This window comes from Amblyomma americanum, chromosome 7, assembly GCF_052857255.1.
Source record: "Amblyomma americanum isolate KBUSLIRL-KWMA chromosome 7, ASM5285725v1, whole genome shotgun sequence".
NCBI lineage: Eukaryota > Metazoa > Arthropoda > Arachnida > Ixodida > Ixodidae > Amblyomma > Amblyomma americanum.
The window spans coordinates 69,939,802-70,011,890 of NC_135503.1; the positions used below are offsets into that span (position 1 = coordinate 69,939,802).

Consider the following 72,089-nt stretch of genomic DNA (forward strand, 5'->3'; position numbering starts at 1 on the left):
AAAAAGGGTCGGAGGCGCAGCAAGCTGATATTCAGAGCACGTCCGAACTGAATAAAATTGAGCCTGTAGCGTTGAAGGCACCAGGTACTGGAGAGGAAATGCCCGACACGGGAAAGTTAGAAGAGCTATCTGCAGATTTGCTCATCGCGCCTACGTCAGATGGACTTAATAGGTTGCTAAAAGTCTGCCGGTCGGCTTTGATAGCCGAGCAAAAAAAGGATGGCAGCCTAGAAAACATGCGCTGCAATGTCAAGGAAGGTATCGCCAAGAAAAATGCTCGTTTTGTGGAAAGAGGTGGGGTCCTGTACCGGAAGTATCTAGACCACAGGGGAGGGGAGTTCGATCAGCTGATCGTGCCTCAGTGCTACCGTCAGGATCTGTTTGCGCTTGTCGCATGGCGGTTCGTGGTCCGGACACCAAGGAGTTAAGAAGACTAAGGACCGTCTCTTGCAAGAGTACTATTGGCCAGGGTGTTTTCGTGACGCAGAACACTTTGTGAGGACATGTGACACCTGTCAGCGGGTTGGAAACCAGGGGACAAATCGAGGGCGCCGTTGAAGTTGGTACCTATCATTACGGAGCCTTTTAGACGGCTCGTTATGGATACAGTGGGGACCTCTGCCGGTAACAGCCACGGGGGTACAGACACATTTTGACTGTGATCTGCCCAGCGACAAAGTTCCCTGAAGCAGTGCCGCTTAAAGAACTCAGCTCAGTTGAGATAGTCAATGCACTACTGTCCATATTTGCGCGAGTTGGTTTTCCTGCGGAAATCCAGTCAGATCAGGGCACAGTGTTTACTAGCGCTTTGACGACAGCCTTTCTCGAAAGTTGTCGGGGTAAAGCTGTTACACAGCTCAGTGTACCACCCACAGTCGAATTCCGTTGAGAAGCTCCACTCCGTCATGAAGCGCGTGTTGAGAGCATTGTGTTTTGAACAACAAAGTGATTGGGAGCTGTGTCTGCCTGGGGTGATGTTTGGCATTAAGGACCGCGCCGCATGCGGCTACGGGGTTTTCGCCAGCTGAGCTGGTGTACGGTCGCTCGCTGCGGTCTCCGCTTCGCATGCTTCGAGATTCGTGGGAAGGCAGGGGCGACGACCCAGTCGTGGTCGAGTACGTGCTTAGGCTCCTCGAACGCTTAAGAAGGGCACAGGAGTTGTCAGTTGAAGCAGTGGCGAAGGCCCAGCAGAGGGCCAAGGTTTATTATGATCGGACAGCCAGGGCCCGTCGTTTTGAGGTGGGCGATGAGGTAATGATATTGCGCACATCGCTAAAAAACAAACTCGACGTGCAGTGGGAGGGCCCAGCACGGATTGTTCAAAAACTGTCGGACATTAACTACGTGGTGAGTCTGCCAGGAAAACGGAAAGCACAGCAAGTTTACCGCTGTAATCTGCTCAAACCCTATAGACAACGGGAAGCAGTGGTGTGTATGATGGTAAACGTTCCCGAAGAGCTTCCGGTCGAGCTTCCGGGACTAGGCTCAGTGACGAACAGGGAAGACACCGATCAGGTCATTAGTGACTTACTCAGTAAAGCACCGCTGTCGCCTGAGCAGAAAACCGAACTACACCAACTCTTACAAGAGTTTCAAGGTCAGTTCTCTGAGAGGCCTGGTAGGACTTCTGTCCTTACTCATGAAATAGAACTTACCTCCCCAGAACCAGTACGATCCAAGGCGTACCGGGTGTCACCCCGCCAGCGCGATATTATGGAGGCTGAGGTAAAGAAAATGCTACAGCTCGGTGTTATTGAGGCGGGTGAGAGTGATTATACCTCCCCTTTGATTTTAGTTGAGGTACCGGGCAAGGAACCTCGTCCTTGCGTCGACTACCGCAGGCTTAATTCCATCACTAAGGATCAAATTTATCCGATCCCTAACATCGAGGAGCGCCTTGAGAAAGTTAGTAGCGCTCAGTTTATTTCCACCCTAGATCTTGTCAGGGGTTATTGGCAGGTTCCACTTACAGAAGAGGCTAGTAGGTATGCGGCGTTCATTTCACCAATGGGAACATTCCGTCCTATAGTTTTGAGTTTTGGTTTGAAGAACGCGCCATACTGCTTTTCAAGCCTCATGGACAAAGTGTTGCGGGGACAGGAAGAATTCGCTTTACCGTATTTAGACGACGTAGCGATATTCTCCGCATCCTGGTCTGAGCATATGGCACACTTGCGGGCAGTGCTAACCCGCCTGCGCGAAGCGGGCTTGACAGTCAAGGCTCCCAAGTGCCAATTAGCAAAGGCCGAGGTTCTCTACCTCGGTCACGTGATTGGACAGGGTCGTCGCCGCCCCTCTGAAATAAAGGTGGCCGCTGTGCGAGACTTCCCGCAACCGCGCACGAAGACCGATATTCGGTCGTTCTTAGGTGTCGCCGGCTACTATCAGAGGTACATCCCCAGGTACTCCGATATCGTGGCTCCCTTGACGGATGCTCTAAGAAAAACAGAGCCCCAAACAGTCGTCTGGGGCGAGACAAAGGAAAGAGCTTTTAGCGCCCTAAAGAGCGCCCTAACAAGCCAGCCTGTGCTACGATCGCCAGACTACACAAAAGGGTTCGTTGTTCAGTGCGATGCTAGTGAGCGAGGCATGGGCGTTGTACTGTGCCAACGGGAAAATGGAGAAGTGTAACACCCCGTCCTGTATGCTAGTCGTAAGCTGACCTGTCGTGAGCAGGCGTACAGCGCCACCGAAAAAGAATGTGCGTGTCTCGTGTGGGCCGTTCAGAAATTGTCATGCTACCTAGCCGGCTCCAGGTTTTTCATTGAGACAGATCACTGCCCTCTCCAATGGCTGCAGACCATCTCTCCCAAAAATGGCCGCCTCCTGCGCTGCAGCCTCGCTTTGCAACAATATTCCTTTGAGGTGCGTTACAAAAAAGGGAGTCTCAACGGTAACGCCGATGGCTTAAGTCGAGGCCCCTAACGTAGGAATCCGCCTCAAAGTTGTTTGTTACTGATGTTTTCTTCCTGAGGCAGGATTTTTAACGTATTGCTTTTGTTTAGTGTTTCAAAGTGATGACGTGCTTTCTAGTGCAATTTTCCCATTTGTGGACACGTTCTGAGTGCTGCTTGACTACTGTAAGGAACTAGGCAGTAGTATAAAAGGGGAAAGAGCCTGGCAGAGCTTAGTGAGGGTTGTGTCGTGCTTGCTGACTGAGCGGTTGCGTTTCGGCGTAGTTCTAACGCTTGCTGGGAACGAGAACAAAAATGGCAACTCTCCCGAAGTCACTTCGCAGTGTCCTGTGTGAACCTGAACCTGAGAACGAGGCTTTCTCTGTGCGCTGCGCTCAAGCAACGCCGGGGACGACCGATTTCTATTACGAGCATCATCGAGCGACATCCCTCCGGACAGCGGATGCAGTCCCCTGACCATCGGGATCTCCTTCTCCCGGCTGGGCGGTCTGTTACGTTTCGCCCACGATGCGCGGTATAGCCGGTGCGGATGCAACGGACGCCGGGGCTTCGTTCAAAGTGGCGGTCATTTTGACCCGTTCAGCGCTGCCGGAACGCCTCCCGCCAAGCGCGTCCAGGCAGGTTTCAATGCCACGTGTCTTCGTGTGTGCGCGTGTGTGTGTGCATGTTGGTGCCCGCGCTTGTCAAAGCGCGGCAGCCGGGGAGAGGAGCTCCCCAACTGGGAGGCGAGGAGGTCTGACCGGCGCCGGCCCGGCGGACGCGTCACGTCACGTCTCAACATGTCCGTGCGTCGCCGTCTCGTGCGCCTCATCCCGGGCCGTTCCTTCTTGCCCTCGACTCCGAGGGTATAAAGGCAGTTGCCCCGGACGCCAAGGAGAGACTTCGATTTCTTCCGTCGAGTAACGTGGTCGCCCTGACCGGCTGCTCTTTTGCGATGCTAGAATAAACAAGTTGTTCTGTTGGCAGTCGACTCATCCTTTGCCAGGACCTTCGGATGTTTCCAGCTGTGCCCCAGGCCGCCAGGCCAACGCTACCCTTGGGGCTTGCGACCCATTTGCAACAGTGAGAAGAAGCGTAAAGGATTGGGCAAGTTGGTCAGACATGCTTAACGGAATAATGGCGCAGATCAAGGGACAGGACAGCAGGAGAGTACAAACACACAAAAGCGCAATGTATGGCGCTGGTGTGCGTTTGTACTCTCCTGCTGTCCTGACATTTGATCTGCGCCATTATTCCGTTATTGGTGAGGTTGTGAGCTAGCATTATAGCATGAAAATTGAATGGCGGCAGAAAAGAAAGAACTACAAGTGGGACTTAGTGAAAGTGCGACTTTCAACACAACTAGCCTATAGGCCATACAAACTAAGTAAAGACTCTTGCCACAGGGTCTTGCGGAGTTCAACACTGCAAATATTCAACATTTGTTTCGTTTGCAACCACGCCCTTCCGCAATATTCGATGTACTCAGCTTTTTAGGCGACTAAGGTACGCTGCGTAGTCGAAGTCAACACAATGGCGCTCCAAATACCTAGGGCCTGTTCTTTTTTCTCTTTCAGCCTGTCGCTGAAGGAGCGCATAGTATGATGAATGTACCAGGCTCATACTTATAGTGAGACGACCGACATCTGAGTTTAAGGTATGCAGGTATTTATTTTGTGTCTCTGTTTTATGTAATTGTGTGATGGGGGTGGTCTATTTCTTTCGTCCGTTTTTTCAACAGCTTCAACGATGGGTATACAGTCTTTCCTTTATGTTAAATGATACCTATATCCTATACCTTGCACCAAAATTTAAAACTATGTAAAGTACCATAACCCGCAGCATTGCGTACTTCTATAAGTGTCCAGGATATATCTCCAGCTGCACGATATATACCAGAGAGGAGTTAAACACCACCAACACCACCTCAGTTTTGGCTCTTGTTTCCTATTTTTTTGTGTCAGCAATTCGTGTAAAATATATCTTATAGCTTTATGGAGTGTCATAACCAATCCTTCATGCCCTTCAGTGCACATGATGTCGATGCAAATGCTCACTTTTTCACCGTTGTTCAACAACATAATGGCTACAGGTCAGAAGGGGAGCCACCTTTATAGCATCGGGCTTTTATTTTCCAGCTTACAGCATAGCGTACGCGAGAATATTTAGGATTGAGAATAATCAATGGGCGACACGCCAACATAAAAAGGTTCCGATGGCTCAAGCGACAATCATGGATTGTTTTTAAAGATTACATGTGTTCTCCTCAGTTTTTCTCATGTTTGCTTTAAGAATGCGCACTTTGTCACTGTGGGCAGGCTGCTTCACATTCTCTCGTACCTTTTAGGGTACGATAATCACATTGCCGGCTATGTTTTGGATCGGCTGTGTTTCGTGCCTGTAATTCCTGATTTGTTCCGCAACAATTACCTCCCATAGGTATGGCACGGTCGTCGGAGAAAATAGCCGCTAGTGTGTGTTGCCCCTCGTTATCATCACTACCTGGAGGAAGCTGTCTTAAAGCTAGAAACACAGCAAGTGAAATCCATGTTGGGGCGTTGTGGAGGAGATTCAGCTGTGCTGCCGTATTTAATAGCCCGCGTGTAAGAAAAAGAGACCGAAAATGTGACTGTTCTTCTAAGTCGTATTGGTCAGAGTGTACATATATAAATTGTGAGATGGGCGAGAGTTTTTATTTTTACTCATAAATTTCAGTATCTTTAACTTTATATCTATTCCCTCACTTCGACGAGGAAAAACGATCCCATGATCACTGAATGAAAATGACTTTACCCTGTGATCATGACGGCACTAGACAGCCCGTCGCAGTCCCACGACTCACAGGGTTTTTCGAGGCTTATGGAGTTGTTGACCGGAATTCGTTTCCCTTCGTAGTTGCAGTGGCCTGCAAGAAGAATACTCATCTTGGCCGGGCAGGTCTTAAGGGAATATTTCAAAGCCCTCTTTGACTAATAAACGAAATAAAATTCGTATATAAACCTGACCACCATCATACGGCTAGAAACACTTTGCTGCGTTATAGTGGATGCTAGTCAAAATTATTCAGTTAGTATGAAACGCAGTACCCTTAGTGAGTCTCCTTGAAGCTTTAACTGCGAAATTATGGGCATTTAATATGTGCTTCTCGTAACAAAGCAGGAGTGCGAAGCACACGCACTACTCGTACCGGCTTAGAAAAAAGCCCAGCTTTGAAAAGGCCGCCATGGGAAAGCGGCTGCAAGTGGCACAGAACACGGTTAACTGGGGAGAAATCGGAGAAGGCTTTGTGCTGCAGTGGGCGTGGTCAGACTGATGATGATGATGATGATAATGCCCCTGTACTTTGTACTATACGCGTATCTCTTTACAACATCAAGTTGCTAGAATAGAGAAGAAAGCCGGCGCACCCAGCCTTTTGTTGTCAAGAACGCTGCATGACCGTGTCATTCAGAGTTTGAGAAAGCCGGTAGCCGGCGCCCCGAAACCTAACCGCCTGTGCTCTTTGAATAGAAGTACCGTTTTCGTTTTCTATAGAAAATCACACTGATAACAGATTTTGTTTTGTAGCCCAATTTAGATTCTATGCGATCTCCTGCAGAGGTGAAAGGCAACAGTGTTTCGGTTCTCTGCCTGATATTTGTTAGGAAAGCGTAGGCAGTTTAGATAATAGACCGGCACGGAAACGAGGAAAACAACATTTATTAGTGAGAAAAACTCGATTTTTATGAAATATAGAGCTGCTATCTTTTTTCGATGCTTCAGGAAGAACACATTATGAGCTTTCCATATTCACTGTGGCATGCATCGAAAAAAAGAAAAGGCCAGCAACTGACACTTTCCCAAACGCGTTTACCTTATCTCACGCTTCAAGGGCTTCTAGCCACATCTTTCACGCGCACGCAAGTCACGTCACGCATAGCCGAGTTGTCTGACGCTGTGCGGCACAGATACAGGGGTTCCCAATCGAACGTACGCAACTGGTAAGTATTTTTTACAGATACAGAATACCGCCGTTAATGTCTTGAGATGCGCCACATGATGGCAGAGCGAGCAAACCATACCGCTGTCCATAATTCGTGGCAACAGTTTTCACGAATGACATCTCTGACAGCGGGAACGCGGTTAACCGGCACATAAGAACGAGCAAAAAAAAAACTGCCAGTAATCAGAGACCGCTGAAGGATTTTTATTGTCCTCCTAACAAAGGAAATGAATGCGTTCTGAACGAGTCAAAGAGGTGCAAAACTCACCGAACTGCGATTAGTGGTTAATTCCTGTGCTCATCTATAGTTTTGGCCACTATTTGCTGCTCTCGCTGCGGAAAGAAATTTATCGCCCGCTACAAGGAACACCCCATTGTTGCAAAAAGTATTTCTCAAAATGCCGAACGAGAGGTATATGCTGTAAGCACAAGGTAGAAGTTCAAGCTGGTGATTATACGTTCCTCAAATAGGAAAGCCGCATTAAAACATTGAGATAATAGCGACATATATTTCGATGGTTTGTGTTGTATTCTGGAGCCCTACCCAATGATGCGCTTCAGGTTAGTACTTGCTAATGAGTAACTTAAGCTTCGAGTATTAGCTGCCCTTCATTAAAAAAAATGAACAGTTCATAGGAACAAAACTTCTGTACTCACCATTTGTAATTTGAACCGCCGCCTGTCCCACGTATCCATCGCTCCCTGTCAGGTAAATGGATACCAAAATGAATGTGACATCGTGTACAAAACACATTTTTCGGGCCTCAGACTTTTGTGCCGTCGGCTGCAGCGTCGCTAGAAGCAACCATCTCGCCCTTTCACAGAAAGGCGCTCATCACAACGTGCCACCTTTGCAAGCTCGCAGTAAATATATTCTCGTCGCAGCTCGATCAGCAGGAGTGTGCATGACAACCTGGTCTCACATAAACACCGACACAACTCACAACCAATTAAAATAAAGGAAAGATAGACTCATCTTTTCTTTTTGAATTCTGAAAGCAGCTCCACGCACAGGCTCTAGACTGTCTTGTCTAGGTGTAGTAGGCTTACGATTTCAATGCTTTTGTTTCCGCGAAGTGAATTTAAAAATTCACAGACAAACAGCGTAAAATCATTACCCTAGCATTATGGTATGAAGCACGATTGGTTGCACGACCACACAAATGAGCTCTAACGTATCAGACAAGGCCCGACTAGGCCGAAAGCTTGTGCAAGAGCGTAAAGAGCAAGTATAAACAAGCGGGAGGTTACAAATCACGAGCTTCGCAACACTACCGAGGAGAGCTTTCGACGTCGTTTGAAATGAGCCCCGCTTGAGATTGCGCCTTGTGTGCAGGTGCGATATGTGTCCCAACTAGTCACGATACGTCGAATTGGTCGTGGCTTGAGCTGTCGCCTGAGATAAAAGCCTGCACGTTCGATATCAAAGGCGAATCGTTGCAATAGCGGGATAGCAATCTGTCCAGTTCTTCCATGTCTTGGTAATAAGCATAACGACTCGCGACAACCAAGTTTTTTTTTCTTTTGATGAAACGATGGTTTTCTTTTTCGCCTGCACAAGAGCAGAAAATGAAATTTCTTTTCCGGGTATCAAGCCTATATAAATGTAGGCTTTAACATCCTGGAGCTGCACATGGGCTCTGAGCGCCTCTGTTTCAGAGAGCTCCGGATTAATTCTAAACCCACGGGGTTCTGTAACCTGCGCTCACGTCGCACAGGAGACCAGTATTTTCGCATAATGCCGCCATCAAAATATTCAATTGTTAAAAGCTATAGCCGATGAGCTACCATGGCGTTGTTTGTTCTTGGTATATTTTAAATTGCGCCATTATTAACGTCAGCTTAGCTTGATGAATTTAAATGCGGTTACCAAAGCTAGTAAAAAAATAGCCGAAAAAATTCTATAAGCGTGTACTCACGATCAGTACCGTCACATAGGGCTTCTACATCTTAATTAGTAAGCGCTTTGCATTTTAATTTGTGATCTGTCCTGTGCATTCCACGGTACTAATAAAAATTCCAAGCCAAACGTATTTTTCGTTCGCATATATTTAACAGGTATCCGTAGAGAGGCAAAGGAAAAAACAACAGAGATATGGTGAAGAAAAAGAATAAAAAACTTAACTCTGCATCCGCAGAATTTTAGCTCTTTGTGTACTACTTTCTGCTCAATCTGCAATATTGCTTTGTTGCTACCGGCGCCGCTTACTTTTTCTGTTCCTTTTTGGCGGAAGTTTGTTCAATTAAGAGATAATTTCTGTAATAGCTATGTTTGGTCCTGTCCTGTGCCCGGCGTGTTTACCACAACATGACAATATTTAGCTCTGAGTGTGCTTAATGATAGCTGTTTCCCTAGACATTTCTGACCAAGTTAAAGCACTCGGGCTTTGTGAACCTGTTAATTTATCGAAGTTAAAAAGCTCTCATTTTCGCCCTAGATCCGTCTACGAAACCGCATATTCTGCGTCATCTGCACAAGTGCACCTAGCGTGCCGATTATGCTCATGCCGTGTAATGTTCCGCATAGGACTACGCATTCGAAAAATAAAATTTGTCGCAGTCGTCAGATGACGCGAAAGCTTATTTTTCAGCAGGTTGTAATTGCCTTTAGAGGCTAAGAAAAGCTCACTGGGAACTGGGATGCATATTCTTGGCATCCAGTGAACAAGAAACTTTTTGCACACACACTGCCAGACGAGACCGAAAAGCTATGATGCATGTCTACGGCGTGCTCCACAATGAATTTACTGGTAGCATCCCGCCGAGAAGTCCGTTCACCATCCTTCTATGTTCCTGACTTCTGGTTCCGGGTGCGCTAAAATACGCCGTTCTGTGCTTATTTTAAAGAAGTGCCGATATGGGATTGCAGAAGTCTGAAGCTAAAACTAGCACTTCCTATATTTTGTGTTACCGCCTAAACAAAACAATGCATGACGATTCAGCAAGCATAGCCAACCAATTGCAGCTGGAGACGCCGCTTCATTGGCTCCCTCGTAGAATCAAGTGCTTGCTATAGCAGCAACCGCGAGGACACCAATGCTGACGTGCGGCTGTTACCAGTCAAGACAAAGAATGTTTACTTTTTTATTATTGCTTCTTGATATCTTCCCGACCTTGGGCGCCATACTTGCAGGCTACGACCCAACCTTTCCATTGACACCAAGAAAGCGGAAATCGGTCGCGGCGCTGCAAAGGTATCACAGTTCAAATAACGCCGAATTTTCTACCTTTTCAAAGCATGCAGCATGTGACACAGTGATTGATATAACATTTTTTTTTGCATTGCTTTCGCGCAAGTTTTCTTCTGGAGACTTGCATACGAAGGCATACGAAGAAATGCTTGAACTTTTGAAAAATAAAATTTTTGGCCGTTTTTTTTATTTAAACCCGTGTTTTGCTTTGCGCGATTAGCATCGCGGTTATGATTGTTCTCAAGCAAATGTAATATTTATAAGTTGGAAATAAACCCAGCGGCTATCTAACACTTTGTGTCGAGACCCTGCAGAAGTGGCAGCATTCGTAATAGGTTGTTGTTTCGGGAAGTAGGAAAGAAGATGCTTACTTCACTAATACATCATCAGGTTTGTGTTGCCATGACAGTGGCCACGTGCAAATTTTCTGTTACCATGTCTGGAAAATAGAATTCTGCATGTAATATTTTTTAATCTGTGTCCTGAATAACCACATTTTACAATTTCGAACTTGCTCTCAGTTAGTAAAAAAAAGGATGCATGAAGAGTAAAAATAAGTTAAATATTCGCCCTTCTCCTGTTTACGATTTTTTAAGAGTTGTGTAAAACCAAACGAAGGGGAAGAAGCTGAAGTCTGTCTTCTTGATTCCGCAAAGGCTCTTAGCACCTGCAGCTTCCGCTTCAATGTGTGAGTGCACGCTAGTAATTTCTCGTTACTCATGATAGTATCACGACTCTATAGCGCTTGACAGAGATACCAGACTGAGTGTTTGCTCTACAATGTTGTTACTTTAGTTCTCGACACCGACTGCCCTAGGCCTCGTACGTTCAAGTCAGGAGCTTGCGTAGCAGATATGTGTGAAGGAGCGGCATATTATTATAAAAGGTACTTAGTGCAATACCAGTCCTGATAAGGAAAGCTAATATTAGTTTTATTTTAGTTACACTGGCAACAATTGGCCTGCAGAGCACAAGTACACAGCTCCGGTGGCAGAACTGCGGCATAACATTGCAGCACGGGATGAAGGGGCCAGCTGTGCACTTCTTGCTTGTGTTGGTTAACTGATACAAATTAAGCACGAAGTTTTAACTTGCAGTTTACATGTCTGCTCACTACGATTTGCGGAAAGAGGAGAAAATCACTGTTGTGCGCAACAAAATTCTTCCCAACAAGGGTCAATCGGTCATAAAAGCATTCAGCGCCTAATTAAACTAAACTTCACCAGTGGAGTAGTATGTCTGGTTTTAGTGTGTTAGTTATTACAGAGCGTATCTTCAGAACAAAGTAAGAGAGTAGAGGTAGCCTGAGAAAGTAGGTTTAAAGGATTAAAAAAGGATAAAAAATAGGTGCATTGCATTACGGGCAAGAATGGCACAGCGATTCTTCGTTGATGATCTTCGATGAACGCTATGGAAGCTACTAAAAGCAACATTTCCATCGTCAGTATTCAGGCTAGTGCCCTGTGGTAGCTCACTGCAACTATAAATTAAAGCAAATCGTGTGCCCTCTGGCACACCTCTCCTTTCTTTTGCCAATAGCGGCTACCCAGGCGGGCGAATTTCCGATGTACAGCTCAGGATATCCATGTGAGTATGATTCCTGCTGCTGGCAGTATGTTTATCGAATAGCTACATCTGTTCGCATGGTTATGACCCTTGGTAGACTCAGTGCAAAACAGAGATTATTCAAGAGGCATTCACTTTGGCGCGTTCATCGTTTTGCTTGCGCACAGCGACTACCCAGATGAGCCAGTTTCCGACGGATTTCTCAGGATATACATGTGAGTACCATTTCTACTGCTGGCAGTGTATACCATAAAACAGCCATTAAAATTGGATGCTCTCGTAATATAATGAAATTATATTTATAAAGGTTGAATTATTATTGCTGAAGAGCTGCCGCTGAAGGTTATACACTGCTCCACGTTTAACGACAGTATAAAAACGGTATGTCTTCTCTGCATTGAACCTAGCCGGATTGCGAGGCACTTCACTCAGTCAAGTTGTGTTTGTAACTGGCCAAGGAAACAATACTGTATCTTTGCACTAGCGGATGGTCGACGCGAGACTGCTTACGGCTTCTTTGTCCCCCCCCCCCCCCCCCCCCGATATGAAATGTGGACAGCACGCTATATTTTACTCGTACAAAGTTGTTCAAGACGGAATAATAATGGTCCTACTGACCAGTTCACTTCCCAGGTGCAGCAGTTTTTTTTTTAATGTAATGCATTGTGGTTTTACGGGACATTTCGCCCCCGACATCACAGGTGTTTTATTACGTTCCCATTGTCAAGCTAACGGTGTCTTACATTGTAAAACTTAATATTGTTATCACGGGAACTAGCCTTACTACCAAAAGTTTCATGACCTTAGAAGCCCTTTTATACCATCAAATTTACGCTCCAATTTCAGCAGCTTGAATTAACAAATGGTGGTCTGCCTGGTAAAGATCATCAGTGTTCAGAAAAGACTATACTGCGACGCTTGAGCTTTTAGTCAAGCTTTGGTCCGCGATTGCACACTGGCTGTTCTCACCCTGACAATGACCTCTTTAGTACATGTAATAGGCAACCCACGGTTCCCATTCTTTGATGCAATTCGATCATTGTGCGCCTACAAACTGATGCCCAATCAGTTTTTGGCCGCATAAAACGCGAGACAGGATCGCGAACGACTAATGGCAGCGGTTTTTTGGTGCCTATACTCCATGCCAAGGTGCTCGGAACTCAATCGAGTAAGCTGACATGTATCACGTCCGATCGATGTAGCGCGGCATCTCACGCTTACAGCGCAGGAAGATGGCGTGGAAAAGCACTACGGGTGCGTTTAATGAACGCTTGCTCATCTCAATAGGCCGTGTCTTGCGGCGCTGCGATCGATATGCAAACATCATCGGAGGCTGCCTACTATACTGTATTATTGTAAATAACGGAACGAGGGACGAAATGAGATATCTCTTGTCCTTTTCTGCCGTTTTGTTCGTGTTTGGGCGCTGTTTGCACATAAGTCCAAACAGCGCCTCCTCTATTTTTACATAGAGGAGGCGCTGGTTCAAGCTTCCAAAAAAGTACATCATCTGCAATTATTGTACTTCTCCGTATGTATAAAAGTGGACGTGCAGCTTAAATTTAAGATTCTTGGGTGAATTTGTAATACAATAGTGTGTAGTCACATATCCTGTGTGGTCATGAACTTCTGTACTTCACGTTTGCAAGTATTCCAGGGCATTCAAGACCCGTAGCTTAGAAAATCGTAGCAGATTCTTGTAGCTGAGGACGCTTGGGAGCAGAAGTAGCTATTTGAAGAAGTTATTGCACATTTCGTTTGTGAACTTATTGAACATGAGTTGTAAACCTCTATTGGCGATAAAACCACTTTCACCTTAAGAAGGCATGCGTGCTTTTTCAATGTTTTTCTAGCAAAGTAATTGTGCGTATTATATTGTCATCGATAAACGTACCAGAAAGCGGGAAGCACAGCCGTTTACTGGGGCGAGGCTTGCCGAACCACCGCGCTCATTCGAGACAAAGAAGACGTTCGACCACATGCTGGGAGACAAGGTTCAGCCACCAGGTGGCTCTGGCAGAATCTCAACAGTGTGGCAATATGCGATGTCCGGGATATAAGCACACATTGCTCTTGCATACAGGAAACAAGAGACATCAAGGGGGTACACACTGTTCGACTTCCAATTTAGCAGCGTAGCTAAATTATCGTTCAGGCGTTATAAACACACTTAGCAGAACTGGTGGGCTAGTTGGTGGTTGAAATTGGAATGGAGCTTTTAACCGCCCAAACAGGGACGCAGGAAATAAAAGACAGGACAAGACGATGGACATCTTTTGTGAAGTACGTTATAACTAACAGGAACACCATGCAGCAAGTCACTGCACCTTGAATAACAATGAAGAAGTGTTGAGTGACTCATTTCCGCAAATTAAACCTTTGAATAGACTGCTCCATGTATTTCGTATACAGATATTATTTTGGCATTCTGATGAAAATACTGCGTCCCAAAAGGGCATATGTCAGTAAACAAAAGAAATGTGCGACCACACCTAACTCCCTAAAGCGAAAACATTTTGTGCATTTACTCTTTAGGTAGAAAACTGCAAATTAGCTGTATACCTCTGCCTTCAAGCTTGATCTCCATTTGAACTTTGCTATTAAACATTTAATTTTCGTGCTTCTAGATGGCTACCAGTACCAGGAAGGGCCATCCGGTTTTTCGACGTATCAATGTGAGTTTTATCCGCGGAACGTGTTGCTTGTAATAAATGTGCATCGGCATGCTTTTGGGCACCACTGCATATGGGGGTTCGCATACTATTTCCTGTGGAAGAAAGGGACAAAGAAGTTGTTTGGAAAGAAAAAAAAACTCGCATTATTTCATTGTCGTTATGTTCCCAGACGGCAACAGTTTCTTTAGGAATGAACGGTAGTTCTTCGTCAGAATGGAACTCTCGCTGTCACAGAACAATTATTAGGCAATGCTGTCACTGCCCGTGCAGTTCTTCAGAATATTCAGTGGCTAAATTCTTTTTGGCTAAAAAACTTTTTGCCATTGTTGTTTGATGATATATTCCATCAATTGCTGCAGAGCGATGCGCGGTGATGTGCAGATTGCACTGAGCTTTAACCCGTTCACAAAAAAATTTCTCTCTTCTCTTTCAGCCCATCCGAGTGAAGAAAAACGTAGGTGCCGGAAATTAATTCCTGCTATCTGAAAGCTATATGCGAAGTCCGGATAATTTTTCCATACATATCAAACCTGCTTCTGTTGTCTTTATGTGTAGATTGGACTGAGTATATTGGCGCCTATTTTTGTGCTGGTCAGTATTTCCTAGCAGACATGCAATCCTGTTTTATCACACTGATCATCACGATGCATCGCGTAAGTCTTACGCGGAAGTAGCCCGGGGTAGGGGAGCGAGGTTAGCTTGAGAAAAGCTGAGAATGCTTGCATAACCTGTGTTCTATTCGTTGAATTTCGGCCTCTGTGAAGCAGACAGATGGTACACAGCGCATGATGCAACATCGCGTCACAGACTCGTTTGAAGGTCTCACGAATGCAATTAAAACATCTAACTGGAAGCGGAAAGCATCAACTCACCAATAAAATCATCGAATATTGGGACAAATCGATGCAGTCCGCCCGAATGAGCAGAGAGACTGCGCAGCTCCAAAGTGGCTTCCTATTTTATGAAGAGCATTTATATAGGCGAACTAACCTGCTCTAGACCTCACATTCAGCGATGAGCGCATAGAATAATAACGCTGCAAAAAGCAGTTTCTGTTCTACTGGGATCGCATTTGAGATTTCTAGACGAAATACTTTTGTATAAGAGTTTAAGGTAAAAGGCAGAGGCGACATTGTTCCGCAATAAATGTGGGCAAGACACCCTTAAGTGACTGCTTGATGTGCATAAATGTGGTATATTTTGGTAGAAAAAGAAAAGTCATGCAACGCCAAACGCCCCAGGCGTTGCGCTCAACCATCTCCAATTTGTTAAAAAAAAATTCAGCGAAACTTATCCTGATGTGTCTAATCAAAACGTGAAATATTTTTGCCGAAAAAAAAATTATTCGTGTGATGAGAGGTGTTTCAACGTACAGAAAAGGTGAGAAACTAGGCACGCTCAATAATTATAAAAAATTGAAGTTGTTAGAAAACACTTCATAATTTTGTCAAAGACATTTACACAGATTCTGGCTTTCGATATAATTCAGAGCGTGCAGCCTTATGCGTCATGAATATTTAAAAAAAATAAACAGAACATGAAAATGTACCATTTCATAGTTTTTTATATATCATTTCGCTTTCGGAAATTCAGAAATGTTTTGATTCTCTAGATGTCTAGTACCTATAACCAATGTTAAAGGTGATAAAACTGCATACATCGAAGTAAAAAAATTAGAGTTTGTAAAAAGTGCGTTTTAAGCCAAAAACACTTGTTACTTTCATCCTCAAGTGGTCCAAGTAAAAATACAAGCACTAGCGGCCTAGATAGAACATTTTATTGCCTCTTATTTCTGAAAATTTAATCGGGGTAATAATTGTTTAAAGCAAGAAAACAATTTTTGATGTTGACCTCTCGCGCCGCAAAATGTGTCGTACTTAAACGCCTCTCCACAGCAGAGCACTGCAGCTGGCTTTGCACGACACTACGTTTGTCTCAATACTACAACTTTAAGTTCAGTGTGTTCTCAGTACCGTAAACCACAGTACACACCTCCTATTGCTTTCTGCACTGATTTCTGGAGCCAGGTAAAATGCTTGGAATATGTAGCTGAGCCTTCTGACCTCTCTTCCCGTTGTGTGGATCAAGGCTACTTCTCTTTATTTTATTTTGTGAGGGCGGTCTATCCACTGATCAATTTATATTTTATCGAATTTGCCGGAACCTTAAAAGCCGATAGGTAGTTTCGCGTTCAGAGTTTCCTAGAATGATCTTTGCCCAGCACAAAATTATGTCATGGTCTTAAGACATACTCCGCTATTGCGCTCCACGTTATTCCTGTCCCTCATTGTAGTGACTACTCTAAACCAAAAATCGGCTGCTACGTGTGCCCGAACACATCCGGGTGCACACACTGTGGATGTCAAAAGTATAGCCTAAAACAAGCACATAAAGCCCTAGGATGTGTGTAATAGATGATGTTTCGTTGTGAAAATTCCCAACAAAGCTGTGTTGGTTTTTAACAAATAGGATGTTTTGTGGGCAGAGCCCACAAAACGTTGCGGTTCTAAAGGGTTAAGAAGGAGGCTCGAAATGTACTCTTGAAACTAACTTCTGAGCTATATCATTGCTTTTGTGTTACTTGCCGTAGTCTGATCAACATGAGGATTACTGCGCTAAACTGGCCTGTGCTTGTGCGCGTAGCTTTGAGATTGACGCGGTCATCTAATCCGTAGCCTTTGGGTTCTCACATGAAATGCGCTTTGTAGAACCGTATGAGCGGTCTTCCTCTGAGAAGCTGTTTCGGTCAAGGAGTGTGTGCAGGGAACCAAACAGGCTGCTTTAACCCGAAGCTCATACGCTGCAAGATATAGGGCCTTCCAGCACTTGGGTTTTGAGGACTGTTTGAAAACGCTCCTTGTTTATGGAGACTGGTTATGAAATATGCTACACACCTGAAAATCAGCGCTTTATTTTTCCGCGTTTCCTAATTACGAAGCCAGGTTTTTGGTTGCTTTTTACACTGTTTTCACCTAAGTGATTAACAAGATCACAAGGATGCTTTAACTTGTGATAACTCTACATCTATCTATAAGGGCATGCCACCAATGAACAGTGAATATGTAAAAATTTATCTGAAGTGCGGCTCATATGTATGACCGTCTTCTAGTTGAATGAATTAAATTGTGTGCGTTAACAGACATAAAAAGGCGCTTTATTTGTAACTTCCATCGCAGTTGCCACGTAAGTATATGTTCATATTTTCTTTCGCACCTAGTTGACGATGGGAACACTACTTGCTCTTGCATATAACAGCTAAATAATTAATAACAACGAGGTTTTTAAGTAGGAGAGCAATAAACGACCGTATTGTCACCTGCTTTTGACCCTGAAATTTTGCCGCTCGATTTCCGTCCGTCCGCCTGTCCATGCCCGTCCTTCGTCCTATAGGACCTGCATGAGGGCACGAGGTGATGCATGAAAGGTTTTTAATTCTTGTTTCCTAGGTCTTGCAAGTATTAGCTGTAGCGTGTATTTGAGCCGTACGAGCTACACAGTGCTTTAAGTTATCGCCTACAATAACGAAGTTGCCAATGCAGATATGCAGGGCATCACCAGCATTGTATTAACGAAACGACCAGGCAGCGACCGCTTGTCCAGGGGTAGCGTGGGAGGAATATACAGAGCCATAAAAAATAATGTTTTTACTGCAGAGGCGCCATATAAACCGGGCCTCATTTCGTGGATTTTCCTCAGGATGGAGCCAACTGGGAACAGCTGACTGCGTGCGCCTCTCTTCTAGAACCTAAGGGAAGCTGACTTTAGAGGCTGGTGTGGGAGCGGGAGGAGGGGGTACAAATGTCGTTAAGTCGCGAGCCGCACTTGGAACGCCGAGGACCCGCAAGCGGCTTACGATCCGCAGTTTGACCACCTCTGGCACGATGGCTGGTGGGACGACTAGAGAGCGTCGGCGGCGTGACTTTCAAAGTCCTCCCTCAGGGCACCAGATGGCGCCGCATGACCGTGAGCTGTGCGAGCTGTGCTATCACCTGCCGCGTCGAGACACTTCAGAATCTCCGGGAGGGCTGCAGATGGCGCCACATACTGGCGAGCTGGGAACAGAACCCTTTGAGCGTCTCGACCAACCAGCGCGTGAACACTGGCAGCGCGCAATAAAGTAGCGGTAGCGGTAGGCGCTTTCCTTCAAAACAGTATTTTGTCAGTGCCCATGCTAGCGTCGTCGTTTATTTCACTGCCTACTTCATCTCTTTTCTCATGGCCCCGTTAGATGGTCAGTCCCCCCTCCACTTCTGCGCGTTCCTTGACACTCTAGACACATGTGATTCACGTATGCAGCAGGCTGTCTGCACGAGATATTTTCGTTACAAATATGCGCACGCTGCTCGCACTCCCACTAGTAGCAATCCCGCCACATTTTTGCACGATCTCGAGATGGAGTGACACTCTTGGCTCGACTCTTAAAATTTTGCGCGCAAGCTGTGTTGACGTAGCCTAAGAATACGGGTCAGTAGGCGTGCATTCTTTAATTTGGGCGGAATAGGCGGAGCATGGAGTGCACTGCTACTTTTCAAACGACCGTAGCATCAATAAAATAGGCGCACATAATGTGGTCGGAGATGCCCCTGCCTTTCGGTGATCGGCACAGCGCAAATTTCTTGTCGCAAATGATTAGATGAAGCATGCATAGGAAATCAGGAGTAAGTTTTGTCGTTCATGTAAAAAGGTGACTCTTTTAGACATGCTTTTGACTGCTTTGATTTCGTGACGTGCACCTTCATTGCAGAACGTGCCATTTGTGCGTACACTGAAATGCTCTCATATCGCATGAAATACAGTTTCTAATTCCCCGTAGGGGCTAAGGAAGGTTGTTGATAATACTTTGTTTTTTCGATTTTAGTTCCCCAAAAACGAATTTTTGCGACATCTACAGTCAGATAAACAGGGTGACTTAGCGGTAACTTTGGTTTTACTTAAGCTTCGGTGGAACATACCTGAGCACGAATTTGAATGCGTTTCGCAGCGAGAGCGCTCGATCAATATCTCATACGATTTTTCGTACACAAGTCGCCAAGTAGTTATTCTAGGGTCTGATTTCCTCGAATGCAGACAGAGGCGGTCGCTTTGGATGTGGTGGTATGTGATGGCATGCGCCGCCGTACTGCTGTGCATCACCCTTACTGCTGTCATCTTTACGCTCACCTCTGGCAATGACGACGGTAAGCTACCTCACTTGACGTTCATTGCTTAATTAGTTCAATAAAGCTCAGAGTAAACTCACGCGACGGTCAAGGAGCAACAAACGGAGAAGCAGAAAATTCCCGCGATGCATATAATCATGCCGTCTTTTATACTGATCAAGTTTAGCTTTAGTATATCTTCAGCAGGTCAGAAATATTCAGGCGTAAGCGAGTGCTGTTTTCTTCTTGTCTCAGTGCTGTCTATAGGGCTCGCGGAAGTTGCTGTGCCGGGAGATCTTGGAAAATGCGTTGCAGCCGTCATTGTGAAAGGTTATCGTCTTCCCGAAAAGAAAAAGAGCTCGCTGCGCCTTCTTATCGGCTTGAGGAAACTCATCAGTTTACAGAAACGCACGGCTCAGTATTACCCTTCTTCAAGAAGCACTTTGGTTCGGGCGATATGATTCGTAGAAAAGGCTGATTCTGAAGACGGCCCAAAAAAGACAAAGGCATGGAAGGCACAAAGAAACAACAACAAAGGCACAGGCCCCACAGTAACCGGGTCGGTGCGGAAACTAGGAAAAAGCCAAATGCAGAAGAAATATTCTCTAGAAATACTTAGGCTTGGGATAGTTGGTTCATAGCTAAGGTTGATTCTGAAAATAGCGCAAATGGGGAGAGGGAAGACACACGAAAGCAAGGGGACAAGAGGAAAAAATGGCAGCTGCCTCGTTGTTTTCTTATTCCTTCCTTGTCGTTGTTCCGTTTGTTACATACGGATTTTATGGCGCAAGGGCATATATCAATCAATCAAATCTTTATTTACATCATCCAGATGTTAGGGGCGCAGACAAAAAGCTCTCACTGGAGCTTGATTGCGCGCCTGCGCCCCCGTACAAGGTTTCTAGGTTTGTTTGATTACATATATTGGCAGCAACTAACATACCAATTGCGTTTGAGGAAAAATAAGCGAGACACAACTCACTCGGAAAAAATGAAAAAGAGATAAAAACAGACAAAAACAGGAAAAGAAATAAGATGCAAAAATAGTGGTTTGTAAGACCAACACAAAGCATTTAGCAATAATGGTAAGAGGTAGCTGAGCATTTGACGTCCATAGTTAGTTCGTATTTGGGGAATGAACCATTTATCGCGGTTTCTTATGGCATAAGTGTGTTCTCTAGGTGTTAGTTGAGACAAAGTTTAAAGAAAATTACGATAGGTATTACTTCTCCTATATTGTTTTATTAAGTTGACATTATATAGCTCGTGCATTGGAGTTATGTGGAAGGCATTAAAAAGGGGTTTTGTCGTAACGTCGCGGGGGATGCTTGCAATGCTTCTCATGGCTCGTTTTTGGATTAACCTCTATAAGTTAGAGAGTGTGGTAGTTCCCCATACCGTGAAACCGTAGTTTAAAACGGAAGCAAACATGGAATTATAAAGAACTAGTTTCACTTTTTGTGGCAAAAAATAGCGTAGTTTACTTAACACACCAGTTATTTTTGACAGCTTGTCCGCTGTTTTATCGACATGTGTTGACCACGATAAATGCTTCTCAAAATATACTCCAAGGCTTTTTACGACGGAGACAACTTCTAAAGGCACAGACCCAATCCGAAGTGAAATGTCGCTATCGCACACTATTTTATTTCTTTGCCTAAAAAGCACGACTTTTGTTTTGTTTATGTTTATAGATAGTGAGTTGACGATCGACCAATGATTTAAAAGATGTAAACACGTGTTTGCTTGTTCAGTCAGATTTTGTATATTGCTAGAGTGTAAAAATAAACTGGTATCATCAGCATATATTATAAATGTTGGGCGTGGGTCAATGAGAACGATGTCATTAATGTAGATGATAAAAAGTAGAGGCCCCAATATGCTTCCTTGCGGGACACCTGCTAAAACTGATTTCGTGTCGGATAATTTATTGTTAATTACTACTTGTTGTACTCGCGCAGATAAATAAGAGTTCAATATGTTATGAAAAACGCCACGGAAGCCACAGAACTCAAGTTTAGCAAGCATTGTCTGATGATTAATAGAATCAAATGCCTTTGAGTAATCTACAAATACACCGAGAGTTAATTGGTGCTGTTCGAAAGATTGCAGGATTATTTCCTTTTGAGTTAAAAGCGCTGTATCTGTGGAGTGGCCACTTCTAAACCCATGTTGATGAGGTGTCAATAAGTTATGTTTGATACAAAAGCTAATGATCCTTTTGTACAGCAGTTTCTCTAGGCATTTTGAAAAAATGGAGAGGATTGATATGGGACGATAGTTCGACAAGCTATTTTTCTCGCCACCTTTAAAAACTACTGTCACCCTAGCAAGTTGCATGGCTTGTGGGAAAACTCTCTGCAGAAAGCATAGATTAAATATATGCTCTAAAACAGGACTAATTAGATCAATGGTATGTTTAATAGATTGAATTTTTAGATCATTTACGTCCCTTGTACTAATCGCTCGGAGAGCAAGAAAACAGCTTTCAATTTCACTGCGATCCGTTGGTGATAAAAATGCACTACTGTGATTTCTAGATTGCAGATAGCTCAGGGAATCAGGATTATGTACACTGTTAACTAAAGACACGAAGTAATTATTAAAAGTATCTGCTAGTTCTTTTCCCGAAAGTTTCTGATTTCGGACTAAGATTTCTAGCTCGACGGGTTCCTGTTCTGTACGGTTTAGAACTTTATTTATTTATTTCCACATGAGGTCGCTTCGATTTTGTACATTACCAGAATATTTTTCCATGTATTCCTTCTTGGTTTCTCGAAGAAATGAAGTTACATTGTTGCGATATGATTTAAATTTGGCTAAGTCGTCGGAAGACCTAGTTCGAAGAAACCGTTTAAAAAGATTATTTTTCTTTTGAATCATATTTAAGCAACGACGATTTATCCAGGGCTTGCGCGCTTTACTAGGCCTCTTAATTGTTTTATAAAGGAAACATTTATTGTACAAAAATTTTAGTGTGTTTATAAATGCGTCATATGCTTTGCTAGGGTCAGTTATTTTGTAGACGTGATTCCAGTCGACTTTTCGTATTTCATTACTGAAATTTTCGATAGTTTGTTTTGTTGTGCACTGGTATGTCATAGAGGAAGGCTTACTCTTTCGAAATGCCGTTGGCAACTCGACAAAAAGAAAAATTGGCAGGTGATCACTAACTTGCGCTAGTACCACTCCAGACTTGATAAATTCCTTTGACACATTGCTACAGAAAACATCAATGGATGTCTGTGTTAACGGTCGCGTTTCTTCATTTATGAAGTTGGTAAGGGCGTAACATTCGAACAACCTGTTTGCTTCTTGTCACTCAGGAGATGAGGACGAAAAGTCAATATTAAGGTCACCACTTAGTATTAGCTTTAAGTCATTTTCGGTTACCCAAGATAACATTAGATCTAAAAAGGAAAGAAGGACTGAGATGTTCCCAGCTGGGGGACGGTATACAGCAGAAAACACATTACTGCCAGATTTCAAAGAAAGTATCTCATAATTTTCGTTCGTTTTTGAGAATTCTGGAATAAGGCAGCATTGGAAACATTTCTTAGCAGCTATCAACACGCCTCGGCCCTTTTTATTCAGGCGAGATTGGAGATAAATATCGTACTGCGGCAGTTTCAGTGGCACCGTATCTTTTTTATACCACCTTTCGGTTATCATAATGACATCAAAATCAAAGGTAAAAGCATCCAAAAGGGCAACAACTTCATCTTCTTTGTTACAGAGTGACTGTGCGTTCAGATGAAAAAAAGTTGAGGCTTTTTTGTTTTTTGCGTACAAAGATGAAGCATCATCATGTGTAAAGAAGCCGGATACCACATTAGTAACAAAAAGAATGCATGGGAGGGGACGCCTAGTTTATCTTGTCTAAGTCTTTTAGGCAAGCGATCCTGACCACATCCGAACTTTCGTTCCTTCTAGCTAGAATGTGGCCATGACGTGTCCAGACGAATTTCCAGCTTTTCTCCTTTTTACGCGAAATTGCCATTCCTAGCAGCTTTTTCAGGGCAGGACACAAGTGCTCATTCATGTAAATGGAAGTTTGTCCGAGGTGGCCAAGGTCGCTTGTAGTCATATTGGTTTTTTTCGCCTTTGTTAGAACGGTGTCCCGCTTCAAGCGGTTGCGAAACTGCACAATGATGTTCGGTATTGTGGTATTCTTGGTAGGAACACGGTGACAAGCATCAATGTCATCGAGCGCTATGGACTCATTGATCACTTCACCAACCCTATGTATTGTGTCTTAAAGGTTCTCCCGCTCAGTTTCGGGAACACCCTTAATTTCAATGTTTTTATTTCTGGAAAACTGCTCTAGAACAGTGCATCGCTGTTCAAAGTCTTCTACAAGCTTCTTGAGTCCATCACGCTCGGATGACAGTGTAGAATTTTCAGCTCTGAGTACCTTGTTTTCTTCCTTAAGCGCTGTAAACTCAGCAGCTATGTCATCAAATTTTTTGGAGCAAAATTCAATACTGTTGGATAATTCGCGGCACTCTTTCCGAACATCCCTCTCGATTGAGCTACGCAACGAAGCAATTTCCTTTCGGAATTCTATTCGGAGTTCTTCACATAGCGAAAAGGCGCCATGGAACAGGGTATTTTTCGAATTTTCAAGTTGCGGTCAAGGACCAGTTTCCCAAAAATTTCACCCTAAATAAGACGAGCACCAGACCAGGGGAAGGCCTGTACCCATTGTGTCACCGGTGGGTACCCGGTGGCACAGGGGATCAAACCCCGCACCTACCGCATGCGAGGCGGCTGCTCAATCAGTTGGCCACCACTGCGGTCTGTCCTTTTTCTCTCCTTGTCCTTGTTCCATCCTTGTTCCGTCCCTTGTGCACCAGCGCAGTATATGGGGTCATCACAATATGCTCATGAAGTACTTTCGTTTGTCTTTTTTCCTTCAAACCCAAACCAAGGTACTTAATTATATTGTGAAGGCCCCATATCCTGCGCGGGTGCACACGGGACGGAAAAGAAAAAAAGACACCGTTTGATTCAGTTGGATCGAACAGATTTATTCAAGAATTACATGTTAGCAAGTACATAATGCAGAGGCTGGGCTCCCAACCTCACATGCCACTGCGTTGGCGTCGGAGTCGTTAAGAAACGAAGGGACTGCGGAGTTGATCTTGTAATTTCGCAGCGCTCTGCCACAATATTTCTTCTGCATTGGGCCCGTTCCTTTATCGTAGTTTCTGCACTGACTCTGTCATTATTGGTGTCTGTTCCGCTCTTTTGTTGTGCGTTGCTTGTCTGTATTCCTTTTGCGCCGTCTTCAGAAACTTACCCTTGTCCTCACCTACTTTGTTTGGATATAGTTTATAACGTTTTATACCAGATTTTAGACCACTGGGTTGCATTCTTCAAATGTGACATTTGCTATATAAAATGGATTTTGTTTGGCTGTTCGAATTTAATTTTTCAAAGCGAAATTTTACCCGACACTACAAGTGAAAACTATCCGCAAGCCTTTTGAAAGACGAGAACATGTCAGCGGGTCAATGAATGTAGGGCGCGCGCACGTATATTTTAGAAATTTGATGGCTCGAAAACAAAGACACCACAAACCAAACCGCATTTTATGCAATTTCTTCATAGATGGTTCCTTCAGCTATGTATCTGTATTACTCTGTACTGTTGCTACTGCTTTACTTTGCAGTTAGGTGAACTTGGCATTGTCCATTTGTGCCACTTTGAGGCTGTGCAATAGTGCGCAACAATGACTTCCCCTGTGTAATAATTCCGCCATTACAGTCGCCGGGTAGCAGACAATTAGCTAAATAGTTAGGTCAACACCTCAGCATAGTTACCGCTGGAAGTTATCTCCATTACAGGTAAGTAGTGTGTGAACAAATGCGCTCGAAGCATCGCCTCTTATGCCCTTGCTTTTTTAAGAAAGCTTACTACCCGAGATTGCGCGCTTTCATGAGGAATGCTGGCAACATATGCAGTTCCACAGTGTCCGGGAGTGGTCTATGGTCCGATTAAGAACACTCACTTTACTTCCACAACACCGATTTGGCTCCCTTGCTCATAAAGCACGCGTGAAAGCCGTGCCAGCGTTAGGCAGCTGCAGCACCATACAGGCATGCTGTGTGGTATCATAAAGCTGATGTTTTTATTCAGTTTGTTGTATCCTGTTTACAGCGATGACCATACATGAGAGACCATGACTGGTAAATGCGTCAATGTGACCAAAAACTTCTTATGCTCACCTGCTGGAAAATCATAGTCATTTGCTTGGCCCTCTTGGGTAATGTGCCGAAGCGGAATAAGTGGTTATGTTCTCCTAGCACATTTTATCACTAGGTCGATGCCAACTTTACCTTTTACTCTGATTGCAACTTCGTCGTATAAATTAATTCATTTTTCGCCGAAGCTATAATATTTAAAAACTCTACTTTTTCGCTCTGTTGGTCAAAAGAGAGCAGAAAGCAGGAGAAAAGCGTCTTATTCAGATAGAAGTGTTAAAAATTCTTGTCCGTATCAGAGGTCTGTGCCACCCACTAGAAACAAAATGGAGTGTCCACATCAAACAATGACTGTCGTCGCCCTAAACGGAGGCGTTGACATGAAGGCACTGCAGTTGTTGTACGGAGCACTATACAAATACCGCTTCACGTCATCGCCCTTTACGCGGATGAATAGTGAGGGGCTGTTCTCTCCCCTTTGTTCACGCAGCAGGAGGAGATGGCACGGACAAAGCCGGAGGAGACTCAAGTACGAACATGAAACCCCTGCCACCCAGTGTTCCTATTGTCTTAAATACCGTCCCTCCGAGTGCGTTACCGACGTCGAGACCGACCTCACCCAGTAAGTGAGCATTGAGAACCGAGTAATACGTCACGAAGAAAAGGTAACGAAGTGTTGTTTCACCATGTTCTTCCGGAAGTGCCTCCATTAGGTTTTGGAATGGAGACCTGAAGATGGCCAGTTCCTAGTCGAGGTAATCCGCACAACTTTTTATTGTGCGCACGCAGAAGCTTACATCGCATGGTACGCATGTCACACAGCGGGACACTTCAGGGGCAGACGGTTGACAGAAAGATCACTAACAGGCAGGACAATGCAACGCAGGTCACCTGAGTATTCGTCGTATTGCTTTTGAAGTGCATTGATGCGCAGATGTATTGCTCGTGGCAATTTTGAATTCAAGCCTGGAAAACTACGGACCACGAGTCCTTTGCAAGGCAGGAATACTAATGCAGGGGCTTCATTCAAGGACGAAGATGCAATGTGGCCGCACCAAAAGGACCTCTTCTTCGCCACTTGTGTGCAGGAACAGTGAACATACGATGCTGCACAGAATAGAATCGCGCAGTTAATGTTTTTTTTTTCATGAGCTGAAAAATGAAGGGATAGGTGTTTCGGAGGCGGCGTTGTAGAGAACTGAATGCCATCGCGCTCAATCACATCATAGTCTACTGTTGCCAAAATCTGCTTCATTCTAGCGGATCTAGGCGAGCGTGAAGCAAGCTGTGCAATGTTCTCAATGAATATCAAGGAACGGCCCTCTGACAATTTCTGCTTGCCCTGTAGCAGCTGCGCATTTCGTTGCATACGGCAATGTATGGTGCTCTTGCTAAGAGTTGCATACATCTCCGTAGTGTTTCATGGTACCCAATCTTTCATGTAAGCAGGCCTACTTAGAATGATGATTATGGTGAAGTTATTAAGATGACAAGTACGGTCATTGTCAACAGCGCGTAGCTGAGCCCAAGAGATTTTATTCTGGGTTTTACCTATGACAATGGCAGTGCCTGCATCCAGCATTGTTTGTTTGGTTCGGCGAAGCCGCAGTTAACGATACTAATCGGCTTAGCAAACATTAACCACTGCTGAGAGAGAAGTGTGCAGGACGAACGTGCTGATTTTGTGACTGTATAATTGGGAGTAACTGCATGGGCAGATATATAACTGTATTATTCTAATTACAAGGACTTCAGTCTACAACTGCTCTTTTTCCACAGGAAGACTGCCTTGAAGCTTTGTTACGAATATGCCGCTAGTATGCATAGCTGTTTGAGGAACCCTATGCATGTTTTTTCGTATCTCTTTTCCTCCATGCTTGACCACCTCTGTCAGCATCGCCACAAAACTTTCTATTATTGAGGAGCTGTCCAGATCGTTATTTATTTATGCAATTCCGATGGTCTTGCACTACTGCTCTTAGAAGTACAAACATAGCCAGTCGGTTGTTATAACATGAAGGCAATGTCAAGAAGTAGGCTATATGAGTACTACCCGCCTGTAAAACACAACCACAAAAGCCTTTCAAAAACCACATAAGATTACAAAGCATTAGAACTGACTTACACCAAGGGAACGCTTGCGAAGAGATCACTTAATAAGTACAGAACATGCAATGTGAAGGAATACGCACAAGATAAGATACGAAAGAAAAGGTTACTTGTCGGTTGTAGTGTGAAATCCCTCTTATTTACTAAATTTTTAAGGTAATAAGACAATGTGCCGACTTTTTGCTTCTGTGTGCCTATTGTGACTACCACGAAACTTGAAAATGACTTATCCGTCGCACAAAAATACTGCTGTACGCCTGAGTAAGCGTAAGCATTCCGTGTCGGTCAAAAAAGCATTCGGCTGCCTCGCACTGCTTTCGCCCAGGTGTCCTCATTCTGACGCTTTGAAAATGTCCACCCATGTCTGTAACAGTTCCTTCAGCATTAGTCAATAAGGTGCTCAACGGGTGTCTTTGTTTCATTTCTTTTCTCTGTTATTTAAACCTTCAAGCGGTCACTGCAGTCACCCCATTCAAACTATTCGCAAAAGACAACGCAGCTTTTACGGGTACCTTTTACCCTGCCTTTTGAGGAGCGCCGATTACAGTTTGTGACGTGGTAGTTGGCGTGGTTATTTACCGTAAACTGAACAATTTTCGTAAGTAGGCTTTCTGAGGTAAAGTTATGGCTTTTTCGGCATAGTATTTTCAGCATTGCCGGACACCAGAAAACCGGTGAATCATCTTATGCATAGATGGTTAACTAACTTTCAATAATTAACTTTCTAACAAGTAGAGTTAGGCGCCTAGCTGCGATTAGAGATTTGTAGCCGGTTGTTAGTAATAATAATATTAATAATAATTGGTTTTTTGGGGGAAAGGAAATGGCGCAGTATCTGTCTCATATATCTTTGGACACCTGAACCGCGCCGTATGGGAAGGGATAAGGGAGGGAGTGAAAGAAGAAAGGAAGAAATAGGTGCCGTAATGGAGGGCTCCGGATTAATTTCGACCACCTGGGGATCTTTAACGTGCACTGACATCGCACAGCACACGGGCGCCATAGCGTTTCTCCTCCATAAAAACGCAGCCGCCGCGGTCGGGTTCGAACCCGGGAACTCCGGCTCAGTAGACGAGCGCCCTAACCACTGAGCCACCGCGGCGGGGTTTGTTAGTAATTGCCATATCGGATTTTAGAATTTCGAACACGCAATTTCCGCGAGATACAATCATTTTTTGTTGAGCTACAGCAGCGAGGGTAATCACGTTTTCGAAGTAATAAAAACTGATACGAATGTTACTAGCGACCGGCTAAAAATCTCTTAATTGCAACAGTTCGCTATTAGTGATAGGCAAAAAGTTAGTTATTAGAATTAGTTAGCCATCTTACTAATGAACTTAAAACAATTCACTGGCTTTCCGGGGCCCGCCAACACTGGTAATACTATGGCACAAAAGCCATATTTGTAAACCAAAATTACTTTTTCTGAAAATTCTTGAAAGTCTTCCACGAAACACCGCGTATATTCACCTGCACGCAGAAACCTGGTTTAATTGTATTGCTATTGCATTCATCACATATCATATATTAAAGCTTTTTTCCGCCTACCTAGGTCCCTCAATGACGCACAGCATAAGCACAATTCTTAGTGAACGAGTGCTTTATTCTTATTGAGGCCACTATTTTCGCCTCTTCGGTTCGTGCTAAAAAGATGAATGTTCAAACCGTTTCATACTGGCATCAAAACATCATATATTTCGTGCGCTAACATTTTTTATCAGAAGGCAAAAGATTAGTTCTTTTCCCCTATGCGTTGTACTCGTTATAGGCGCGAGAATGCTGCCTTCTATTTCGGTTAGCGGCAGTATACTTACAGTGGCTCTGGCAGTATGCTTCGCGCGTAAAGGTAATGACATAGTGCGCGTTGTAATTTGTTGCAGCGCCTCGACCAGTCCCTCTGATACCCAAAGTTTGCACCGTCGAAGACAGTGGTGTAGAGCCCCTTGTGCTTCCTGCTGACGGGCTGTGCTCTTTTGTGTTCTACCACCCGCTGCGTATTACGGACCCCGCGAACACTTTCGGCACTCAGGACCACCCCGCCCAACAAATATTCTTCGATAGGGCCAAGGACTCCTTTCACACGCGATTCGGCATGTCCGTGAATTACAGGTGGGTCTGACTATCCTTTTACAGTCACCTTTGCGACTTCTGTACACCCTTCAATGTTCTGAACTGGTGCGTTAGTGGAGATGAATATTGCAACGAGGTGTGTATTAAAATACGACAGAATGCGACAAACAACTTCTCTCGTCATACCGTAACAGAAGAAATTGTAGTAGCAACAACGCATTTTGTAGTATAGCGCATTCCCATGTCGTCGCTACAGTTCGGCGCAGTCACGTCTAGAATCTATGCGTCGTAGCGAAAAAAATTGTGATGGGACGTCAGGAGACCGTGCTATACACTCTAAACTGTTGTCTTGACCGTTTTATCATAAAATACTAAAGAAACATTTATCTTCAAGGAAGACTAATTTACCCACAATTAAAAATAAATTTAATACCGGAATAATCACACGGGAGCATAAATTTGCGCTTGGCAAGAGGTTTAGTATTGGTCAGCAAAATTTGTTTACTCAGCGCGATGCTCACAGACCACGATCAGAAATGGGTTTCTTGTGCTTCGTGGCTATCTTGGTTTAGAGCCATTCACATGTGCGGTGCCGTACAAGCAACTGACATTGAATAATAATTGCTGATGCGCCCTCCTCAGAATGAATACTTAACGCATGCACATTTTCTAATTTTCTGAGAAATTCTATCTAGGTGCTTGTGTAGCACTTATGGCTAGTTTTCTGGAGTCATTTCACAAGCACGATGCCTTATGAAGTGGCCTAAGCGATGTTTTTCTACCAATGGGGTTCAGTTGCATTATTCGCTTCTTGAACGATTAGTCGTAATCATTAGTTATACTTCACACCTTTAGTCCACAAATAGTGTTGGACTGACATGCAGCTGTTATCAGTGTCTTTATAACGGTTAGCTGTGCATCTTCCAATTAGGTCGTGGTAACCGGTAGGGCAGTTTCTCTTCCATAATCCGCGCCTAATAATCATTGCCTCTGGGTCTCTTTCCGAATAGCGACATGTCAAGATTTGCGAGCGCGTTCCGCACAACTAGAGGAAAACAAGATTACGAAGGCTACTGGAACTACAACATTTTCGACTGGGGCTTTCTGTTCGTCGATGAGTTCCAGGCACAAGCTGGAGCCCGGCAAATCACGGAAGCACTGAGAATCCTCAAGGTCAGAGCTGTTGCTACAAGCTAGCAACAGTTGAATATTTTTCTCTAAAATATCAGTGCTGCACTCTGAGTACAAATTCTTATGCGTTTAGAAACGAAAATATATTCTACGCGGCAGTGTTTTGGTACCGACACCCTAGTTTTTAATTTTACAGTTAGCCTAAGAATACCCTTTAACGCAGCTTAAAGTCATAAAAGTCGTGCACACCAATCTTTTAACTTCTGCAATTTGAAAAGTGTTAGCGATATGAAGGGAAATATTCTATGCTCAACCTTCAGTTGTCATTATTTATACGCGAACTTACCTCATTTGAATTAAATAATTGTTAGTAGCACTGAGGATACATAACGTGCTAAAGGTACGATTTTTATCGAGGCAAGGGTGTCGGCGCAAATTCAGATTTTCAGACAGCTTTTCTGATTAACTCACACAATGATTACCTAATAATCATTGTTATATATTAGCTTGCGCCTGAAGAACCATGCTAAGCGCTGAAAACCGACTTGATATGAGCATCTCGATCTCTCAACGAGCCTGGATAGCTAAATGCTTTGATGGTCTTTGATTGACGAGCACTACGTGGTAAACAATTAGTACTACCATGTATCAGTAGCTGTCAAGTTTAAAAATCTAAATTGTGGTTGGCTAATTTTGTATTATTAAAACAAATGTAGAGTTTCATGTGGAAAAAAAGCAAAGACAACATTTGTGGTCAGTCGGGGTGAATATATTCCTATGTATATGCTTACGTTTATAAGAAAGACGTTTTGTTTCAAAACTCAATGCAATAGTGGAGAAGAATACGACGGGATGTACGCAGGAGATGTAATAACTCCTGTTTCATAACGCTACAAAGACAAGTCACGTAACTGCTCCTGTTTTGTGTAGCGTTCAGACTATGATTTGTTTTCTTTCCATAGTAGGAATAAACCTCTTCCTGAAGGACCCATCTCACCATTGGAAAACAAGTCCGTGGCGAAAACAGATGAACTCTTGCTCTAGCTAAAGCAGTGCGAGACAACGTAGAGCTGAAACTGAAAAGTAGGATAAAAGCTTTATTTCTTTAACAGAATGATGTTCTTCACACTGAAAGCGGCAATATATACATATCTTCAGCCTTCATAGCGGCATAATATTTCATAAATATAAGTAAGAGCTGAAAAGTTCACCTCACATTACCTAGAATTTTGCGATGAGCTAAATATTCTATTAGAGCTTTTTTTCGGACTTATAAAAGTACGCCGTGGGAGTCACGCGGTGAGGAGCGAACAACGCAGCGCACATCCAAAGCGCGCTCACCACGAATCTTGCGGCTTGCTGCCCGTTCGTTCGGCGATCAAGCTCTGCGGGCGTTCGTGGCATCGGGTTTGTCGAGAACGATGTGCCGACGAACTACGACTGCAACTTGAGTCCCGCGCGTTTCGCCAAGGCGCCTGGAAGCGCTTCTATGTGGTTTGCCGCTCCGCGCATCCGTTTCACAGTACGTAGAAGAGCGATTTGTCTAACGGGCAAGTCGTCGCGCCAAACAAGCGATGGCGTTCCGTGGGCTCCCTGGCAGTGCAGAAACACGCTGTCGTGTTCCACTCTTAAAGGCGAAGCTTAAGCTCCCTCCAATTTTTTACTGATTTTTTGTTTCGATTGTTTATATAGGTTCCTGTTTAGAAACTAGGTGCCTCGCAACCCAGTGGGCAGTTTATGATATCAAGGTGACGTGACCTCGTTCAACCAATCATTAAGTGCCACTACCATGGTGACCAGGCTGCTCACAATGCGGCTGCCTGGTTGCCGCCTGCCACATTGGGCAGGTTATTGTGACTTCACACGGTCAAGTCACCTCTCTAAACTAATCAATGAATTTTGTGACACTGCACATCGCCAGTGTTTCAGTGTATTGGTGTGATGACAACTCAATGCGATCGCATGAAAAAAGAAACTACGCGGCAGTTTATTTCCTAAACTGTTGCATGACGCGATTTGTCACAGAATCACGTTTACGTCTCGCAGGAAATGGAGGAATACCTGAAGGCGCAAAGAAGCGACGGAATAGTCTTCACGTTCCTGGGCATCTACACGAGATCGAATGCCATCTGCGCGGAAATTGCGCAGTACATGAAGTGAGAACATTCCCCTTATACACTAGAGTTGCCACTGTAAAAACATCATTAGCAGCCGGTTATTTTCAGAACTTTGTTAGCATTGTAACAAACAGATATATAGTGATGAGAAGTGTCACGGCGTCCAGTCCTACGATGAGCTGAATGCGTGCGAAGTCACAGTGCTGCAGTTCAGGCTTTATTCAGTTGAGCGTTATGGAGCTTTCAGGGTCGTTATAATTGCATAGGCTGTCTAGGCGTGATACATCGCATTCAAAAATTACCTTTAATGCGTGTCGGGTTTATCTAAAAGAGTGCCTATTAGATATGTTTATTACGGCATGAAGCGAATTGAGATAAATATATATGTTTGCATGAAATAAGCCATAATTGAGTGCAATCCCCGACTGCTATGCCGAAAAGTTATTGTTTACTCTCGGTTTACAATGAGAAATAAGGGGGTTCATTGTGTGGCAAAAAGTAAGTTCAAATCCAAAGTTTTCTGGTATATTGTCGGTTGTTTTTCGCGCAGCCGGTATACAAGCTGCTTTAAAAAACTGAAGAGATTGTCTGCCTGTCGTTTTAACAGTTAACTCGAAGTTTCTTCAGAAAAGTGCAGGAGATCGTCCTTTGTTATTGAACAAGATTTCAACAAATTCACTACATGAGGTTTCATTACGCACTGACTAAAAAATAGCCAGCTTCATTCATCTTTGCAAATGCACCGGTAATAATAATCCAATTCTGACCACGCGGTCATCTAACATTTATCTGACAAAAAATAATAGAGCTTATTGTTTGTAGTCACCCTTGATGACAAATTAGAAAGTAGCCATTTTCGCCCACATCACAGCGGGTCTCTCCCAGATAGAATTTATGTGAAACCTAAAAAAATTAATTTACCAATGACGTTCAGGCATTCGGTAAATTTGGGTTCATAAAGAGTGCAATTTTTTAGCTGTCGCAAAGGCATTTGGGAATGTAAACCGCCAGTTTAGAATATTAAAGCTAGAACAGCTAAGTGGAGAAACATTTCTGCTTAACCGGGTTACTGAAATTCTTTCTAACCTCTCAGAGACTATGAATCAGGAAGAATCACTAGAGATACCAATCTTCCCTGGTATGTCTCTGGGTTCTCTCCTTAGGCCACTACACTCAATCGTTTACATCCGTCACATATAAGCTTTGTCATTTCTGTGCCGGTGGTCTGAAATATATTGTGTTTTAAAGTGTAAAATGAAAAATGCTGTAACCTTCCCACTCCTCAGTCGAACCTATTAACTCACTATGCTACTTCAAGCCACGGTATATTAAAGATATCTTTTCGGAATGCGAATCAATGACAATTTTGGCTTAGCAATCATCGACTCTAAGTATTCATCATCATCATAATAATTTATTTACCATTGAAGGTCCTTGGGTTCGGGAATTACATAAGGGTGGAGCAGCCGAGACAGAATACATTGGTGAATTATAAAAATCAGAAATTAAAGGTAACGGGTTCACGCTAAAACTGTTCTACAATCACAAAACATCAACATCGAAGACACAGCGGCTCAATAGCAACCTGGGAAAAAAAGCAAAACATATACACGGACTCAGAAACGTGCATAAATAACTCAATAATTGACTTGAAATACATTGTAAATAAGTGCCTCAATTTACTTCGTTCTCTTTCAGTGAATTGGGATCGGGTAGTTCATTCTATAATGCAATGGTGCTGGGTAGGAAAGATTTATCGAACGAGTTGATTGGTCTACACAGTAAGGCGTGTACATTATAAAGAGTTTTCTTATGGAAACACCATTTTCCATACATAAAGTAAAAGGTTTGTCGTATGCCGGTTATCTAAAACTAAATTTATATTCTTCATCAGGACGTCCTAAAAAGTAGTTATATGCTATGTACGTGCTTCCTAACTTATTAAGCGCGTTGTACGCATACCGCGTAGGTGTACGAGTGGATGCTTTCTAGTATTGCTCACCCGTTTGTTTAATCCTAACTGCCGCTAACTATCATCATAGTGCTACCGTAACTAACAAGCAATTTTTCTTCTCCTCGCTACAAGCACAAAGCTAAATCGACTCGCACTGTTTCAGCAAATTTTTATCGTAACCACCCGTTGAGAGCCCGAGTGATCCGGACGGCTCCATTCATATCACGGCGTTCTGCCTGCACGCACAAAGTCCCCATACCTCACCGAAACACCCCTCCCTAATCTTATCTGCTTCTACCAAAACATGCCTGGATTGGAGCCACCTGGTTGCCGCATTATTCGCATATCTACCAGGGACAATATCTGTGCCTTAATTTTGACCTACCTTAACTTGACCTAGCCAAAATCTGCATTATTTATGCCATATTTAGTGGTTTACGGTTTATTTTAAGTTTTAACTTGTGTTTATGGCCTTTAACGATGGGAACCCGAAAGTCACCTTTAGCATATTGCATGCGAAGTCACCGTCTCGCGGGACGTGCTGCTATTATTGCGGTGCACGGATATATTTCTATTCTGCAAATTACTACTCCCTAATATTTTGCTCAGAATTGAGACCTGGTGATAGACCAATTTATCGTGCATGCGGAGCGTACTCACTGTGACTTCTTTCTTGTGCGGACATGGTGTCAGAAAACTTCAGCAGACATGCTTACACCACTCTCCGCTCTGTGCAGCACAATCTTCACTCCGAGTGGCGTCATCGTCCTTGGTCACCTGACGTACTCCGACTCATCGAGGCCTGACTGCAATGTGATGCCGCCCACAAGCATCAATGACCCACGTCTACAGGGGGCCAAATACGGCCACAGCTTAGTGAGCGATGCAGTCTGTAGTTACGTATGAGACATGGTCTTAGTCGCGACGAAGGTATTTGGAAGCCACTCATCGCACTTATTACTTATGGTGAATTCCAATCGCAGGCCCGGAGCGGTCTGCACGCTCTGTGACAGAGCGCCTGAATCCGGCGCAGAGCGCGCGACCTGAAATTGCGATTGGAGTACACTTGCTCTGGCCAGAGCATGTAGGGCACCGCTATCGCCGCTGAAAAAGAACGTCACGCAAACTTCCGGTCGGATCCACCGATTTCGGCGGAGCAGCCCCGACTGCTCCACGGAGCAATCTAGGCTCGGCAACCGCTCCCTGTCTACGATTGGAAGACGGGATCCATGCCTCAGATTTGCGTTTGGAATACAGTTGCTCTAAAAAGAGCAAGAAACGTTGCTCCAGTAGTGCTTCAACTCTGCGATTGGAAGTCACCATTAGTTCCTGGTGTAAGTGAGCACTCAGAAACCGTTTGGCAGCAGTACTAAGCTAAGAAGATGTTAACTGAGACTAATTTCATAGAGTACAATCATTATGTAGAGAGTTGGCAAAATGGTTTTCATTTGGAACAGCTTGCCTATATTATTTGTCATTCGATATGATACCGAAAGCTGCCAAACTATTTAAAGTTTTCGGGCTTACTAAAATATTGACAGAGCACTAAATTACATCCATCTCAGCTCGCCTCCAAACATCGTAACGGTTGCATACGGTGCTCACTAGTTAAAGCATCTTGCACCTGTGAGATAAAAAATCCCGTTCTTTCCACGTGGAATTCGAATAGCAGCGGGAAGAAAATGTTCAATCGTACCAATGCTACAACTTGCATAAAACCAAATGCATTGGATCTCAATTTCGCATAGCACGTGCTGCTACCGCTACCACATACCGCGTAACGTGCCCCGCCACTGCGTACGCGATGATTGGTTCCAACTTGGCACGCGGGAGCGCTGTCGACGGGAACGTGGCGCCATCTGGCACACTCAGGGAGATCTGCTTAAGCGCAGTGGCAGGACGCGGTGGTGGTAAGCGGCAAGAACAGCGGTACACGCGATGCCAAACGTGTCTATTGAGAGCCACTGCGGCACGGCGGCTTCCGCCTACAGCAATCAACGTCTAGCTAAAAGCACGCCAGCTTACAGAACGCGTGAGGGAGCACTTGTCGTTTCCGACCATTACGATTAGAGACATGGCACGCATGGAGACAAGGTTTGTGCAAGATAGCAGGGCGAGGGAAGCGGTTGGAAACGTATGCAGCTGTGGTCGACTAAGGGGACCGCTTCTGTCGCTCACATATTTTATCCATTAAAACCTGAAAGCATAGCAGCTGCCACACATAAAAAAAGAATGCTTATGACACAAAAATTAGCCTTTATGCTATCTCGCAAAACCGCACCACATACTGTTTAGCCCACCCGCACACATAGTTTCGTTTTTGCGCCTTTGTTTGGAGATAAATTCTGCCGTCACAGACCTTGCAGTTTGAAGAAACCGAAATTCGAAAGCAAAAAATGCTACGTTTCGTTTTGAACTGTGCATTTTGAGCAACATTCCACAACCAGTGCCATGTCCTCGGGCGTCGTAAGGTGGCATGTAACAATTGGTCTTGATCTCTTTGAAGCTAAAGTTGCAGCTTAAGTTTTAGGTAGCGCGAGCTATCTTATTGCGTTTTACCGAAAGCGCAATGGGCCAGGGCCCAATCAATAAGCGACTGCTGAAGCCACTTCTTGAGTAACTGGCTCAATATAGTACTGCCTACATGTCAGTAGTAGCTTAGAAGCTGGCTGGCGAAATTCAGTAATCTCCGTTGTCATGGAAGCATCAAGTTTGTCATATTAGACTTTATTACCTTAATACACTGCGCTCTTGAAGAAAATGCATTAAACTCTGTTGTCTATAAAATTTTGTCTATTACTTATAAGAAATATTATTTATAGTGGGGTTATTACCTTTTCATAGTGAGGAAAATAAAACAAGTTTCTAATGCTGTATATTTGTGAGAATACACCATTTTTTATTTAGAAAACTTATACTCAGATTCGAAGCTGATGAGAGCGTTTCCATTCGATTCGCAATCAAGTTTTGTTTTTGCATTCTCTTCACTGAAAAATATTATATTTCCACATGCTCGATTACGCAATTTGACACGAGTAAATTCTTCGTAAAGGAGTCGCACCTATTAGGTTAGTGAGTGGCTGAAGAAATGCTCTACGATGTGATGAAACGGGCAGAAACGCTGCGCGTATCGACCAATTATTGAATCAGGGAAAGACAACCCTGCAGCTACATAGTGGTTAGTTCAGAATATTAATAGCTCTCCTCTTGAATAAACAGTTGCTTTCAGTATTTTATTGAGCTCTCGGAGAGGGAGGATTCAATTGCTTCATTGTTATAACTGCCTTAGAAATATCTTCAACATTATTGCCGATAGATGGTAGCACTCTGAGGTTAGATTTTCGCTGTGTGGACGTACCTTAATGATATTTGCAAGTTAAGAGATCAAGACTAGGCATTCAGGTGCCTTGTTGCTGCTCTGAATACCTTATCAGCCAGCTCAATTCTGCATCATTGACGAAGATATTATGATGGTGGATATTTCTGTGATGCGGCAGACTCCATAATTTTTTTGGTTGTGGAGAGAGAGGCTAATTGCAAGCAAATAGTTAAAAATTTGTTTAACCGCCGAGAAAGCTAAGTGTCCAAAAAAACTGCTTAAGTAGCGTTCCTGCGTCGAGACTGAAGATGATATTTTTCAACTACGGATCAAGTTTTTTTTTTCTTCGTGACAGTTTTCACAAAAAGCCAGAGAACCGCGGTTTGTCCTTATAACTCCATGTGAAGCTAAGCTGAGAGCTATAATGAGAAACGAAAAACTTCATTTAAGTACAGCGGCTTTGTTTTCTAATCTCGAGAAAGCTGCGCGGCTATGGCTGGACGAAGATTTTTACTCTTGGCGTTCATTGTGCAAAGATATGACCATTTCTTGTATATGAGCGGCGAGGTTAAATAATTCGATCCTCCGGTCACTCAATCGATGGCGCATGAAACTGAGCAGATGAACTGGGATATGTGGGTCGAAGCGAATTTTCGAAAAATTTCAAGACTCCATTGGTGCGTTGCCTGGTTCTGTTAACTGAAACAGAATATCCTGTTTAGCGGCTATGTTAGGCTTGTTTTCAAATACAGTTTGACAATGCCACTCAATTCCAAGTACACCGGAATCAACGGCAGATCTACGACGTGTGAAAGAAAAGTGGGACGTTCATGGCAACATGGCGAATCAAGCAGCGGGTATAAAGTAGCATTTGCTATTACGTGCACAGTATCAGGACGTTAGTATTCTAGCACATTTGGAGAAGGAGAAGTTTAAGAAGAGAATTTTGTCGTCACTTATAAATGCAAGGGGATATTATTGCATCAATAAACAGAGTAGTTTTGGTAAATAAGCTTGAACGTGCTCATATTTTTACAGCTTTAGACTTCTTCTGACCTGTAAAATCAGCCAACTTTCTTAGAGAACCAAAACATGCAGATAATATCGAAATTAGGCAGGTAACCATTGTGGCCGGATCGGGTCAATTCCACATAATAGTATCTTGGAGAATGTAAGGCCCAGTGGGAGCAATAACAAGCGCATGGTAGCTGGTACAAACCATAAAGATCAAAACATTGCCCATAATTTAGTCGAATATGCATCGTATTGCCGCCTCCATTAAAGGTGAGCTATTTTTAAATGAACATTCCTGTTTGTTCTTCCATCTGTATTTGAAGCAAGTGAAAGTATTCTCGAAAAAAAGTGTGGACTTCTGGCAGACTTGCGTTGCAAATTTTTATTTAAAACCCCGAGCACGTATACCCACGCACCCTGTTTTTCTCGATTGGTACCTTCATTGGTAACTTCATTGCATGGATTAGGCAATCAAACATAACAAATGATTGCCACTTTCGTGTACCAGCTGTGGTCGCACTGGCAGAAACATTTCAGAACCTCATTCTTCGCTCTGACTCATCGGTCATGTTCGATTATTGGATCAATCTGAAAATAAATTAGTCGCCCGTACGAAGCTTGCTTCGTACGGGCGACTAATTTCGACACATGGGACAGGTTCGACGCATGGGACAACTCTATTTCGCTAAATTGGATCCTGCTGCTTTCCTTCTACTGCTTATTCATTGTTCTTGCTTCTCCAATCGCTTTCACTGGCACTGACTGGCATTTTGAGTTCACTCATCTGCGCGCATGTTTCATGCAGCGCGACGCACTGCATTTGGTACGGTGCCTCCAGCAAAACGGCGTGCGGACGCATTTCTCCGTCTCGACCACCATGCGAGGTCGCTGGACCAATCCCACGAACTTCGTCAATCGCAGCGGCATGCTCCGTGTGGATTTCTACGACGAGTGCCAGAGAAGCCCCTATCGGGAAGATGCAGCGTTGAAAGCGGTGAGTTTCTAATGGAATATAGTTGACAGGATGCCGGAATCTGAATGCATAAGGTTGTCAAGCCTTTCACGCATGCAGACGAAGCTCGGAATAATCAACCCGGACCACTTACCTACGCGTTCTTAGTAACTGCTAATGCTCTAATGTTGACGCAGCAAAGCAGTAGTGAACCGCTAATGTACTCCCTATGTCAGGTGTTTATTTTGTTATAGTAGGTGCTTACTCCTCCTGCTTCCACAAGGAGAGAGACACGGCGGTCATTCATGCTTTTTACGTGTTTAACACAGCACGCGCAGTCCCTCAAAGCAAAAAATCGAAGAAAAGAGTATTTCTGCTACTTTTACTTGTGAAAAAAATTTCTCAAGGTGGCGGTCTCTTGCAACTATCATCTCCCACAAGGTTTTCTTGTTGTTGATTAGCGAATTTATAAATTAAGACACGTTATTATAACCCAAAAGCAGAAAGCAATCAACTTCAGCAAATTCTTTTGTTGAGTACTAATGAGCGGTCACCCCCTTTCGTGCAGATTTTGTGCGGAGACTAGGTAGCTAGCGCTTTCAATTTTCTTGAGAACAACTGTACGTTTTTTGTGTGTGAAGCTATTTTGTGTTATTGGGAGGAGAGAATGATCTTAACTTCGCTTCAGGAAATGATTTTGAAAGAGCAATCATGCTATAAAAAATGTGCATAAATTGGGATGATTTCGGCTCAAGGCGAAATATTCGGCTATGTGCTATAAAGCAGTAATTATGTATAGGAAACCCAAGCTAAAGTTTGGTCGCGCGACAGCAGCGTCGAATTTATCCCCCGGCGACGAACACTGATATGTCTGAGGCGCCGCCTGAAGAGACTCCCTGCTAGCTTCGTGTGCGCGTGCGAGAGGCGAGCTCCGCGAGCCAAAGATAAACTGGGAAACTTGCCAAAGATAAACTTGGTATCTTTGAGCGTCTCGTCTTCATGCTGGCATTCTGATTTGCTACTTGATATTGCTTTTTAATTTAATTTGAAACAGGTCGTGGTTGAACCTTCGCGGGTCACTGCGACCACGAGTTCGCTTTTGGATCTTGTGTTTGTATGTGATGTTATTGAACGGCTCGGGTTTAAGGTAGATATTATGCCTGGTATATCCGACCATGACCTATTGCTCTTCAAAACCAAAATGGCACGCCCAATTACACGCAGAATAACGAAACAATTTGATGGCTTTAATAACGCTGAAGAGGAAAGTATTCTAAATGTTCTTGAACAAGACTTCGACAAATTTTCTGCTGCGCACATTGACGGCGACTTGAGTCCGAAAGAGTTGTGGTTAGATTTTAAAAACACGGTGAACAGATTTATACATCAGTACGTCCTGATGAGGAATAAAATATCCACAGCCAGAGTCCTTGGATTACACGTGAAATACTTCATTTAAAGCGCCATATAAAACGCTTTTCCCACAATACGTCAAACGTCGGACACAGTACACTGGCATCACTTCGCAGAGACTTAAGAAACAAAATAAAGGTTTCAAAATTTCAATACTTTAAAGTTAAACAGCACAAATTTCTGGTTAATGACCCGCGAAAATTCTGGGCTCGCCTAACAAAAAAAAAAGACCCAGTAAACAAACTGTCAATAAATGGTGTGGACGTTAGTGACAACCAACAAATAGCTAGAACGCTTAATGACTATTTCTCTTCTGTGTTTCTGGTAGGTGATGATCGGACAACTGATTTCAGATCAGGAAATCTTCATGTACCCGATCTTACTATAAGTGAAGCAGGCATTTTCTCTGTTCTTTTTCACCTCAATATAAAGAAATCATCTAGGCCAGATGACATTCCGAATACGTTTCTTTACAGGTACGCGGATTGGAGCGCGAAATACCTCTTTGTTATTTTCAGTGCTAGTGTGCATAGAGGTGAGATCCCCAGTGATTGGAAACTGGCTAAAATTGTCCCGGTCCATAAATCAGGTAACAAGCTCCGCGTCACAAATAACAGGCCAATAAGCTTGCTGTGCACTGCAGTTAAAGTAATGGAACACTTCATTGCTAAGCACATCACAACATTCTTGGAGGAAAACAACTTTTTATCTGAGTCACAACACGGTTTTTGCTTTGGGTTGTCGACTACAACACAGGTATTACATACTACCAACGATTTCTTCTCAGCTGTTGATACAGCAGGGCAAATTGATGCCATTTTTGTGGATTTTGAAAAAGCGTTTGACCGAGTACTCCACTGTAAACTTTTACTTAAGCTTAAGCACATCTTAGAAAATAAATAAACTCTACAATGGCTTGATTCATACTTATCCCACCGGCAGCAGTGCGTGCAGATCTCTGTTTCAAGTTCGTGGGTCACTCCAGTGCTCTCAGGAGTGCCGCAGCGCTCAATCGTCGGGCTACTTTTTTTTCTTATATATTTAAATGACCTCAAGTTTGATTCTCCTGTGCAGGCTCGTTTTTTGCAGACGACTGCATAATTTATCACACAATTCTCTTCGAATGCGACCAGCTAATTATACATAACTATTCAGGTGCTATAAGTAATTGGTGCAACACATGGAAAATGTCGTTAAATGATAGTAAGTGCAAACCAATGACCACAACCAGAAAAAAAGTCCCTTGATGCACTCTTACAAAATTAACAGCGTCTCTCTTGAACGGGTAGATGAATTTAAGTACCTTGGCGTAACGATCAGTTCGAATCTAAGTTGGAGCCCGCACATTAATAACATAACCTGAGTAGCATCTAAAAGACTATGGTTTTTAAAATACCGGCTAAAACATGCTTCCACTAAAACAAAGCTTGTGGCGTATACTTCCCTAGTGCGTCCATTGCTCGAATATGCTGACGTAGTATGGGACCCGCATACGAAAATGGATGCCAAATGTATAGAGTGTATCCAAAAAAAGAGCACTACGTTTCAATTTTCAACGCCCACGGAAGACAGGTATCGATATCTGATCTTCTTAGCCGTTCCGGTTTACCCACCTTGGAATCTCGTCGCAAAATGCATTGCTTAAAAATGTTATTCCACATCGTCAATAATCACACAAGAATAGACTTTGACAATTATGCAGTACAACAGGACACGACAAACTCGGCACAAACACGATAAAACAATTGTAGTGCCCAAATGCAGAACCACTGCATATAAGCTATCGTTCTTCCCAGGAACGATAGCCGATTGAAACGCGTTACCTCGGGAAGTGGTCACCTTATCTTCAGCCGAAACATTCTTATCTGCAATCAACCCCAGCTGGTCAAGTTAGGGTGTTTGGTTCGATTCTGGAGTGTTTCCCTTGTCGCGCTTTGTTTTTATTTTAATGTAGTGTTTGTTACTAGTCCTTTATTTGAGTTGTTCGCAGAAATTTTGCTGCCTGCCTGCAGGCCTTTTCTTTCCCCTTTTTTTCGTTGACAAAGCACTGTGGAATTTGTATCCCCACTCCTGCCTTGGTCACCAAAAGGTGGCTGGCAGTATTGAATAATTAAATAAAATAAATTTCGCGGTGACAGAAGCTGTCCCAGAAGAACAAAGCATAAGCACCGTGTACTGTTGTGCCGTGGACTACCCCTGCAGTGCACGATCACTAAAGAATAAGACCAACTTGTGCAACTATACCGATTCCCAGGCGAGTTGTGCAAGAAACAAAGACAATCAGCGTGGGTCACTGCAGTTAGGGCAATTAAGTATTTCGCGACAGTTTTATCTTGCCTTTTGCAGTGGCTGTTGCAGTGGTTTGCGTTAATTTGTCTCTGAGAGCCCAGCTAATAAATAACGCAGGTCATGCTTGCAACCACTGCGGTAATTAATGCTCGTTTTCACGGCCTTCTGCCCTCAGGATGCGGTGAAAAGTTCAGTTACAAATACTTGTCGAGAACATCATGCCGTTTTGATACCCTCATTTTATCAGACAAAGCGGTCCTTACTAGAGCCTTCTGTAATTTCTCAGTAAGCACTTGTCAAGCCGGTTTTATAACTAGGATGGCAAGTAGGTCACGTCGGCGTCGCTTGTTGAGAAAACTCAGCCACTGTGGGGACACTGGACGAGGGAAAGCGTTTGTAGTGTGCACAGTTTGTCCTTCGTCGACTGACCCCTTTCACGCGGTGCTCTCCTTTCAAAGTGATGTTCTGTGACCGTTGCGCTGTTATCATGCGTACTTGTTCAAAGGCTCGGGACCATGCAGCTTAAATTAAGAGAGCGCCGTTTGATCGCATCGAATAAGACACTGGTTATAATGTCAAAAAAATTGTGTCTTTGCTCGTTGATTTTGTTTCCAACTTTGTTTTTTTTAATATTAACTCTGAATAGGGCTGATAGATTACTCGGTTCTTTATCGGTTTTCAATTTCCGACATCGTATGCGCGATACAACAGCGTACCTGAGGTTCGCCATCACTCACACGGGACGCCGCATTCGCGCCACAGGTTTTACGAGAGCAAAATATTTTAAGACAAATTAAGTGCAAGCATGGCATAAGAGCCGAGATAAACTAAAGCTTAAAATTCCTCTGCCTCATTACAGGGCGAGTGGGTTATATCCTAGAGCACGGAGCATGCATGCCCCATACTTTATGAAGCATATTGGTTGACGTGCATGATTACCCGAGCACTAATTTTGTAGCGAAAGCTGCATTGGCCACAAACTCGCAGTTTCGCCGCGCTCGCAGTCCCACCGTGGTAGAACCGCACCCCGTGACCAACCACTTGTTTGGTCACGTGACCAAACAAGTACCGAACCACGTGATCAGCCACGGCGCCGCTCTGCCGGCAGCTGCTCCGCACCACGTTACCGACCACGTGACCAACCACGTGGTCGGTGGCGGGAGCCACTGAAAGCCCCCCACACTCACTGAAAAAAAGCAAAACACTGTGTCGAGGCTTGCAATCGAAGCAGGGCGTTTGGCGTTTGAGACGCAGACGCTACCACTCCGTCACGACGGCTCAAGGTGTAATCAGGAATAAAGACGCATGTAGTGAATGCACGCCTTACATATATTAACTATTCCGAACCAGATGTCGCCATGCTTTCGCTACGTATATCCTGGCATAACAGGGCTAGGCCATCATCATTTTTTTTTCTTCTCAGCTCTATGTATTTCCCCGAATGTACTCGGCTTGCTTTAGAAAGGCCGTAATGTATATAACAAAAAACAGCAATATACGTAGTGCAGCAGCCAACAACTACGATCAACGAGTTCGCTGCTTCATTTCACAGCGGTGATAGTATATTGTATATTATAGGCGCTTAATTAAATATCGAGTGCTCCACGAGCTATACGCCGTACACGACGGGATCTCTGACTCGAGAAACGCAGTTCGCGATCAAATGTGCCTCGTCGTCGTCAGTGGTCTGCTGATAAAGTAGACGTGACAAATGAGTGTCTCCTCTTTAAGGTTGTTCGCTTTTCTCTAGTGCGATTCAATGTGACCTATCTTCTTGAACCCGCAGTGCAGGCGATACACTGCGATCGCCTACACGTGCAAGAAAGTGCACAAGAATACTGCGGCGAAAGCAGCGAGTGAAGTAATAATAATAATAATAATAATTGGTTTTTGGTGGAAAGGAAATGGCGCAGTATCTGTCTCATATATCGTTGGACACCTGAACCGCGCAGTAAGGGAAGGGATAAAGGAGGGAGTGAAAGGGCCAACATCCAAAATTTTACTTTTTGCTTTCTTCAGAGGACGCTGCACAGTGCACTCTTATTGTACATCTAGCAGATAGCCACAAAGATTAGAAAAGTCTGTTTGATTGTTCTGGAGATGAATGAGATGCTTTAGATTTCAGTTATAGCGCAATTAAATCAGGTGTGATCATTTTCAACGAAAGAACTGATCAGGTGCTTATTATAAAAGGCCATGAAATACCCAGAGTGGCTAAATACAAGTATTTCAGGGCATATGTGTACGAAGAGCAGATATACACCAAAAAGCATGAACTAACTTAAAGAAAAAGGGCGAAGAGATGCCGGTACAATTGAACATAGCGCATTAAAGGTATAGTACAACGAATATGATGTACTGAAGGAATATCCAAACGAATAATAGTGCCAGGTCTTACGGAAATGCGGCTTTGTGTCTAAGGCGGAAGTTCAGTCGTGATTAGAAATAAATCTGAGAGCTGTTGGAAAATTAGCACTAGGTGCCCGCGGCAAAACGATAAACGAGGCAGTACAGGGGGATAATGGCTGGGCATCATTCGAAACGCGGAAAGCTCGGAGTAAACTATTATGCGAAGAACGTCGGGGCAAATTGGATGATGACAGGCGGACAGCTAAGATATATCAATACACAAAAAAAACGTTAACTCACAATGGGGCAAGAGGACTGGGAAACTTATCAGAAAATATGCAGGATACAAAAATGAAGAAATATTGACCTTTAAATGACGGGTAAAAAGCGCAGAAAGTAAGAACTAGATTTGTTCAAAGCAAAAGCAGCAGTGTGTAAAAAAATCAAAAAAGGAAAAGGGACATCAGGAAATAATAGTTTTGTGATAAATGAAGATGCAGTGCCCTACTCTTTGAAGCTAGAGCGGGGTGTCTACAGAAAACTACAGAAAGAAATATAACCAAGAGTATGAGACATGTGCAGTGTGTGGCAAATCTAGCAACAATCGTACATGTTATACTCGAATGCGATTTACGCATTCAGACATAGATGCAGGCGCTACCACTCCCTCTGATGCCATAGGTTTAGCGATAACAATGGTCATTTTACTCAATCTGCCGTGGAAGTTAGGACAAACCCATTGGAAGATTGGTGGCTGAAAAGCAGAGAAGCGAAAAAAGGTGAGACGTGTAGGATTAAAAATACATTTCAAGAAAATGGTGAACTTATAGACCAGTTTGTAAGACCTTGAAATAAAATAACACAAGCCGAGCATGGCGGCAACTGCCATCACCCCGTTTCAAACAGGACGCCCCTTTCTTCCTTCCATCCACCGGCAGCGCCACTCGAAGATGCTTTGGGAGCCTATAGTGAATCGCCACTGTAAATGCCGTACATTGCAGTGGCATTTGTATGATGATGCGTGTTGGTATCGTAATATTAGATTTATCGACATTTTTTATGACATCAAACAGGTCACAACGATGGTGCGATCTTTTCTAGAAGGCAAACCTTTATACATACTTCCCCCTTCCCCCCTCCCCCAAACACTTTCCAGCGAAAATGTTTTTATTTGAGTTGCATCGATTTTACGAAGTCCCCTTCACTATTCACAGAGCTCTGAAGCTCTGACGCGCAGTGAGCACTCAGTTGCCTACTACTTATATCACCGAGCTTCCCAGAATGGGACTGGAACAAGGCCGCAAAATATAACTGCAAGGTATAAGCCTGCTGAGAAGCTGGAGCCACAAAAAAAAAGTTAGCTCCTTAACCTCATAGCCTGTAGTTCTGCTGCTGAATTCTGCCGGAAGATTTAGTTGCAATTGAAATATTGTAATCGGAGGTTACCACTTTTTCAGAAAATACGTCACTCCTCTACTAAATAGCATAATAAGAATGCTGTACTTTTTAAAATAACGGGTGAATAATTGGAAAAGATTTGCTGCCTCAAAAAAATTGCTTACCCTGCTTCATGTTCTCGCCTGTAGCTGGAGCAATGCAACCATTATCAGGAATTCAGCAGAACGTTCAGCCAGTGCAGCTCAGCCGAGTGCCATATCACATTCTACTACGCAGCCACTCGGTCACTATTATTAATTTTTACGCCATGGATGATGTCAACGTGCTGCTTATAACTGTTAAAAGCCATGCGCCACATAATGGTATCCAAGGCGACTAGAAGTTCTTGATGCGAATTGATGGCAATGAGGAATTCACGGAACTAACAGCCCGCTACACTCTTCCTAGCGATTGCTGCTTTTCGGCAAATAGTGAAGCTTCCCATTCACTGTTGTTCTAGTCCTGCGTATAGTGCTGATACTTCACGAAATCGACTCGTGTTGGTGCCCAGCTCCGCATGCGCTGGCCGAGCCTGTCCATTTCGGGTTATGTCCCAACCTCATGGTAGACTGCTATAAGTAAGGAATTCGTTGGGTTATTTGAAGGCACCCTTCATTTGAAAAAGCTCGCGCTGATATTGCACTGCCTAAAGCAGGTGTTGTAAAAGTGCACCGAATACGCCGCGGTGGCTCACTGTATATGGTGCTCGGCTGCTGAGCCAGTTCCGCTCGAGGAGTTCCGGTTGCTTAGGAGGTCCAGTTGCGGCAGTAGTACTTCGTTGCAAGTGAAATGTTACAGCGTCATTGTACTGTGCTATGTCAGTACTCGTTAAAGAGCTCCAGGTGGTCTCAATTATTCGGAGCCCTCCGCTATGGCGTCCCTCATAGCCTGAGCAGTTTTGGGGGTCTTAAACATTGTAAACTATAAAAATGCATCGGCTAATTAATTCCAGACTTTAGTTTGGCCGCTTGAGCATTTGGGAGAAGCAGATAGATTAATTTATTAGCGTTGGCCTTTCAGAGAACGCCGTTGTTCTTCTGTACATCATGAAAAACAAACTGAAACAAACATAGCCAGCGGTGGAGAGCAACTAGTCTCACTACGCTGCCACGCGCTCTCTACGTTCGGGAGTGCATTGACATCAGAATGTTTAGAGCGGGTTATAATGTGGCATGTAAAAGGTAACAACTTTGTTTTTCGTTATTTTTATGCAAAGATATGCGACTACGCCACCGGCCCGTACGCAAGGAATTTGGCCTACGACACCAACGTGAAGGCTGTGATTACTTTTGATGAAGCTAGGAGGTTCGCTTTGGCTTTTGACAACGAAAATTCATTGCGAGAAAAGGTGAGTGAAATGGCTTGTCATCTTTAACGAGAAAACAGCTATTAGTTTTTTTTTTGTTCATGATCTCAACAGGTAACATAAATCAAAGACCAATATAGCCTTCAGAATCAAAATGAACGCCTGAATGCGCCTGTGTTTTAGATGCCTCATCCCAAAGATTCTTCGTTCCTAACAGAGGCGCGCTGATTTTTTCATCTTTTACTTTGTTGTTCGAAAATATTAATCTGGTTTCAAGCGACAGTAGCACGCTTCAGAGCAATTCGTCGCGGGTTGTTTGCGTTTCGGCACGTTTTGTTCAAATGCATTCCTCTAGCATTAGTTTAGGTTGGACCTAACCTCTAAGCAACTAGAGGATGCGTGATACGTATGTATAGCATTTAATTATCATTTTATTCGTAATTAGTGTTATTAGTACGCATAAAAAGCGTAAGCTTAGGCCGAGAGGGTCAAGTAGACAACCATTCACTTTGACGGGGCCGGAATGACCATGCCATAGTCACTACTTTCGTTAGCGCCACCCGATGAAAATACAGCCAAATATGCATGTTTGCATGATAACTGAGAGTAAGAGATACGGTCGCTCATTTCCAATCAGATGGGTCAGTTGTTCAGCACATCGCGCTTATTGATGCATTTGTGTTGATGTAAGAATGTACTGGTGTTTAGTAGTCTTGTAGGAGAGGCATTTAAGCGTTATGCCTGCTCTCCACCATATAAACGAATCGAATGTGTTATATTAAATATTTTGTAACCAGGTAGCTTGCACTAAATGCGTTTATACTTTTTCGCGGAGACTACGATCCTTCGCCGGGCGCAACTTGTTTCAGGAGTTTGGAAGTATACACTCATAAATAGGGAGGTGCAGTGATGTAATCCTTCTTCAGTGATTTCCCTCAGTTTTTGCAATGTTACTCTGTAGTATGATTTTTTTCAGCCTACATTTCAAAATTAGAGAGTGAAAGAAAAAAAAATTGGCACTGGTTTAGCTCTGGTTAAGCCTGGAGTGACGCGATAGCTACAGCTGGCCGAGTGGAACCTGGCCACGTGACCAACCACGTGACGAACCACGTATTCAGCAACTGCGCCGCGCCGCCGGCAGCTGCTCCGCACCACGTGACCAACCACGTGACAGCGCGGCGGTTCAGCCAGAGTGGCGACGCCGCCGCGCTGAAGGCTCGAAATGCTATCGTAATGTAGGCTACAAAAATTGAGGATGACAGCTTATACCACATACATTATTATAGATTTAGCGCCGTATCAGCTTGTTTCCCAGGAATACAGAAGCGCTAAGTTTTAAACCTGTTAACGCGATCGAGTCTGAGAATCATCTCTTGACTAGTTAATTGTAATTTTTGTATGGCACGAAGCTCCAGGAAACTGTTCACAAGTGTGATTACTGCATATGCACTTGATTTTTGTATCCTGCAGTGTGACACTCAGCATATATGCAAGGTTCCTATATTCAGTCACTTTTCTTGCAGTGCATTTGTAGGTTCCCGGTACCACAGCTTTCAGCTTAACCGAACATAGCTGCCGAAGGAGGTTCTGGACCACTCTGCACCCCGCATGCTTGTTATCTAAAGTTGTGTATCATGCTGTGATAGACAGCTGTGCAGACTCACTTCCATCCTTATTCCGAAATTGACCAGCTTATTTCACTGTAGGCACATGTTCAATAGTAAACAGTTCACGTTTCAGTTTGATGTACTGAACGCTGCCTTTGGGTTTGCAGAAACGAAACCGGAAGCTTCAAATAATGAGTCTCCCCGTTTTTGCAGCTCCTTTTAATTTAAAATTGACTTTAAATTGTCTACAATAAAAGAAGTGTATGCAGGACAATGGGTGTTCTCATAATCAAGACCGCAGGTCAGTCACTAAACGCCCTCACGCAGTGGGTGCTATAAAGTTTTGGCACCTAGTTATCGGGGACGCTGCCTGAGGCTTGTGTTTCAGCGCAAAATACTTTCGCGTGATTTCTGATGTGCCAGTGGACGTCAACTGCTTTCATGCGGCTGGACAGTGACCTGCCTGCATATGCTTATATGTCGCTAATGCTTTACGGAAAGGCGAGCCTTTGATCCGGAATCCATGCTTCACGCGAAGGGAACCCATCTTTGATCAGGGCACGTGTTCTGCCTTGGCTTGTACCGTGGCCTATGCTTGAGCTCTTAACGCATTCTTCTTCCCAAGTGTTGCCTTCTTGGCAAATGTAGCCTTGTCATTCAACGTGTCAATTCGTTCGCAGATTTGTGATGCCTGGGAAAGCGTGACAGACCTCCAAGTTGCCGTGGCAATCTACGACATAAATCACGATAACAGGGATACCAGATGTGAGGCCCGGTGGATGACGGGTGCTTGGGCCCGGCTGAGATTACTGCTGAGGCTGAGCGCCTTCATCGAGCGCTATTACAAGCGGCCTGAAGACCAGACCAACTGCCACCGAGTGACCTGACGACTTCTTGTGTTCTATGAATGGTCTTTTTTAACACATCATCTTACTGCTTCCTTTTTGGCTACGTGGTCAAGAGTTGAAAACAAATAAATAGCTGCTCTTTCTATGTGCTATTATGGCGTGCTACCTGCACATGAGGACTAGTTCTAATAAACGAGGTTGGCGTATGAGAGGCTTAGGCATTTTTACGGTACTCAACCCAACACAACACAAACAATTTCTAATCAATCGTATGGATTTAACTCCCCAGGAGCACATTTCAATCTTTGTTCATGAATTCGTTCAAGAAAAACTGCCTAAGACCAGATCTGGAATACTAGTATCACGGCCTTACATTCCCGTAGGATATGTCATGACTTAAAAGCAGCGATGTGATTTCTTTCCAAAGGCTCTCAAAACTATCTAAAAGTTCAGTCAAAGCTCTGCTGGGCTGCATGTGTTGCACTTTGCGTGTTGCTCCGCTAGATACCATGTTACATAAACCAAGATCTCTTATCCGTCCTATTGAATATATACATGGGAGTGTCATTGGTAGAGACGATTAAGTTGTGCTCATGAACAGAACTCGAATCTCGACGAGGGGATGTTTCTGCTTACAAAGAAGGCCGAAGTTGATGCTTCTAGAGGGAGAGTAGGCCGCAGGCGATAAAAGATAACGCAGAGGCTGAAGTTGGTATTGTAGGCAGAGGCTGACTGCGTTGCTGGTTGGGGTTTCCTTCACTTGGAAAACGTGGTGAATTCCAGTTCCCGGCGCCTTATCGCGATAGTGGATGAAGCGCTGGCTAGCGCGTGCACTAGTATGGCTCGGGTCGTGCAGGTTTGCGAAAGTTTAATGAGTTAAGAGGGCGGCGCGAGGAAACTGACACGAATACTGGGATCCTGCCCACAGGTATGAAAGCGAGCATAGAGGACGCAGGTAAAGTGATGAACAGAGAGACACCTTGAGCAGCTCATCTTTCATAGTGACCTAGCCAGCTCAGTCTCTAGAAACAGTAATTCTGTTTGCGCCGTCTCAGACCCTTGAACCAAGCTGTTATAAATACTGTACATGAAGATGTTTCTGCTTTCTATGCCGTCATAATTTTCACCTTTTTGTTTCAACTTCTGCTAAGGCAGCCATGTGGGCGTAGCTAATCCATTCAGACGCGCTACAGAATAGCAGCAGCGGCGTAGAAGGTTGCGTCCGTAAGCAGCCCTGCAGATGTTCGGTCTAGGCGATCCACAGAGAATACGCCGTGCGCCAGCTGAATAACGGCTACTGTAAGGATTATTTATCTTCGGGCATGTGCTCCAGAACAGGAATTGATGCATTTGAGATCATGTGGACGTTCGTGAGAGGTGACGTAACGCGGGTTATAGTAGCCAGAATAAAGCTTGAGGGGACATTTAAGCTCGCCTTTAATGGACGATGAGATAGCTTTATCGTGGCCCTGCCGGGACTTTGGGAGTTTTCTGCGCATCACTTCGCAGACACGGATTCTGTTCTTTCTTTCACCAATAACCGACCCTTAAGATTGCAATGCGATAGCAGTCTAGATCCCTCCTGCGCAGGTACTCTTTCTATGTTGCCTAGGCTTGGTCTACACATCCATTTTTGCGGAATTCGTCATTCCGTACATTACATTCATAGATCTGTCGGATTTCTCATACCACTGCTGGTGCAGTGGTGCAGGTTTTAAGTCATGCGCCAATGCCCCAGCAGGTGGCTGTTTTAAAACGCGGCCACCGGTGGGGCTGTGTGCAAAAACATTTACATATGTTCAGCGCATACGCACTTATGATAGAACGTACGATCGGCACGTATACGTTCGATATTTTGCTGAAGCCAAATGAGAATCGGGAAAAAGCTTGCATCTGTGCAAGATGCAAATTTTTCGTATGTGCGCAAGATGCGAAAAAAATGCAAGGTTCTTCCTGTTTAGCAGTATTTAATTACAAAGGTGATTTAAACTCTTCATCCTTTACCCTCAATTGAAGATAGGAAACGTGCATGTTTCTTGCAGTCTAGAAAAGGTAGTGATTTCGTGCTAAGATCGTGGAATCTTGGTTTTTCATGCTGATGTGTTGGTCTTTTGAGAAGCATTGATACACAGTTCTTGCTGCCTAACAATACAGATTTAAACTTGGCGAGTCCCATTCAAAAGTGTTGGGATATAGTAAAGGATTCGCTCGAGAAACAACGGAATACTTCATCGCCTAAGATTTTATTACAGAAAAACACAATAACAATTAGTGCCCCCCAACCCCTTTTCTAAAAGGTTGCTTTGCCGCTCTTTTTTGTTTTGTGGCCCTAGATGTGTGCTATATTGTCTTGAGTTCAAAGTTTTCCTGTTTTTCCTTTTAAATGAGGTGGGATGAACTGGGTTTTAATCAGTTTATTAATGTGTCAGCATTAAAATACTTAGCGAACGACAGCCCAACAGCAGCTGTGTGCCGGTGACCAGCTAACTATAAAGCTGAAAGAAAAAACTTAACATTGGAATTTGTGGCAGGCCAAGTCTGACCCGCCTCGCTAGCCACTGCTTTTGACCACTCGGCCGTAGCCGCACCTCTGCGCCCCGCGAGCTATTCTGTTAGCCCGTCGCTTCGTGCTTTGGTGCAATTGGCAACGAAGAGGAAGTAACACTAAAAAGAATGCACACAAGCACATACTGAAGCCCAAAATCGCTCAATTACCCAATTACTCGATTACCATACTCAATTACCCGGTAAAGTGTGGGCCACAATGCGCACGCAGCGACATAGAGGTGGACCTTTAACACATGGTGTGGGCCTGTCAAGGACGACAAAAGCAGAAATAAAAAAGACCCGACGATTGCGCGGTGGGAGGAAATGCTGTCCATCTCGTATCCGAAAGTTCAGCGGGAGCTAACTGATATGGTTCGAGCGGCTGCTAGATATAAAAGACCACACGAATAGAGAGACTAACCACCAACTTTAATTCTAGTTAAATAGCTTTCATGATCATCATCATTGGCAATTGTCGTCTTTATAAACATTAATCGGCTTTGTCATTTGACGTCATTTGACAAGCATGTAGCAAGTCACGTGGAACAACGGTAGTTTCTGAAACACCGGAGCAGAGCAAAACAGAAATTAAAATGCCATCGGTGAGAATGAATTAAGTATTTTAAAACAAACCACTCGTGAATTGTGACCTCACACTCCAACGCGCTTCTTAAGCATCAACTGCATTGATCATCTCTGAGTTTTATTGATTGTAACCGTTTAGTTTATAATTCACTCCATTGATTTTGTTCAAAGATACTGCATCCACCCGGCTTTTTTCGACAGTCAGCAAGAAGCTGGAGAGAATTTATTCGTTTCATTTTCTCCAACCTCAACCTTTGGCGGAGTATGAAGCCGTGGGGGTTTTCTTTGCCTTCTCCAGATTTTGCCCCATGAGAATCAGGATGCGAAGGGCATTGATAGACCATCGGTTAATGTGTGGTTATCACTGATCTTTTTTTTTGTCACCGGACTCCGAACTACAAAAGGAATGCGTAAATTTTATGATTTCTCTGAATATTGGGTTGGAAAGAAGGTCAAGCCTACCCGTGTAGAACTATTGGGTTCATTTTTTTTCCGGTGATGCGCCCCGTAAACCCTGCATGTGGCTTCTGAGTAATATCTTGAGGTTTTCGAGCGTCGAAAAGCGCATTGCAGCACATAGCAGGCGTTTCGTACAATCTTGAGGTGTTAGAAGCGGCTATTTCATTTGAAACCACAGTTGTCCGAATATTGCCTTGCCCAGAATGGCCAAACTCTCCTTTACCACGAAGATGATTTATAGAGTTTGGCGGCGAGAACATCGCATAAATAGTAAGCGCTGGAGCAGCGGTTGCTATTTTGCAGCTTTTTCACAACTTGCATTTCTAGTTAGAGTAGTCGCGCAGAAAGACATTCACGTCTGCAGAGCATATACACTGACGTCAAATAAAAATAGCAGCATATAGAAATACTTAAAGCAAGTAGTTTATTACGTAACCAATAAAAACGTTTTCACCTTCAGAACGAAATAACGAAGATACATGCCGTGAGAAACAACCTAAATTTTCAAATGGTATTAATTGTCCCTAGTTGAGCGAAAGCACCGTTCGTAATAATAGAGGACTGCATGTGTCTGTCATTATCATGTTAATAATATAATAATTGGTTTTTGGGGAAAGGAAATGGCGCAGTATCTGTCTCATATATCGTTGGACACCTGAACCGCACCGTAAAAGAAGGGATAAAGGCGGGAGTGAAAGAAGAACGGAAGAAGAGGTGCCGTAGTGGAGGGCTCCGGACTAATTTCGACCACCTGGGGATCTTTAACGTGCACTGACATCGCACAGCACACGTTTTATGATGCTTTCGGTGTACGATTTCAATTTTCAAAGCCTCTCCAGATCGGGTTTCTCAAGGAAAGACAGCGCGGAACATGCATTGATACCCGAAACGAAAAGTACATGCATGTTGTTCAGACTTCTTTCATGTCTTCTTTATCATGGTCAGTGCTACAGCAGCAGCCAAAAGAGGGAGCAAGAGAGCAAGCTCCCTGAATTTTGTCACTTTTCCTGTATACCGGGCAAGGTATGGAAAAAAAAAGCTAAGATGCTTACCTCATAGCACAAAAGCTTCCAATCATTATTTCATTCAAGGCAACCATGATGACCATTTTTCATGTAAGCTGATGTGAACAATATATTCGGGCCTCAGCATGTTTCCCTCGATGTCCTGCATTGCCTGTGTATAATTTCTTGTGATTAGAAGCTCTCCAAAGAGAGCAAATGTATGCGAATAACACAAATTCGTTCATCTATTTTGTTTCACCTGGATGATATTTCGTCCTGACTGAATGCGAAGAAGCTGAAGTCAGTCTTCTTCATTTCGTGAGTGTGAGCGACCGCACTTGAAATTATCATGGGTGAGTACCATTCAGTTTTTGACTTACATTTCAAGCGTAGACTGACAATGATTGAGAGAGATATACAAAACCTGTAGCGCTGAGTTATGCGGTTTCTTTAAAGTTAAAGCACTAGCTTAGGCATTGGTCTTACTCGCCTGTGCGTCCACTGCTTAGTGATCAGGTAAAGGTTAATGTAGTGATACATAACTGAATGGCGGAGCATGTCCTTGCAAAGGCTTTATCTGGCAAAGGGAATAGATTCCACGGGCAAAGATGACAACTTGGAATGGCTGCTGGCTTCTTTCGTGACAAAGCTTGGACGAGACGGGCCGTTGTGTGTCCTTTACAAGTAATTCTTTCCATGACATAGTGTTGGCACATGCTTGCTTCTATTTGGGCAACTTAACATAGCGTCACATTCCTTTACCCAGACTTCATGAAATCTAGATATAGGCATATGCTATAGTGTGCAGTGGCGTAGGCTTCAGACAAATTAGCGGTGCATTGTTTTGTACTTTATGAAAACGAATGAAGCTGAAAAGGGGTGATTAGTTTGCTGCATCAAAAGATGAAAAAAATTATGCTTTCATAACAACCTGAGTCTTATCACAGGGAAACGTAAAAGTCCAGAGACAGCTTGACTGGGCATAGTTGTTTGGACCTACTTTGCTTACACTACCATTTTGGAGTAAGGGAGAATTGCGAAACGGTTCTAGTTCTTCTGGCTGATCTAAAAGACGAGATTGCTTTGAAAAAAGGAAGATACTGATGAATGGCTTCTGCTCTCATTTCGCTATGTGGACTGCTGAGTCTAAGCAGCACACATCTCCCGACCTTGTTTAGTTAAAATCTTCACATGAACATAATTTGGAACCAAGAACTGGAGAGGTAGTTTCAGGTGGAAGCTTTGAATGCAGGCTTTTACAGCGGTGAAGCCAATGGCTTCATCGCACTCTCTGCACCAATACTTCTGACGAGTGCTAGAGCCACTGCCGACATGATAATTTGTACTGTATGCCTATGCTTTGCTATTCTTGTCCTCCACTGCTACGCAGCGATCTAGTCTCTCGCCGATTAGGCACCATGGAAATATTAGTTTGTTTCATTTAGAAAGCAATCTGTATACCAAATACCCCTTGCCTGTGTAAGATAACATGAATATGCTATCCCATTGCAGTTTTTGCTGCACTTTCTTGACAGCAGTTCTATGAATTCATACATGAATTTCACCTACAATGAGACACTGAAAAAAATATTTGTTTCCTCTGATTTCAGCCAAACAAACTGGGATGACTCGTGAGTAAGAGTTCATGTTCGGACACACGGCTTTTGTCTTGTGATCACAAATTGCCTTGTAGTTTATATTATAAAATACTCAACGCAAATGACGTGTCTTCTATGATCGGCGGAATAAATTTACTATCAGATAGAAGAGCACTCAGAAGAACTGATTGGACCGTGCCGAGCCAGAGCTCGTGCTGCAGCCTCTGCACTGTGCACGGCCAACTGTAATCACTGGTGAAACCTTTGTTATCACGTTTTCGTCCGATCCCTATAGTCGTAACCTTCTTCGAAACATCGATGTCTGTAGGATGAACTTCACGTCTCGCGCATAACGTTCTGAATTACTTGAACGCACAAGCAGATTTGCCAGGCACGTTATAGGCCGGCGACAATTCCTCATGACTAGTTCATATTATCGCGTGCTTTCTGGCACTCTGTTGTTTGATGCAAGTAGGGGTCGTCCAAAGCATTTCTAGTAAGTTGACAGATGGCAGCAGTGGTACAATTTGACCATTTTTGTGCTATTTGCGAAAACCAAAGCGTCTCACAAAATGGGTAGTGTGCATGCAGCATATAGGGGTTAGTACGAATACGGAAAATTTCTGCACATCACTTTCTCTTCTATTAACATGACTTCAGCTGAAAAGTGGATTTGTCTGTAAACTGCAATAAAATAAAAGAACGCAGCTGCATTTCAATACACGCATCGTATTTAAATATATATCTGTACTGGTGAGAAATCAACAAGCGCTCCTGCTAAGTGACCGTGATCAAGTTGAGTAATTGAGCACAGATAATATACCTTGGCGCGACTATACTGACATGTTACTGATTGGCTAGTAAGCAAATCGAGGACAGTATACATGGGCGTTTATCGATATAGTTAGGCCGGAGCAGGACACATGCGAACGCACTCTAAGATTCCGCGCCTCTGAATAATAAGACAAAATAATACAACAGAACAATTACGATTCTGTTTAACACGAATGGACACGGCAACTCAGTGGGAAATTTGCTCATTGATACGTGCGGTATGTTGTCTTTGATAACGGTTTCAAGCACGAGGCCCTCGGGGGGAGCTTTTCTCAAATAAGCAAGAATGAACGCCACTTCCAGGGCGTGATCTGTCCGATCCGAGACACTTCTCTTATCCCTCTCTCATACTCCTTCGGCTTTCCGCTCAAGCTCTTCGAAACACCTAATGCGCTTGGTTGTGCTGCTTTCTACAATCATGCAGGGACGTCACATTTGACGTCACTGCAATGCAGCACGCAGAGTCATCCGAACATTGAGATGTTACAAGTTTCAAAACAGTGATGTCACTCGTATCCCGAGCCAAACCAAACACTTTTCAACATCTCGCTTCTGCCAAACGCAACCATGCCAAGTGCATGTTCAATGCGACGCCATAGTGCACACTCTGGTTCGTTTTTATTTTTGCCTTCCATCCCGGCAGGCATGTCTCCAAAGTTGTTAGGAGTGTTGAAAAACAGCGGACTCTGTGGAGCCGCCGAGGTGCCAAAACGCGCCGGCAGGACTGCACCCCTTTCCGCCGGCCTCACAATTTTTCTAGGCGCACTGCATGTGTTGATTTTGTTCCAAGATGGCGTGCATGAAAATTCATCAATAAAATATGAGTAACTTCTTCGCCGACCAGCATCTTGGCTTCCGAGCAAATGATGTCGTTGTAGGCTTATGCCTCAGAAGCGAAGCAATGAGACAGCAGGCTCGGATCTAGGCCAGAACAGAACTGCTTGTCGTGGCTTGACATGCCACAGCCAGGCGTGGTCTTTGTTTACTTTCTCGTCCGTACGCGCGTTCACCGAGCTCTGGGCGAGCCAACGATGGACGCTACATCGTCACTCTATATCCTGAGAGGGCGAGCACTGCGCGTTTCCCCTTCTGCCAGGCAGGTTTGCTTAGCGTGCGCCAATCTGCATGTAAATAGAACTGAAACCGTAAGAAAATGTATAGCACTACGACAAGGTCACAACCAGAGGTTAGTAATAAAAAAACAGCAACGTTTACTACCTCCACTGCAAATAATTGCCGCTTAATCTCGCGTTTCTTTGTGACGAAAGTTCTTGTGAGCGTTTTTTTCGGTACGGTGGAATGAACAAAGGCCGCAGGAAGCATGGCTACGACGATAATCATCAATGTCAATTTCCTTGGTCCAATTGCAGCAGCAAGCCTCACCTGTGCTTTCACATGGCAGCTAAAAGTGCACATGAGGGTGGCCCCATTAATTATGCCCATTGCAATGCGCTGCCCATGTCGTTCTAGCAATGAACGAAAGTGCAAAGGCGGCACTTGCCAGAGATGCTTTATATTCAGTGGCGTTCTTTGGATCTCGCTCATAGTGATAGGAATACTTTATTGATGTACTACATATAGTCCGGCAGGAAATTTTCGCTTCGGAATCTTTTGCACTTGATGCCAGTTTCTGTGTTGGTTAAGATGCCAGCTTCGCCACGAGTTCGATATGCTGTTCTACGGAGATTGCCAAGAATGGGATCTGCAACTTGCAAACCCAACAGGTGGCCGCTGGAATTTGTGAATTCCAGTCATCAGATGTTATGTTATAATCTTTCTATAATAATAAAAACCGCAGTTTTAATAAAATGGCATCCGGAAATGGAATTTAATCTCATCGGTGCAGTGTTGCTTCAGATACACTCGCTCAATGCCAGAGCGGGGACGGTATCAATGTAGCACTCCTGTTCTATGCTCAAATCATAGTCGTCGCAGGATGGGGTACAAGCCATCATAAACACATAAGAATAAACGTTCGCCAAGAGCGCTCCAGGTAATAGGTGACACAAGGGCGTTTCTTTCAACTGCGCAAGGCTGCATGGTGACTGCAGTTGTAAAGAAGGGCGAAGGCTGAGAAGCTAGTGACTCGCGTTGTCTGAACCAAATTCTGGGCTTAGAACAGCGACAGAGTATAGCAGCTGCCTCTGCAAGCTATTCTACCTCTCCTGTTTTCTCTTATATCTCCCCGCTTTTGTCCACAGTTGGCACCGCCTTGACACAGCGGACACCCGGCTGGTCGACTTGGCAGTGTGAGTTTCGTGCCTCTTTTCTGAACGATAAAAATTGTAAAATGTGTCCTTCGGGTGATTGGAGTAAAGATACTACCTCATGCTCGAAATAAATTTCACTAGATCCCAATGAAAAAAAAAAGTATAACTCATCACTCGCTGCAAGAGATATTCCTGCTGTATTTTTGAGCATGAATGTTTGTATCGAAACATATTTACTACTGCATGACCTTGCGTAGTCACGAAAGAATTCGTTCTCATGACACAGCCAATACTGGCGCAGTTGCTTATCTCATGCAACACTGGAGAATATTTTGCGCGTACCTAAATTTTCTCTTTTATTGTAGGGCTGGCAATCTTTAGCTGGGAATTAAAGCCACACTTGTGACGTTTCTATTGCTTAATTTTAAATTTATACATTCGCTTTGACTCGCCCTGCGAGAATTTTAGCTCGAATACTTTTGAAAAAAAAATAATTTTCTTCTTTGTGTCTCTGAACCTCCCACAATGACCGAATTATCTGTAATTGGCGCAAATTTTTCTCTCTGAGCTGAGTTTTGAGGTGAATTTTTTCTGCAGAACAGAAACATCGTTCAGTTGTTGCATAAAAAGTGTAATGAATACATGGTCATAATTACCCTTATATAGGTCCGCATTGTTCGATAGGATGATAGCTTGCTTCACTACATGCAATAAGATATCATGCTGCTCTATTCTTGCTCTTCGGTAACAGAAACAAGTATTTAGCTTGAGCCATTGAAACGCGTTCGGCAAACAGCTCACGGAACCCTTCCTGCGATTCCCCCACTCACCTTTGAAATTCAGTGCATCCAATCATCAGCGAGAGAAATAACTTATCCCGTCAAAGGAATGTATCGCCCGGTAGTCTGCAGTGCCCCAAAACCGTGCTCTACAGAGAGTATTACACGACAGTTAAGAAGCCTTTTACACTTGTTAGAATCTGCACTTGAGGGAACTGAGCAAAGGTTGGGATTCCGGCATTCGAGGACAACTAAAGGTGCCGAAGAGGACACTGGAGGTGATTCAATTCTGAAATTATGTTAAAATATGTTTTTGTAAAAAAAAAACTCGCGCAGTATTTCCCTCACATCTCGGCAGATACCCGAACCGCGCCGACAAGAAAGGGATGAATGTGGCAGTGAAAAAAGAAAGAACGAAAGAGGTGCCATAGTGGAGGGCTCCAAAGTTATTTCCTGATATTCCTTTACGCAAGAAAGGCGAGAAGCAGAAGAAACGCAGATCCGTCAACAGATGCGAAGGCAAAAGGCAGATGCGAAGATAGGCGATGACACTTTCATTGAGGGTGATTTTAAAGGGCTTCTGCCTGCCAGTCATTCACGTTTAAACAAATTGACGACTAGGTAAGCAGTACATAGACCATGATTATGCAGTGTAAAATAGCAACTGTTCCACTTTTATTCACTGAACTAAAAGGAGAAAACCATCAACCACATGTCGAGCTTTCTTCTAACCTCATGTATATAATACACGCTTTTTCTAGCAGGTGCACAGCGTACGCAAAGTTAATAGTATAGTCGTAATAAGTATGTATGCTAGGAAATATGTTTAAGAGGGCCCTATGAGAAATAGTAAAAGCTAACTGTTAATGTTCGAAGTAATGCAATGAGAAATATCTTCTACGGCAAGAGATAAACATTTATTTCTCGCTGAGCGACGCGCTGTGGTGAAGTGCCAATCGCGTTTGGCTGCGAAACCAAACGTTGCCTGATCGAGTTCCGGTCACGTCGATCGTATTTTGGAACTGTCGAAGTACAGCAAGAAATTAAGGAGGGTACAGAAAACAACTTTGTTTGTTTGAACCCGAAGTCACCATATTTTATTAATATATTTCCTTCTATTTAATGGCACACCTACTCATAAGCGTTTACTCGTAAGGCAACGCATTCACTAGGTTCTGCTTTAATTGCCAAAAAGCAAAGCGGTTTTGCGCCCTAATGGTTCCTCGCAATCCGAATGTCTTCTGTTCAATTCCCCACACCATCGGAAAGAAACTTTATTTGTTGATGGCGTAGCTGGGGCTCTTCTGAAATGCTTCTGGACGCCGACAACGACGACGAGTTTCGTTGCTACAGGAACATGCAGGGCTTTCGCCTTAAAAACTCCATTTTTATAGACGAATGAGTGCTTTGCAAAAGCTCTGGGGCCTTCTTACCATATTGTTAATGAAAAAAGTGCCATAACCTTTGTAAGTTGTCCAAGCCCTAAATATTTCGAACAGCCTCCTAAATCTGCGAAGTAGGCCCAGCCCTACAAAATAGATTAAGGCGGATTATTGAAGATTACTGGGTAGATTAAAGTGTATTAATTGTGATTAGTTAGTAGAAAAGAGGACTAAAGGGTGTATTAAATTTGGAGAGCTGTTTGTGTTGGTACAATCTCATTTATAATACAATTTCAGCGACTAGAAAGTTCTAGTCCTCGTATTTTCTAATTTCGCGGTGATTCAAGAGAAGGCAAACGTAGCAGTGGGCTGCAGAAAGTTACGTGGGCGGATGAGATTAAGAAATTTGCGGGGATGCCGTGGCCGCGGCTGGCAAAGTGCATGGTTAGTTGGAGAGATACGGGTGAGCCCTTTGCACAACAGTGGGCGTGGTCAGGCTGATGAGGGTGAAGGCTTCGCGACCATCTGGACCAATCAGAAAATTTGTTACTGAAAAAACAGCCTGTGTTTGCTAGACAACCTTAATTCTAATGCATTAAAAATCGTGGCAGCCTAATTAACTTTATAATTGTTAACTGCTTTGCTAGTTGGCTCTCACATATGATAAAAATATTTTAGCGCCCGTGTTGGCTTGCTTCTTGTGTATAGTCATGACTCTAAAATTCTTTTAAAAAGCCAAATTAACGCCGAGCCCTTTACTACGGCGCCTCTCATAGCCACCTCCCCCCCCCCTCCCCCTGTACTACTTACGAACGCTAAACCTCAGACATCATACCATGACTGGTACCCTGGCCCTGGCGTGGTACCCTGTGCTACGCTGGGCCAGTTGGCAATACACTGCGAAACACCGTACAGGAAGACAGGACACTAGCAAAGGACAAGATGAACATAAGCCACAGAAAGCATGAAATTGACAGGAAGATATTAGAGGCTTCTAATATAATTGCGGCATGTAATGAACCGTGCAAAAACTCGGCACCAATTTTATTATTAGGCAAACAGCGCAGGTTCGTCGGAATTTAGTAGGCCTTCTCAAGCACTCCTTACATGGCGTGTTCACCATTTGACTCGATGGAAGTGGGGCTTCGATGTGAGCTTCCATGTTTTTCTTTTATTTGAAGAATACAACCTCATCATGTCTTGTTTTGTTATTAGGTTTTTGACATGCGCTGAAGAAACGCGCTTATGCTCACTGAGGAGAAGTGACCAAGTTTCGCTTCAGTTGTGACTGCTCTCTTGTTGTTCTTCACCGTAACTGGTGTGTGCATTTTTGTGCGATGTTTCTCACAATAACGTCACACCAACCTATCGCTGCGCAGCATCGCTGCTCTTAGGCTGCTTTCGTGTAGGCTGGTAGACAAGCGCTTAACCTCGCCAGAGCGAGTGGCTCTCTCAGCGTCCGTACTTACCTCCTTTAAGCCATTTCTCAGTATATCTGCTTCTTGACATCTGAAAGCTCTGTCATAGACCCGGCTTGATCGAAGCTGGTTCAGTCAACGAGCCTGAACAAGGAGCCACAGGTGGTGCTTCACAGTGAATACACTCACGCAGCAGTCCCATATCGTTATTTAGGTACTTTGTAACCTGAATGTCGCCTGCCTTCAATGTACCCAAGATATAGTGGCATACATTAAATGTGTAATTGCAAATATTTCATCCAGTCTTTTCAGGTCCACACAGCGGTAAGTTTATTTTTTTGCCATTGTGACAGCATTTAAAAACTCGGCAGAAACCTGGTGGAGGGACTGCTTTTATGCGTGTAAATTTTTTCTTGACTGCGCTACAGCTGAGACAATGTAGTAGGAATAATTTACCAGTGCTTCTCACGGTCTTCTCGGATTTTTTGCGATTTCTGGAGAAGACCACTGAATGCCCATCAGTAGGCTTCGTTTTCTTCAGCGTGCACTCTTACAGCAGGATTGAGCCCCTGTGTGGCCTGTGAAAATATCTTTTTGTCGCTTTGATTCTTGTTCTTTTTTAAGCAGGACATGAGAGATACGTTTTCGCACGTTTGTGCAATATTGTAGGTTATATTGAAAAGTTAGGTTCTAATGGTGGTTTGTTTGGAATGCACTTGAACCAGACCCCGTACTCACTTTGTCGTCGCGCTCGCCTTGAGGTGCTCATAGTTTCAAAATGACATGGTGCCTTTTGCGGGAATGAAGAAAACTATTATTACGGGCACGCCCCTAATGATGAACACAGGGGTTTCCTTGCTTTGATAGTGTTTGCACTGAACCGACTTGTCGGTGAGCGCATATTGTACAACTAAAAGCTCACCTGTAACACCCAATTCAAAATACCAATTGTTGTGGCAGTTACAGAATGTTGGACAGAAAGAGCTATCCTGGAACAGCCCTCTCAGCTGGAGCTGCCACTAGAACTGCTTTAGGCCAATAAGGGGCCCGTTATGGCGTACATAAAGGAAGCCAACAGTCAGCGAAACCAAGGAAAACAGAAGGCAATGTTTCAATTTTTTTAATTGGTGTTGTTTTCAACGGGAAATTTATGGGCTAATTTGTTGTTTTTTCTTTCATATATTAATTTATATTTCAGCCATAAGATAAAACATCAATGTCCTTTTTATCAATACTTCACCGAAAAAAAGAAAATTACCCTATGTTTCTCTAGGTTTCTGTTGACGGTTCGGTTCTTTCATTTGTATTTCAACCGGGTAGCCTACAAGGCAGAAAGCGTACGCTTGGAGAGCCCGACGGAAAATTTAACCTCTGTTGGTAGCTTTCAGAGCACCAGTCACTGCTAGAGCTGCTATTCCCACCATGTTGCTAGCAGGAAAAGGTGTTCCTTCGCTCTAGGGCACAATAACACACTTTGTACAACAGACATGCCACCAAAAACAATTTTCTGCATTTGACAGTAAACAGGCGCGAACACGAGGCTAGCATAAACACTCCCAGTCGTTTTTCAGGTGTACGTGAGCTTCAGGGGGGTTGCTTGAAAGTATCAAGCCGAATGGCGTGTGCAGCGGCAGATTACTTTTCTGTTCAGATACGCTGTTCAATATTTTTAGCGATAACTAGTTCTCGGTGTTCTCAAAAAGATATCTGAGAGCGGATCTCGTGTGGCGTAGGACTCATAGAGTGCGCGCAGGGTAAAAAAAATGCCTGGTGGTTTAGCATTGCTAAGCATCAAATATTGTTTAAAAGAACGGCTTTTTGCACGTGGGTATGACCGCTACTGAAAGCGCGATTCATGAATCCACCGAACCGAAAAGCCAGTTATGCGCAATTCGTTCTTCAAAAACTAATGGAGTCTGCACATTCCGCAGGTTTTGAGAAAACAAAAGGCGCGTAACTGCCTCAATTTGTAGGTGGACGCCATTGCCTACACAGCACGATTAAAGTGTTCGCTGACCGAGTGAGAGAGCTTCATTTGCTATTCGGAGACTTCACACAGGCCGGCAAAGCTTAAACTCGGGCGAGTGCGGCTAGAGGTGGTCGTTCACTAAAAAATAATATGGTGTTCACGCAGTCAAACCAATTAGACGTGCGAAATGATGTCCTTAGCCTGATTGGCTCATGGCTTTGCATTGGTGGGTCGTCGGCAAGTCCAGCAACGATATTAAACTAAGGTTAAGTTCTATTCCATGTTAAGCTTACCTAATCGGTTCGTGCCGCAAATGGGAGTTGTAGACGGCGATGTGTAATGCACAGCGCGAGAGCGTGTTGCGACAGTCGCATAGTTCCCCGTGCAGTGGCCAGCAAAGCTGATCTGCTCGCGCTGCTGCTGGTTGGAATGCTAGTCGCGGCAATATTGTATTTATTTATTCAAGGTTAAGGTGAAGGCTTCAGATATGCCCTTCGTTTTAGAACTTTGGTCGTGAAGCAGACCTTTCGATCTAAAAGTGCAAACCATGGTTCAGTTAATCTTCAGAATGTTTCGTTAGATTTGCAACCACCTGCTCAACGCTGAGGAGAAAAGAGAGCGGAGTTCTCTCCAGCTCTCTCACAGCTAAAATTGACCCGTCGATTGTCATGGCCTTTGAACTAAGGCTTTTTCTACCTCAATTACTGCCATTCGAAAAATCGAAAACTTTATCCCTCAAGTCCCATATCATTACATGCTCGATCTTGGAGCTGAAAATGTAGTTTAACATGGTCTTTACTGTTTTATTTTCTTCTCAGGTGCTGAGTAAGTAAATGTGATTATTTGCTTTCATCGTCCAAAATTCTGCAAACGATGCTTAACATTTCATCATAACTCTTCGCTGTTCTTCGGGATCATGGGATCTTATATATTATTTAAGGTAATTCCGCGCGCCCAATGTCTGAGCCTTCAGAAAATCTTTGTCCCTTTAGTGACAATGTGCCTCCCATGAATTTCGGACGTCAAATGAACAGTTGCAATAAATGTATGAAGTCTCGAGGTGTTTTCGCAAATAAAAAATAAATTAAAAATTACACAAGAGATATTCTGGCCGCACTACTACATTTTCAACAGTGGAAGCATCGAGCTATATATGCTTTGTTTTCTTTTCGTCACGCGAAAAAATTGCACATAATTCTATACGAAAACCGCATCCTTGTTTATGCCTCGTAGTAAATATGTCGAAAAGTTTTTCCGTCTCGGTGAGCAAAAAATTATTCCTCTCTTCAAAAAAAGAATGCCAGGACAATTTTCATGGTAGCTTTCTGCGTATATTCTCAGTTCTAATAAGATTTGTTACGCGTTTTCATTGTGCTTTTCAGATAAAGCCTTGTGATCAATCCTTATCTGAGCAACCGTTTTTAACAGCTGCGAATAGAACGCCAAAAGTTCCGAACCAACTGACCGTGGTTTCTTGCTTACAGAGGGAAACAGTCGTCCTGGACATGGTGCTACGTGATGTCTTTCATGGCTGTCGTCCTCTGCCTCTTCGTCACCTGCCTAATCTTGCTTCTGAGCGCAGGCAGCGACGGTAAGCACGCCGCTTGCACTTTGCGCCACTTATTTTTAAACGACGCAAAAGTTTGCAACTTCTTAGGCTGTGAAGGCTATGTTCGTGCACAGTCATGGTAGGGTTCCATGCTATGCTGGGTTCGTGCGCTGCGCATGCGGTGTACGAGAGACGCTGTACTGGATGGCTTTTGATTGATTTCGACGATTTGTGCTACTTTAAGGTGCACTGACGTCTCACGGCACAAGGACGTTTTTGTTTATCGCCAGCATACAAAAACGGCCGCCGTGTCAAGGATTCGATCCTGCGACACAGGGCTCAGCTGTCGAAGGCGATAACTCCTAAGTAACCTCGGTGGGATTATAGTAGAAAAATTAGCTCAAAATAAGCATTGCTTTAGTGCCTAAATTACTGTAATTGTGAGACAAAGCGTTACTTGCTAACAATGTGGCAACATCTCTTACAGCAGTGGTCATAGAGAGTGGATGCAGCCGTCCTCATGACGTGTTAGAGGGATTCTCGAAAAGGAGATACAGCTGTCCTCGTGCGGTTATTGGCCGCGATAAATTAATTTCATTAGAACACATAAGAGAAAAAAAAGGACTAGCGGACATAATTGGACGTTTTAAAGTTTGCAAAAATAAATTTCAGACTGCTGCTGCATTTAATAGTACTACTCGCAGGCCATTCAAAAGGCAGCATTAGGTCACGGCATTGCATCTGAAAGAAGCCAATGAGCTTTACTAAGAGTAGAGATAAAAACGTGTTGGCATGAGGTAGAAACCTTAGTTAAATCTTAGCAGTTTTTTTTTAAATTTTGCCAATGCCGCGTTAATAGCAAGACCCGAAAGCTTCGTCTTGCCCGTTCGATGCACATTAGACATTTGGTTGGTGCGTGTGTGCGGGGCAGTTATGCGGCTTCGAGCATCATTCAGTGATCAGCATTTACTGAATGGATGCTTTTGCTATCTAGTGCGAAGGAGGAGTCCATCTGCAGGAGTGTTTTGATTTTTATGGGGCTTGAATTTTGGCGCCGTTTTGAGAATTATTATGGTGAAAAGATTTGATAAATTATGGCACGATCACATGTCTGATGCAATAGATTTGCCCTAAATGAATTCATCGATGCTTTTCTCTCCGGAATGATTCCACTCGGAGGCGAGGCATTAGAGACGGCACATATTTTTTCTGGTGGGTGCAACGGATCAAAGTGGGTTGAGAGAGGGGGCGGGAGAGTGGGCAGCCCCCAAGGTTGGGGAGGGTGGTGATGTAGCTGGTGAGTGGTTCTTCTACGGTGCAGCTAGCTTAGCTACTAAGCAAGCCTATCGCTGCAATATGTATTGGGGTGAGATATTTATGCAATATATATTGGGGTGAGACATTTATGTTTTTTCTTTCCTGAAAATTCATCGGTTTTACTACTGGTGTGTATTTTGGAACACACTTCTCTGTTTTTTGTTTGGCAAACATGATTCTCTGCGAATGAATTACTGTCTTTTTAGGTGACATAATGCGGTATTTATGAGTGATGTATAATCACCGAGGCTATATCTTGGTCTTTTTAAGCTGCAATACTAGATTTGTCTGTACTGAAGGGCCAACTGGTCTGTTAAATGTCATTCGCAATAAAAAAAAACACGTGAATCGTAAGTTCTAAAAGGTGGCTTGCCTCTTATCAGAATTGATCGCTAGTATGAGCTAGATGGCGGGGGTTGGGGGCATCACGTGGTTTGCATGTTAACTACAGCTATCTAAGTGACACTTAGGCCAACAATCGCGGTAGCTAAACATAACACTTTCAATACTCAGGCATGACATGTAGTCTCCTCGCTAACTAAATACCTACTGAAGCAGGTGGGTGATGACAATGAGGAGCTCTATGCTAACAGGTGGCGTACGGCGGTGCGGTAGAGTCTCCCAGCATGCAGATGCGTATAAAGCAACGAAACAACACCTGAAAACGCCCAGCAGCCCTACTTAATACAACAGTACATGTCATTACTGCACCCCAAGTTCCCGCACTTTGTTAATTTTCTCCTTTGACTTGGTATTACACCTACTCCAGAGCCAGCTAGCTGCGGCGCGTATTCCAGAATAGAAGCCTTCTTGGTCAAAACCGAACATCAAAAATATAATGCGGTCTAAGAAATTCAATTTTTTGAGCGAAAACTTCCACTTCTAGCATGCAAAAGATGAAATGACGCTTCGGTTTGACCTTTAACTGGAGGCTCGCCGCAAGTGTGGCTCTGACGGCACACCACCTGACTTGTCGCCGCTGTCACCGCTTGTGCCACCGTTGCGCCGGCCACCACTCCGACCGCTCGCTCATTCCAGTAATGTCACATGACTAACCACGTGACTCTATCTTGCTGATTAAAGGGCAGCGCTGGCTTCCTATGCAGTACTGCCGCTGTGTCAAAGCTAAATCGTGTCTCACCAAGCTTAATCGAGCTTTCCCTTCGTATAACTTGGCTCTGCCGAGATGAGCCATAGCCAATTTTTTTCGCTTGAAATCAATACGCCAAATCGCGAAACGTGTAGTACACTGCAATATTTAGAAATAGTTACAAAAAAAGCTAAATATTCCGCTCACAGTGGTGCCTGCCTCATTATGTTGTGGCTGCAGCTCTCCTCCTATATGTAAAGAAGACAAGTTCCTCGTTAGGATCACAGTTTTTACAAGACCTTACCTTTAATCATATGACAGCGTTTCCCCGGGGGGCCAAATTTTGTGACGTTTCATTTCGTTGTGGATTTGTTTGGACTTGAAGTCAATGTGGAGATAAGCATGCGCAGGTCAGGAAGCGCGGGCCATCTGCAGTTTGCGGTGCCTCCTCTTGCTACTTACTGCTATCTTGTCCGATGGGCCAAGTCACTTGGACCATTCGTCTAAGAACACTTCGCACAACTGTTTCAAAAATTTGGTTCCGAGGCGGGATTACCACCCATAAGGCTAGTCAGGCTCTCAAACTGGTCGCTGTACAGCTGTTGTTTTGGGCCTCAATAAACATTACACTTGACTCATTCTATAGCATCTTCGCCGGTCCATCAGCGCAGCACGAGCAGGCTGTTGTACATTGAACTAAGTGGAATGATGAACGTCCCTTTTTTCACGTTCAACACGACGCGAACAGTCACGGCCTACGTCCCCAGGATCAGCGACCAATGTTAGAGGTCTAATTTGAATCTAAGGGAAGTAGAGATAACACGTGACACATAATGCCGCAAATAGAGCGTGGACTGGGCGCTCAGTCATTATTACTTGTATCCTCGTATCATCAAGGTGCGCATAGTGCTTGGGGTCCTCAGGCTGGCTGCTGTCAATGTGTGGGCCGAAGACGACACTCGAAACTATTGCTGTGACGCGATCGCTGGATAGAAGAGCGGAAAGTGTGAAAATGTTTTCTGAATTTTGGGTGACTTGACTCCGCAGATGGCCCGACCACTCAAGACGCGGATGAGATGGACGGCGGGATGGCCAGGCCACCCTACATTGTGGTGTACGTTCCTGCTACCACCCCTCCGACGTCAACGTCGACCAGTGAGCGAACTCTGACGCGAAGTTATGACCGGAGATGAGGAAGTGTTTGTCACACTCTATTTCCACGTCTGCTCGCGCGAAGAGCAGGGTTCGGCTGTGTTTCGTATTGGTGCTGTTACAGTGTCGAGATATGATTGTTGATGCAACCTCACTGAAGAGCTTGAGCAAGAAAGACTTGATAAAGGCAGCTGTCCTATACTAAGACTAGCTTGAGGTGCACGGCGTTCGGTGGGGTGGTAGTTTGTGAAGTGGCTGCACACTACACAACAGTCATGAAAGCAGCGGCAATGCTCTGAATCCAGGCACATATAATTTTTCCTTGTATTTGCGCCGGACAGTATATGAAATCAGAATACAAAAAGAATTTCTCACCCTTTGAAGAAGCTCCCATGAAGGTCGTCTATTCAGATTTGATCCCCTGGTGGTGGCGTTCCCCGGAGCCTCAAGTTATAAAACTGCATGCAGCTGAATATTCGTACTTGCATACGACGTTAGTTTATTAATGCGAAAGCTTTAGATGACTATGCCCCGTGTTTCTTGTCAGCAAAACAATGTCCGCACGATTATGCCGTTCTGAGAAAATAAATGTGCAAATGAGGTGATAAGATATCGCTATGGGAAAAGCT

General features: G+C 43.9%; 2 protein-coding genes and 1 long non-coding RNA gene across 4 annotated transcripts in view; 2 read left to right on the forward strand and 1 right to left on the reverse strand.

Moving 5' to 3' along the window:
• The window catches only part of LOC144097204 (complement inhibitor CirpT4-like), an 11,647-nt gene extending 3,840 nt beyond the window's left edge, over nt 1-7,807 (reverse strand). The window contains exons 1-2 of one of the 2 annotated variants that reach the window (XM_077629957.1): nt 7,534-7,807; nt 5,737-5,799 (exon numbers count right to left, since the gene is read on the reverse strand). In XM_077629957.1, coding sequence (XP_077486083.1) covers nt 5,737-5,799; nt 7,534-7,630 — 160 coding nt within the window. In that variant the 5' untranslated portion in view covers nt 7,631-7,807. Of the gene's footprint in view, nt 1-5,687; nt 5,800-7,533 lie in introns of both variants that reach the window. The other variant, XM_077629956.1, reaches the window with a different exon arrangement.
• A 2,887-nt stretch (nt 7,808-10,694) lies between these two features.
• Nucleotides 10,695-14,313, forward strand: LOC144097205 (uncharacterized). Its single transcript, XR_013306948.1, has 4 exons — nt 10,695-10,755; nt 11,607-11,654; nt 11,801-11,848; nt 14,261-14,313. It is a non-coding gene; the product is annotated as an uncharacterized LOC144097205 (long non-coding RNA).
• A 5,069-nt stretch (nt 14,314-19,382) lies between these two features.
• Nucleotides 19,383-51,721, forward strand: LOC144097206 (uncharacterized). The gene is made up of 9 exons (XM_077629958.1): nt 19,383-19,485; nt 26,143-26,274; nt 29,642-29,870; nt 30,842-31,004; nt 33,009-33,118; nt 35,771-35,909; nt 40,172-40,360; nt 49,023-49,154; nt 51,400-51,721. Exons 1-9 carry the CDS (start codon nt 19,395-19,397, stop codon nt 51,604-51,606), a joined length of 1,392 nt encoding a protein of 463 aa, XP_077486084.1. The 5' UTR covers nt 19,383-19,394; the 3' UTR covers nt 51,607-51,721.
• The last annotated feature ends 20,368 nt before the right edge of the window (nt 51,722-72,089 follow it).

Excerpts from the sequence above, each read along its gene's own strand:
- LOC144097206 (XM_077629958.1), top strand. The coding sequence starts at position 19,395 with ATGTGGTGGTATGTGATGGCATGCGCCGCCGTACTGCTGTGCATCACC. Across the intron at positions 33,119-35,770 it reads GAAATTGCGCAGTACATGAA|CACAATCTTCACTCCGAGTG; the intron begins GTGAGAACATTC and ends CGCTCTGTGCAG. Across the intron at positions 40,361-49,022 it reads AAGATGCAGCGTTGAAAGCG|ATATGCGACTACGCCACCGG; the intron begins GTGAGTTTCTAA and ends TTTTATGCAAAG.